At 56.5% G+C, this 68,224-nt stretch overlaps 3 protein-coding genes across 5 annotated transcripts in view; 2 read left to right on the plus strand and 1 right to left on the minus strand.

Moving 5' to 3' along the window:
• Positions 1 to 296: 296 nt before the first annotated feature.
• WDTC1 (WD and tetratricopeptide repeats 1) lies at positions 297 to 24,514 on the minus strand. 3 transcript variants are annotated; one of them, XM_032202158.1, is made up of 16 exons: positions 24,497 to 24,514; positions 17,336 to 17,468; positions 15,049 to 15,132; positions 14,143 to 14,189; positions 12,890 to 13,001; positions 12,227 to 12,414; positions 11,448 to 11,630; positions 11,063 to 11,157; positions 9,868 to 9,983; positions 8,741 to 8,816; positions 6,829 to 6,925; positions 5,462 to 5,635; positions 2,183 to 2,418; positions 1,646 to 1,814; positions 1,038 to 1,230; positions 297 to 898 (listed from the first exon to the last, which is right to left on the minus strand). In XM_032202158.1, the coding sequence occupies exons 2-16, from the start codon at positions 17,426 to 17,428 to the stop codon at positions 701 to 703; spliced, it is 2,061 nt and encodes a 686-aa protein (XP_032058049.1). In that variant the 5' UTR covers positions 17,429 to 17,468; positions 24,497 to 24,514; the 3' UTR covers positions 297 to 700. The 3 variants fall into 3 exon arrangements, with proteins under 3 accessions (XP_032058049.1, XP_032058047.1, XP_032058048.1); XM_032202156.1 differs by lacking the exon at positions 24,497 to 24,514 and adding an exon at positions 23,572 to 23,865; XM_032202157.1 differs by lacking the exon at positions 24,497 to 24,514 and adding an exon at positions 22,491 to 22,509.
• Positions 24,515 to 29,600: 5,086 nt separating this feature from the next.
• SLC9A1 (solute carrier family 9 member A1) lies at positions 29,601 to 58,986 on the plus strand. The gene is made up of 12 exons (XM_032202359.1): positions 29,601 to 30,106; positions 50,170 to 50,630; positions 51,902 to 52,152; positions 52,616 to 52,833; positions 53,169 to 53,371; positions 54,070 to 54,159; positions 54,549 to 54,619; positions 55,071 to 55,244; positions 55,393 to 55,507; positions 55,933 to 56,034; positions 56,324 to 56,396; positions 57,100 to 58,986. Exons 1-12 carry the CDS (start codon positions 29,773 to 29,775, stop codon positions 57,420 to 57,422), a joined length of 2,415 nt encoding a protein of 804 aa, XP_032058250.1. The 5' UTR covers positions 29,601 to 29,772; the 3' UTR covers positions 57,423 to 58,986.
• An 8,029-nt stretch (positions 58,987 to 67,015) lies between these two features.
• TENT5B (terminal nucleotidyltransferase 5B) overlaps positions 67,016 to 68,224 on the plus strand; it is a 5,470-nt gene continuing 4,261 nt past the window's right edge. The window contains exon 1 of the mRNA XM_032202467.1: positions 67,016 to 67,228. Within this exon, the coding sequence (XP_032058358.1) occupies positions 67,016 to 67,228 (213 nt within the window). The remainder of the gene's footprint in view (positions 67,229 to 68,224) is intronic.

Below are 68,224 nucleotides of genomic sequence, written 5' to 3' on the forward strand. Positions count from 1 at the left end.
GAAGAAAGCATCAGAGCTGGGCGAGCACATCCTGCCCTGCTGAGCTGCACATACTCAGTGCCTTCGCTGATTCATCAACTAAGACAGATGCCCAGGGAAAAAGACAGGCAATATCCAGTCCTTAATACAACACAGCCACATCTGATGGCAATATGTTAGAGATGGAAGCCAGAAGAAAGAAATTATGGGACAAAACAGGTATTTCATGGCCAACAACCCAAAGCCAGGGGCCTCTAGACAGTCTGGCAGCGTTAAGAGCAGAGTCAGGCTTTCAAGACCAAGATCACTGCAGTAAATTCATTCCATAAGCCCTGCCCTAGGTTTGTATTTTATTCAGGAATTTAACATCCCCTCTACAAATGCATGAATGCAGGCAACATTGCTCTGTACCAGGTCATACAGCAGCTCTGGAAAAAGTCACCGGCTTACACTGCTTACAGACAACTCAAAGATCCCTGTCGGGACTAAATTCCACTAAAGGCAAACCCCAGACTGCACTGCCATGCTGCTCAGTAGCGTGACGGGAGAAGGAGGAGGTGGTGGTGATGGTTTAAAGAAACGGCCGCTCCTGCCCCTGCCAGCTTGTCCTACTCTGTGCATAGTGCGATACAGTGCAGTCATTCATCAGAGAAAGTTCAGGACCAAGGAAACTAGGTTCCCTTTCAGCCAAACAATTGGAGGAAGGAGAGGCAGTTCTGTTTTAGCTGGGCCGGCACTGGACTTGCCCCTCTGAGCTGTCTTCGTCGTCTGAGCCTCCAGCCCCACCACTGGTCAGTCCTGTAATCCGGTACCCCATGTTGAGCAACATCACCTCCAGCGGGTCCGCATTCATTCGTCTCTGGTTCGCTTGGGAAGCACCTTCCATGTCCACTACCACGCGGCCATTGAGGGTTTCGCTCTGCAAGACAAGAAGGGAGAGAACTCAGCAAGACAGGGTGAGGAACAAAGAGCTGCTGCAACCGTCAAGAGATCTCAGGAGGAAAAAGGTCTGTGTTACTTGTCGAGTCACCAAGATGGTCGTTTACTGTGGCTCTTACCTCTGGCCTGGGATTCCACAGCCGTACAACTGGGTCAATGCCACTGGTGGCCAGGAAGCAGTAACTGGGATGAGGCTGGAGACAATTCACAATCGACTCGTCTCCCTGCAGCACTCTAACAAGGTTGGTGGTTTCTTTCTCCCAGATGAAGAAGGAGCCGTCATCCGACCCACTGACTATGTACTGTGCATTGCTAGGGTGAAAGGAGCAGAGACTGGAGATCACAGCTCAGAGCCAAAGCTCTAGCAGACATGAGAACCTCAGATGGCTTCTATCATCAGTAGGCTGCCCCTCCTTACGCTTACGGATCCAGATAAAGCTTTGTGTGTTAGTTCCCTCCATCCCCAGAATTTGTTTTCAATCCCAAATGGCTTTTTGGAAACGCCAACCCCACTGGGTCCTCTGTGGATCTGCTACTGAACCTGTTGTTCACGCAGCCACACAAGGACAAGGGTTTCCATCATCCTTCTCAACCCTGCAAACCAGCACCAGCATCACTTCGTGAACGCTCACACGAGCCTACACGTGAGGCTTTATCCGATGGATGGGAACATTCTGTTGCTGCTCACACTCCTGTCCCACACCCCTACTATGCTCTACCAACATACCTGCCAAAGAAATTGGCCTCTTTGATGTCTGTAGTAGTGTTACAGTGGCCACAATATCGGAATTTGTAGTCGTAGCTGCGCTCCCTCAGCACCATCTCATCCTCTGAGATGGAATCCTTGCGGCCTGTGGCTCGCAGCCGGATGGGGCCACCTCCTTTCTTGTCTTCAGCTGGAAGAACAACACATTTCCCTCATCACAGTTCGGGGAGGAACACGTTCTACACAAACAAGGCACTCTAGAACAGCATCAGTTTCAGAGAACAATTTCATCAGGCAGCAGGGCTCAGGGCACAAGCTCCCTTCCATATCATCTCCTGGATGCATTGCACTACCTTATACCACGCTCCCACTCGACACCAAACCAGGACCAGACACAAGGAAAGAACGGGCTGAGGCCAGTTTTTGTGCACAGTAATAATCAATCTCCCTCAGAAGCTGGAGCTTTTTTCCTAGGAGCAGTTTAAGGAGGAGAACTCCTTGTTTGTTCATGAGATTTTCCCCTAACCTTGAAGAACCACGCCGAGCAGCAGCACTCACCATTATCACTCTTGGAGAAGAGGGCTGCGTTGATATCTCTGTCTAGCGCGTCGCAGGCACTGCTGTGTGCTTGTTCTGGGAACTTCCCTTTAAAGTCATCCAGACACTCCAGTGCTTCTGCCACGTACTTGAGTTCAAAGAGACAGCGGGCGAGACGGAAATGGGCCTTGAGGTGGCATGGATTCAAGGATATGGCCTTCAGGCAGTCTCTCAAAGCATCATAATGGTCCCCATCCCTGGAGAAAAGGGAGGGGTGGATTAGATAGTCCGGGTAGCAACAGCACACTTTCTCCACCGCCATTTCCCAGCCCTTGTCTCTCTCCAAAGCTTGTTGTTTCCAGCACTCTCTATGCAAGCAGACACACCACAAGCTCACGTATTAATAGCATTTGCTGTGTCCCAGGGGCACCATCTGACCAAGGCCAGCTTCTCGAATGCATCTCCACATGTACACAGGCAGCCCTGTTAACGTGACCACGCGGGGAAGCCCAGCAAGTCTTGACCTGCCATTTTAAATCCGACAGAGCAGAGCTCACTGATACAACACATTTAGGGAAGTCCTTTGAAGATGGAGGATGCACAAGCCCTCTGGCCAAGCAGAGGCAAGGCCTCTCCTGCAAGGCGAGCGGGGCCTCCTCGGAGCACGGCAGCTCACGCGTGCCCCTTTGTGGACGCGCGGGGTGGCAGCATGTTTCCTTGCCCACAGCCAAAGCCACTTGGAGTCCTCAGGAAGGAGCTGAAGAACCTCCACGCTTCACAGTCCTGCTGGATACGTACCTACAGCAGCAGCCTCTTCCCACCTTTACAGGAAAAACTTGATCATTTAGATATACGCAGTAAAGCAGATTGGTACTGCAACAGATATTTATATCCTATGTACAGGAACCAGAGACTACAATTGATTTCCCTAAACTCCATGGCAGTGGGGGTAAGTGTTTTTGTTTGTGCACTGGAAGGAGAAGAGACATGACAAGCCTCTCACACCCATGCCTGATTCAGACTGATAGAGGCTGAGAAGTCAGCCTGGGCTAACCGGCAGGTGCTTGTACCAGCATTGAGCCTAAACTGATCAAAGCCACCACAACCTTTCCTTAAAGAGGGCCAGGTCTCCCTGCGATGGCTAATAAAACTAATTAGGTTCACACCTGAAACCCACACACACCGCCTGGAACAGTCCCAGGGAGCAGGGGGTGAATTGTCCCGTACCTCCCATGGGGTGAGGATTCGGATCACGTGGAGCCTTTGTTAAGCAAGAGGTGCTCCTGTATCTGATCATCAACAGGAGCTCCAAATGGCTGGGTTAACACAGCGAGCAGTGCTTATTCAGTGCCACGAGCACGTTCTGCAAGCCATTCATCCCACTGCTCTCTGCCCTCTCTAGGTAGATGTTGGCCACAAACTGCAGCTCGCCGGTACAGAACATAAAGTGCTTTGTCCGTAACATCTGCAGCAGAGCAGGAGAAACATGGATCTTGAGGCCTGCATCTACCTTTGCAGCACCGTGTCCGTGTTAAACCAGCATCTCACCACCTTCACTCTAATGAGGTGGTAACACAAGTTACTTGGTATGATGACAAGACATTTTCAGAGCCGGACAGGCTACAAACTGCTCTGCCACCCTCCAAAACCCTTCACCCCAACTACCAGGGACAGACAGCCCAAGAGACTGGCGTGAAAACGTATGTGTTGAGATGTAAAACAGGCCCTGACTTCTCCTGTTGTTACAGGCTTGACTCAGCTTGTGAAAAAGTGCTCTAACTAGGAATCAGCTGAAGTACTGTCAACGCAGACAGTTAAAAGCCATCAGGAGCGATGCAGTTGGCTCTTAGGAGCAAGTTTTAGAAGGACAGTCTTTGAAGTGCTGCAGAGTACGAGCAGCATCTTAAGGGAGGTGAGCAAGGGGAGGTTAGGAAGTTAGGGCTTCCTTTTTCTGGATCTCCCTGCTGCTCAGGAGGTGAAAGCAAGACCTGCAGTGTTCTGCAGGGTGCCTGGTCGCTGTTCCTGCCCCAAATGTGAAGGACACCTTAGAGGCACGCTGCGGTTCAGTGTGTTCAACTGCTTCACCCTCCTCCTCAGCAACATCCCAGCCTTCCTCTGTCATTTACCAACAGCTGTTCCTAGCAGAAAAACACATCTTCTCTGCACCTGAGAAGGTATGAGCTCAGCACCATTTACATTCTAATCACTGCACACCACAGAAAGCCATCGCATATATTTTCACATCTTCCTGCTACTGAAAGCTGCAGCGAGCACTAGCTGACACGCAGAAAGGTTCAGATCTGCCAACATCCTCCGGGAAAAATGATGCCTATAAGAAAAATGTCATTCACTGAGATCAGCACTCAGCTTCCGTCTTCCATTCCTTAATCCCAACCCATTGTTCTTCTCCCTCTGAACGCTGAGGTCTTTTTGAGGCAGCTCCCAAATCTCTGCTATTGCAAAACAGCCAGTAGGCCAGTTACCAACAGTCACAACAACTGCTGGCTGCTCTTTATCTTGGCAAGATGATGGGAGAATTCATTCTGGGGATTTCAGCAGGGAGAGAAGGAGGATATCCTCACAAAGCAAATGGAGATGAAGGGCCACAGCTATTTTAAATATGTTAATAGCAAGCCATGCTACTGAGTCTTACTCTGCTCAAGGGGACAGATACCAAAATAACCCAGCTGTGTCTTGCAGATGCAGCTCTGGCTGTTGGTCAGAGAGGACACTACCTACTGCAGAGGCTAAGAGTATATTTTGCAATAAAGAAGAAAGAACCTCCTCTAGACTCTGAGGCACCAGTTGCCACCTCACCAAATCCCTCAGAGAGCTGAGCTTCCAGTTGAGGGGAATGTGGGCTAGCTGGGCTAACACAGGACCAGGCCACATTTGACTATCTCCAATACCAGCCTCTTGGATCAGGCAGCAACCAGAGCAGCTCCAGGCAGGCCCACAACAATCTTACATCAGGACACGTGAAATTACACAGCACGGTAACCCATCACCTCATCTGCTGACAGCAAATGTAGAGACATCATCTAACGCAGATCAGAACTATCCAGAGACACACAAACACCTTTGGAGGTGCTCGTAATGTCGTTGCTCACAAGTGGATTTCTGGTTTCCTTTTAAACAGGAAAGGAACAGAACGTGACTCAGCATTCCAGTGGGCAAACCCACAAAGCTGCTACCAGGTGTGCTTGCCTGCACAACGGCTGTGGCCACGAGTTCTCCAACACATGCTGCTGTGCACCCCTTGTTCTGTGCCAGGGGTGCCCCAGAGCTCTGCTTACTTACCACTTGCGCTTCATGTAGGCAGCAGCTCTGTTTCCATACAGCATGGCATTGTTGGGGGCTTTCTGCACTGCTTTGCTGTACAGCTGGATGGCTTGAGTCCACAGCTGGCAAGCAAAGGCCTCGTTGGCTTGCTGCTTGATTCTCTCCAGATACGGAGGCAACTCTACCTGGGGACTGCAGGGAAAGAAGGAAAGAAGCACAGCTAAATGTCTCACTTGCTAACACTCCCATTGTTAAAGTTAACTGTTAACCCAGTTAAATACCTGCAGTGTTTTGTTCTAACTTAACAGGTCCCAGCAAGTATTAGCTAATACCAGAAGTTTCAAAGGTCCTGCACCTGAGTAACCTGAATTTAGGAAGAGGGAGTTTCTTTTTGACCATCATTTGACTGTTTCTATCTTTTCTTCATATACAGATGCACTCAAAATTCAACAGTGTTTTTTTTAAAGTCTCGTTCCTCAGACTTCACCAATATATCTGTGCTTTGACTGCATAAAAAAAAAAATCCAGACTTCCTTTAGCAACATCTAATGGGTTGCAAATTCAGAAGGAAACCAAGTGTCTAAGTTCACAGGGCTGCACACAAGGCCCATGCTCAGCAAACCAAAATGAGCATCTCCGGTGCTGTGGTGGAGGGGCCATCTAGAGGAAACGAGCTGAAAGCATTCAGCAGTGGCTGGAGGAACCTAGACTACCCTTATATGGTATTAAGCAACTGTGTCTTGACTTTTAACCACATCTCATCAGCTGGAGGAAAACCAGTCTGCAAGATGTGCTAGAAGTCTGCTTCTGCTTCACCCCAACTGCTCTTTGTTCGTAAGGAAAAAAGGCAGCAGGGACAGTAAAAGAGGGCTCTCCATCCACCCCTAGCTCATATGCAAGGGTAATGACAGCAGTGTCATCGTTGTAAAGCAATTTTAGCAGCTTCAGTTCAGCTTGCAGCAGGCAGGTGCCTAAAAAACGGCCGAGGGAAGAAAGGCTCTTTCAACCCGACAGCCACTCCCATCTGTCAGATCACAGCCCCGGCAAGGTCAGGAAGTAAAAACCATGCAGGACAACTAAGAACACTTCGCTTCCAGGACTGAAAAGTCATTTCTTAGTTTGGTCTGCAGTAATTCATTGTAAGAGGGGAAAAATCCTAATGGAACATGCTTCTCCTAAGATGCTGTTGCCTGATTTGACTCAGGCTCATAGCCCACACACCAGAAACAAATACAGCCCCTGAGACAGAGACCACTCAACAATCAAATCAACATGCCAAGTGGGTTTGCACTTCACGCCTTGTTTAGCAGTGCCTAACCCTGACAAGAGGAAGAGGGCCTGAACAAAGCCATCGGCCCCTCACTGAGGCAGATCTATCACCTTACCTCACATGTGCTCTTCCTTCTGACAAGCGGAAGCCATTGCTGTGGAGATGGATGCCGTTGGACACCCCATTGGTAGAGGTTTTTCCATTCTGCACTTCTGAAGGTTAGAAAAAAATATATAATCATGCAATGGCTCAATGTAGATTACACAAACTAATCCCTGAAATATCAGGGTTACATTTTACAGCATAACGAAGCCAGTGCCTCAGCCCCATTCAGAGCACAGTGAAAAAGAATTCCACAATGCCACACGGTCCCGTCTTCCAGCCACCTAGACTTGATTTGCCTTCAGAGAATCCTTTAGGTTAGAAAGACCTTCAAAATCATCAGGCCCAACTGTCCACCTGACCTGACATCGACCCGACATCACGTCCCATCACTAAACCACATCCCTTAGTGCCATATCCCCAGGTCTCTTAAATAAATGCCTCCAGGGATAGGGAAGCCACCACTTCCCTGGCAGCCCGCTCCAATGCTTTACCAATCTCTCCATGAATAAATTCTTCCTAATATCCAATCTAAACCTTAAACATAGCAACTTCTTTCTAAATGCCTTTGTATTTTTCAGATGCACTGAGAAAAAAAAAACAACACAGGCCCATGTTGTTTAACATTTTATAGAACAAGGAAGATGAGTGGAACCACTGGAGATATCTAGTAAGGGAATTCCAGATGCTTTTTTCCTTTCTTTCTTTTCTTTTCTTACCCTATTGCTCAAGGAGCAGTTACAAGCTGAAGCAATCCTCTGAAGGTCGCGCAGCCAGATCACTTGCCATTCTTATAGAAAAATATTCAAATTCAAGTTTTATAAACTGCATTTATGTTATAGCTGGGAATACTCCCGCAGCCATTTCAGAGGCTGGGAAACTGGGGACTCTTTCCAAGCAGTCTACTGAACAGCTCGGAGCTTTCAGTGCGCAGAGACATGCATGCACACGAAGTTCAGCCTTTGTACAGATGCTGCTTTTTTCACAGCCCTTGCCTGAACTTTCTGTACCCAGAAGGGCGGAGCGTTTGCTGAAACTGCACCACGGTGAACCTGTTCAAACCCTGCTCTGCCATTTAAAGCATGACCTCACCAGATACCACAGCACGGATCACCCACATGCAGCCAAGGCAGAAGAGAACGGCAGGCAGGGCATCTACTCGCTACCAGGATGTGAGTGTTAGATTAAGGCCCAAGGCAAGCTGAGTACACAGGTTGAACTCTGCCAGAGTGCTCCGAGCACAGGGCTGAGCAGGGAACACTCCCTGATAAGAGAGAGCCAGCCTCTGCCCGGGGACAGCGTGCTGGACGTTCACTGCACGCTGCCTGCAGTATCTGCGTACGAACAGGCCCTGTAAGAAACAGGGCCAGGAATAAAAAGGCTCTTGGATTGACTTACTTGTGGAGTAAATGACTTTTTGAATCAACTATCTCACCACCAGGAAGGAGATTAGTGCCAGGCCAGACTCTCAGACCGGGGACGAGATTGTTCTGTCTCCTTCTAATGGGCGTTTAAAGGGGTAACGGCTGCACAGTTTGTAAGTTTATAAACGTAAAAGCAGCACACCATTTCCATGTTTGTCCACATACAAAGTATTTCCTCCTCAGTTAAAGGCAGGGTGGTAGGACCTCAATCACTCTACAAAGTCTACTTTATCTTGAGGAGAATGCTTAAAGCTATACCTAAGTTGACACACGCACACACCCCTCGACAGCTCATTTCTTCCCTCGAGACACATTTTGTCGCTATGCGTAAGGGTTTTAGAGCTCAGGGTATGAACTGCACTGCAGAAATTGCCCAGCAACAGCCATGTCATAATTCCTTTCCCTCATTCCTGCCCAGATGGGGCTGCACCCTAGAAAGAGTTGCATTGTACATGATTTCCCTCTGCCTTGCGCTCACTTCCATGACAGCATCACACTTACCCCCTGACGTGTGGCATTTCTTTGGGAGGAGGAAAGTGTATGGCCGCTGCTTGTAAGTTAGATCAAACAAATAGACCTGAGAGATCAAGAAAGAGAGTGAGACAAAAAAAAAAATGTCAGTGATACATAGAGGCTTAAGGGACAGAAATAAAACAAGGCTAGATGTTTCCATGCTTGTTTTACTATTTCCAGTTTTTAACCTTCTTGTTTATAGACATGTTCGCACTGAATAACAGCAGTACCAGTGTCTTGTTGCATACCAGCACTGGATTCAGAAAAGAACAGCACTGAGAAACAGGAGCCTCATTTTACTCAAGAGGTACAAACCAACCTGTTCAAAAAGCTCCGACTCCAAGAAGATATTTTAGCCATTTAATTAATACAGTGATCATAAACAAATTGAAAGCTTAGTGGTAGAAAAGCAGTACACTAAACCAAGGTGTCTCTAAGCTGAAGCAAAGATTTCATGAGAAACTTCAAACACAGCCCTGTGAAACCCTAATTTAAACTTGTACCAGTATAGGAATTGACAGCCCTTATCCATTCGTGTAATTCAGTACCTCCTCTTAAAGAGAAGTCCAAGCATGAGAAAGATCTCTAGAGGACAACCAGAGTAACCTGCTCACAAGGGAAGTTCCTACTTAATCCACGCTGATTAATACTGTCAGGAGGATTTTCTCATTTCACTGATAAGCTTTACAAAAGAGCCACAAATATCACCCAGTGCTTAAAATTAAAGCAATCAATATCGCAGGTGAAGTCCTTTGCTTCTGTAAGTTCCTTATGTACTAGATTGTATTACAGAAGCAGTTTGATGTTTCAGGAATGAGTTAAGAAATTTTTTTTCTGCATCAGAAAAGGTCAGTACCAGAACTTTTCTTTCTCTTTCAAGAGAAGGAAAAGTGAATTGCAAAACCAGATCAAAATAGCACATAAATTTAATCACTGATAGCATAACAAATAAATCCCTAGTACCAGGCGTTCAGTCCAAACGCATCAGAGAACGGTTTAAAAGCCAACGATGTTACCCCACAGAGGAGTCACTACATCCGTTTTGAAGACAATCTACAGTGGCCCGACAAACACAGCCAAAATGTTAAACTTTCTACCAAACTTTGTCTTCTTACCTGCTCCCCTCCCATGTTGACTAAGAGCTCAGTGCCATCAGGACTGAAGGTGACATACGTGGCCACCAGAACTCTCAGCCGGTTGTTGTAGTCTGGAAGCTTCACTGGAAGGTGTCCTGTGGGGGGAAGAGGTCCATAAATATTAGTGTAATAGGAACTGTTGTCTTTGTCCTACATCAGCTCCTCCCTTTTACAAGAGGTTGTTAGGACAGCGAGGGCATGAAGCACATGCACCAAAGCGATTTTCCATTTCCTACTGCTGTCTGTTGAATCCTTCCACCAGCTACCAAAACACTTACATGTATGGAGCTGCCTTTTCACAAGTTCTAGATGCTATTTTTGCAAGGCCATTTCCATATGCAGACAAGACCAGATTACGACTATCTTGCTAACAACTGCAGGCTGCAGAACCCAGCAAATCACAGTTTTATGGATTCACTAAGGATTTAGCCTCCGTGATTTGTGGCCAACTGCAAACAAATAGCTCCTTTCTCAACTCTCTAATCACGTTTCCTTAATAAAGCTCTTAGCACAATCAAACCACGGCTCCTAAATATTCAGCTCACACAAGGGTTCTTTTGCTTCAGACAGCAGATGTGTTGCATGACCAATTCAGGGGACCTAAGAAATCCTCCAATGGGACTCATCAGAAGCAAGACTGTCAAAACTGGTCTGTTGAACATGCTGGTTTAAGATACTTTAAAAAAAAAAAAAAAAAAAAAAAACATTTTGGGGAAAAAAACAGTAAATGAGCACTGGAGTAGAATGACGTCTAGATTGCCCAGACACTGCATTGCTGACTCTTCATGTGCAGGATGAAGACAAGCCATTTCCCTTCTGTGCCAAGAAGATTTTTAAACAGCATCCTTGCTGGGACCTGTTCCAGAAGAATGTCTAGAGCCCTCAGGTTACCCAGTCCTTGACTTTCCAATGAAGCTGACAGAAAGACATTTACGCTAGACAAGGAGTAAGGCCAGCTCACCAACACACACTGCTGCCAAGTCAGGGAAGGTGGGCAGGTGGCGTAAGCAAGAATTCACAGCACAGAAGAGAAATAATCTACAATTTCACGGAACATTCATGTATTACACAAACACTTGTCCAAGCAGTGGTTTCTTGTGTGATGGGCTGAACTCAGTTTCTTCAGGTATTAATTTAAAGCCCCATTGGTGACCCCCAGGACACGTCCCAGTACCTGCCACGTAGTACTGTGCTGCACCATCCGGGAGAGGTTTCTGCCGGTCACAGAACGTGTGGACTCCAGCCGAAGGACTCTGCTTCATGCTTTTTCTAGCCAGAAAGAAAAGCAGTTATAATCACAGCATTCAACTGCTGGAAGCCTGCTCTATGCTAACACTTCTTGTTCATACACAAGGGCAAGCCCTCATGCCCGTGCAGCTGTGCAGTCACAGACCTGCCTCCCATCACCCCAGTGTACTTACTTAGATAAAAAGGCTCTGTGGGTGCTAGAAAAGACTGGGTAAAACTGCACAGTGAGGCAGGCGAGTCCCAGATCATCACAACTCCCCCTTCCCCACTCACACGTGCCAAGAAGGCCCAGAAGAGCCAGCTGCTGTTACCTGTGGTTGTGGATCATGCGTATGTCGTAGAGCCGCACAAAGGGCCCACTCGCCCCCACCGCCAAGTAGTTGTTATCCTGGGGGTTGACTGTGAGGCATTTGGCCTCCACCAGCTGCCCGCAGTACTCCGTCAGGTCTATCAGGACTTCTGAACGCTTGCTGTTCTCCCGCAGATCATACTGTCTGCAAAGGGAAGGGAGAGTCACCACATCTACCCTGCTCTGCAGCAACCTGTGTTTAATTATCTGGCTTGTATGCGAAGAGCTGACACTACCACTAACAGGCGTTTGTGCCACAGGTTACTGGGAGCAAACCAGTTCAGTAAACACTAGGCCCCAACATCAGGATAATCACTAACACCAGCTCTGTAACACGCACAGATCTAGTCAAGCTCCAAATTAGACTCCAGGCCATGACCTAACAAACAGTACACAGTATGAACACACTCTCACAGTTGCATCTACTCATTAAGTCCCAACAACTCTGAAGGGAAGCTTCGCTCAGTGTTGTTCATGCCTTCCTACCCTCCATTTGATACAGCTTTTCCCTTCTTGTCCTCCCTTTCCAGTGAAGGAAAGCAGAGGAGCTGGGTGAGTACTTATCAGAAGAATCTGCATTTCAGGAAGAATCTGCATTTCAAGATGAATCCTTTCAGCTTGAGGAAAGGGAGAGATTAGCTTGAGCTCTTTAGTACAGAGAGTCTCTCTCTAGATTTATGCTTAGCGCATATCACAATGGATCCTAATCCAATTCATTTTGGGGCAGAACGCGTTCTGTACCTGATTAGCCCATCTTCTGCAGCACTCCAGAAGGTATTAGGCCACATGGGAGCTGTGGCAATCCGCTTAACTCTGTTTGTGTGGTCTCCGAACATGTGGATGGTTTCCTTGACAGTCAAGTCGTGGACGTGCACCTTGGAATCGGCAGCTCCCGTGATGAGGATCCGATCCCCCGAATGCGGCAAGAACTGCGGAAGACAGATTTGACATTCAGACCTGAGAGGTGCTGAGGCTCTTCACAAACACAGCGCTGAGCTTCCTTGGCAGGTCACAGAGCAGCTTGTTTTGGGAACGCAGGACGCCCCATGCTACCCCCTATATTCCACATGCACACTCAGGAGTCAGTAATGACAGTAACACACAAAATGCTCTCACAGCAACACACAAAATGCTCTCTCCATCTCGTATCTTTAACTCCTGATTTGCTACAACCATTTCCTTCGATTCTACAGAGGTAAGGAGCTAAGCCCAGGAGCTGCATGAACTAAGAAGCACAGGTATTAGATATAATGCAATTTTTCCTAATGTTACAAATACTCAATGATTGGGGTTGAGGGAATGGATTGCTTGCACGAAAACATTTCCCAGCAACATTTCAAGAGCTACTCTCTGGCTGCTTTGGCTGCTGATTTCGTTAGTCATTTAGTCCTTCCACTCAAATACCTTGACAGAAAAGATGTTTGCAGTATGTCCTGTGTGCATAGAAAGGAGTTTCTTGTGGTGCAGAGGATCCCAGACAATGGTATGCTGGTCATCAGAGCCAGAGGCCAACAAGCTAAAAGAAACAGAAGAGAAGTATGCATCATGGACTCTTCTGTTCCAAGCTGTGACCAATTTCTGAGAGTGGTTTGACCACAGATAGCCATTAACCTTATTCAGCTCTAAGAAGCCCCCTTCCTTCCTCCTTTCTCAGCTCTGTTTTCTTGATGCTTTCCATTCAGCCAGTCCAAGGAAGTAAAGCAGCCAAATATCAACTCCACAGAAAATAAAGCAAGTTTTTTTTTTTTTGTTGCTTTAGCATCTTGACCCAGCTCACCACAGACTCAGATGGCACAGCAAAAACAATGGGAATATTGGTCAATAACAAAATGCAGGGCCTCCACTTCCCTCATTAGCCTGGCTGCATTAACTGCTCCCACATCACAGGCGAGCTCAAGCCAAGCCATTCATTCCTGGACTTGAGATGTGCCCAGGCAGTCCCAAGGCAGGACTCATTAAGTGATTCACAGACTGCTTTTTAAGTGCAGGGTGTGGCAGCATTGCAAGGTGCTCGTACATCTATCTTCTGTTAAAGCAAAAGAATCTGACATCCGCAGCCATCAGCTGTTTTAAATTATTTCCTTGGAGCCAGATCTCTCTCAAGTATGTGAAATTTTCACTGATAAATAATTCTGAAGACTATCAGACAGCAGGCTTTGGATTTTACAAGAGGCATGTCAAGAAATGGAGGCTTTTTCTTCCATCCAGTTATTTTTCTTGGAGATGCTCTTTATTCTACTTGGTTAACCGAAATGTTCTCATGATGAGTTTCTCTCTAAAATTGCAGAGGGGGGTGAATGCTGCTGTGCCTCCCTCCATAATGTGCACGTCCCCAGCATCAGCATTTAGCATCACAGCGAAGGGGGTAGGGAAATGTCACTTCCTACCAGCTGGGCAAATCCTGAAGATCCATTATAATCCATAATGCCACTTAAGAGAAGAGAGCAGCCTTCAGCCTCTCAGACATACCCAACAAAATAAAGCTTTTTCGAAGCGCGAGCTCTCCAAGTTCCCAACTTTGAGCTTGAGCCCTCATCCATTTTATTAGGAATTTATTTATGGGAAGTAGCTCCTTACGATAAGGTGACCTACATGCTACTCTTGGGAGAACCTGGGTTATCACTCTGCTGATCCCCCGAATCAAGTCGCATACTTACTCTCCTTTTTCGTTCCATTCTAGGCAGTTGACACACCCAGAATGACCCTGAGCAAAAAAAAAGGGGAAGAGAGTATTACACAAACTTCAGGCTTATCAAACAGAGCTGTTCTAAGACAAGGACGCAGCGAGCTCCCCACACATAACAACTTGTTCTAAAACAAGCAGCTTTTTATTCCGCAAAAGAACACCCACATGGCAGATAAACACCTCCAGAAAAGACAGACATGCTATAAGCAGCTGGGGTAGAAAAGACAAAATGAAACAAATAATAAAAAAAAAAAACACGTAGTGTTGAATAAAATGGCAGTTCAGCCTCACAGGCTACTGATGAAATCCTGCTGTACACGTGGAAAGGTGACTTTGCTTCAAAAGCCCTTGGCTAGGCTGACAAATTACATGTGCAGGTTCTCTGGGATTGCAGGGAAAATGCAGTTCTGATAACTCTTTCGGAAGCACCTTGCTGCTCGGTGTCTGTATCATACATCCTCAACCAAATTAGCTAACAACTGCAACGGGGAAGACTAGGAGAGCAGTGAGCAGCAGCTGAGAGGTGGCAGGAAAGGGAGACAGAAGAATCCTTTCCTCCCCCAAACCAAGACAATCTTAATGTGTGTTTTTTTAGGTTGTGTCAGACTGCAATACAACAGCCCATTCTTTAGACAACACGTTACACTTTGGCTTTACAGCTGAGTATCTGGAAGAGTTGACAGCTGCCTTCTTCAGACAGCACTGTTAGGGTCAGTTGATGCACACCCAAAGGCTCCAGCAGACAGTTTAGGGGGCTTAATAACCAGCACCTCTCTCCCATATAAAAGAGAACTCCATACACTCCAGCCCGCTGTACTTTCCACATCCAGCTGTACAACCAGTGGCTGTGTTTGCTGTTTGAGCACTGCCCACTCACCTGCAGTTCTGCTTCCAGGCCCAGGCGTCGAATGAACGGGTCGGTGACATGATAGTGTCGCTCAAAGCCCAGGGCGCCCCTCTCCTGCACGAAGCAAATAAATGTCACACTGACTACAGCAAACAAAACGCTCCTTGTTCCCTTTAAGAGAAGATTCATGAGCCATAAAAATCAAGCAGGGACCTTGCCAGATATTGGGGTGTCCATAGCATCAGGGACGTGTCCTGTAGAAGGAGGACATCATTCACATCATCTCCAGCTGCTTACACAGTTTGCAGTCCTTGTCCTGGACTGCTCTGAAATATTTCTACCTAATTGATGGGCTCCAGCTGGGCAGCTAAGGCAAGGTTTGAGGAAGCCAACACCAAGACCAAGTTGACTGCTTTGTGCCAGAAACAGAAGATACAAAAGAGCTCGAGTACACCCGCCTCAAACCCTTGGCAAGGATTTCAGAAACAACTGGCTCCTCAGACTGCAGAATCTCTCCTGAAGCACCAAAGATGACTTTGAAACTTGAGTCAAGTGCTTGTAATCTCAGCATTCCCAGGTCATCCTCACCGTTCCCTGCATCTACCATCACCGCTGGGAAATGTAATGGGGAACACAACTGGACAGCATCCCCTAGAGATGGCTTATTTCATCAGAAACGGAGCAGGAGCGCGTGGCTGCAGCACCACAGCACAGCCTGTTCTACAGGGAAGGGAACAGCTGCCACAGAATTGCGTCAGTACAAATGAAGGTGAAGAAAAGCAGGACAGTTGTTTCCCCTGTGATCTCACAGAGTTCACAGATGCATCAGCAGATGGCTTCGATGAAAGAAGGCCAACTGCAGAGGCAGGCATGAAGGAAAGGGAAGGCAAGTCGTATTTTGAATGGAACATCAAATGTCCGAGGAGATCCCTTCCCAGCACCTGACCCAGCCCCAGCCCTGTCCCGTGATGTACCACGGTCAGGTGAAGACAGCTTGAGCCTCAGTCATCGCTATTTACAGAGGAGAACACTGATGTCAAAAGCTGTCACAGTGCTAGGAACGCATCAGGAGTCACAGAACAGCCCCAAAGAACAAGCACAGCGTGCGGCCACTGCAGACCAATAGTGAACTGTGAACTCCATGTGCTAGCAGATATTTGAGAACAAAATGGAGACAGGTATAAGGAGATTGGAGGGGGAAAAGAAAAACAAAACAAAAAAAACCCCAGGCTATTATAGAAACTTCCATTACAAACTTCCAACCTCTTGACTTATCTCCATGGATAGTGTTCCCAGAACACTCCCAGGTCCAGCACAAGGTGCTGCAGTTATAATTTCTTGCTCCTGCAGCCTCAGTAGCTTTGTGAGGTCAGTGCAGCAGGATATTGCTTCTCCTGCAAGGAACTGTCAGACTTAGCAACCTTCCCAAGGTCACGGATGAAAGCCTAACAGAACAGACAGCGTGAAAAAGTCCCAGGCTAGCACACCAACCACAGACCCATCCCTTCCTTGTTAAGGCAGCAAAATAAATCTTTGCACATGGATTAAATTACAAGCTTACACAAGATTCGGTACCAAACTGCACGGTGAACTGTGGCATCCCAGCTCCTAGTTCCTTATTCGGGCCCCTAACAGGCCACTTCTGTGAATTCTGATTACCAACAAAGCTGCAAATGATTTAAGGCCTCCCAGTCCAAGCAGTAATTGTCTATTGTGTCTGCTGGAGCTAGTCCTTTCACGTTAAGAGATATTTCACTAAGGCAGCCATCAGATGACTGATCTGACCACAGAAGTTTCTCCCTACACAAAGGAAGCAAACACATCACTCTTTAAAGAAAAAAGAGACGGCAAAAAAAGACAGAGACACAGAGAGAGATCATTAGCCTCACTACAGTCAGAAAATACCTTTGATGGCAAGATCACACAAAAAGAACACAAAGAAGTCGGCAAAAAAAACTCGTGGGGGAAGCTAGCTAAGGGTCCTTTATGTTGCCCAAACACGAGCAGTCAGATTTCTCTCTTCAGCGGTGTACTGTAAAGGAACAGAGCTGCCAACGTGGAACCAGTCTGGTGCGTTCCTGCTAGGGAGAAGGATTGTGTTCTCGTTATGCCATGCTTCGCCCCAGCTCCTCATTAAGGACAACGCTAGGTCCTGTGCGTTTGTTCTCTTCAGCTCCTTATGCAGCTGATCAACACGCAGGTGGCAGGATCTCTTCAGAAGCACAGGCAACACCACGAGTATTTCCCAACCCCGCGTGAATGCTGCTTCTCCACCAGCTCCCCGCTCAACATGAGTGGATGTTTGGCTGACACGTACCTTGATCTGCCTGTGGATGATGTCTCTGGTAATGTTTGCTTTTGCCATCTTCTTGCAAGAAGCTATCGGAAGAGCCGCTGTGCATCCAAGCATGCCAACAGAGCCAAGATCCACACCAAGGGCATTTAATTACCTGCGGAACACGAGAGGGAGCAAACAGACAGGCAAACACATTAGGATGTTCATACAAACTGGGAAGGACGACCCACCCCAAATAGCAGTGGCCAGGAACTGAAGGATTCTCTACAAAGGCTCCTTGCAGAAACTCAAGGATGGGCAGGAGCAACCCAGGACTGAAGGACACCCAACTGAAGAGGTCACCGCCAGTTTGCAGACAAGTTCAAGAAGAGAGGAACTCCAGGACAACATCAGCCTCAAAAAGCCATGCAAAGAGACCCTGCAAGTCCAGGGTCAGGATGCAGCCTGTTCCACAGTTTCCACCTTTGTATGTGCAGCCTACTTATGTCCAATTTTGCTTTTCCCATTTCCCAAAACCAACAAGAATTATTACACCGTGAACCTATAAGGCAGTGATATTTTCGGCCACCTCTCCTCTTTTATTTACTATATTTGATTATTATTTATTTTTTTAATTAGAAAGTAAATTTACTGTATTTGGTCATAGCGACTATTATTATAATAAATAATCAATTATGTGTTCCTTAGAAGCCACAACACCCAACACTGTCATCAGAACACCCCGTTACATTAACAATAAAAAGGGGTGCCCTTTTTTAGTTGTATTTTAGAAGAAATTAGAGATTTCCACATACTTATGGAGCTCCACATTGAATTCACTCCCCTAAACAACTGAAACCCTGTAAGATCAGCTACACTGCTAGAAAATCTTCCAGCTGCAGGGTTATTGTCACAACCCTGCTCCAGTCAGGCTACCTAGCAGAACACCAGCTCGTCTCTGCGAAATGATGTCATTCACCTCATTTCCATACCACAAACCTTGTGCTGTCCCATTTTGGTATTTCTATAGTTCTCTGAAAAAAAAAAAAAAAAAAACAACTCGTATTTTAAACACCATTTTGTCCTACATAAGCCGAGAGTTTTAAATTCCCTTTAACGAGCAGTCGCGAGCAGAACAAGCCGAAATATTCCAACGAGTCCTCCTGAACGAGGAAATGCTGATTCACCCAAACGAGGACGTTTCACAGAAACGCAGCACCCAACAGCTCCGCTGAGTTCAGCCTGACAAACACTGCCCCTGCTGGTCCAGCCACCAGTTTGGGTCAAACGAGGGCTTTTTGGTCAATGCCACAGCTGACCCTACAAGTCTCAAGGCTCCTGCACCTCGGCGTGCCCCACTCCAGCTCCACCTGGCTTTGGGCAAAGCATCAGTGTGTGGGCATTTCCCCGTGGTGCTGGTACCAGGAGTCCACCTCTCTTCCCAGCTTGCAGGCTTGCCTCCAAGCGGAGGCTCTGAGCTCCTTCCTAGCTCAGCTGGCTCCTCCACGCGACCCTGTAGTGAACGCAGAAAGGACATTAAACCTACGGGTGGCAAGGAATGCCATGCAAACTGCAGATCAGTTGTGTAGCGGGCTCCTAGGCAGGATTTAGGGTAGTCATAGAAGCTCTCAACACAGCACAGAAAGGCAGAGCTGTTTGAGGAGCTCTGAAGATCTCCCTGCTGCAGCAAGCAGCCCTTATGGTTGTGCTCGAGCCCTGTTTTGTCCGTGCTGAGGCCAAAACGGATGAAATTCCCTCAGCCTTGGGCACAAGGCAGCAGGAGGGGAGGACCCAGCACCGTGTGGCCACTTGCAGCCAGCACGTGGGACCGACTCCTCCCCGGTGCGAGCACTGGCAGCCACCTCACCCACACCACGTGTAATTTCCCCAGCAGACACATCCCAGTAAGACCACAGCCTCCACACACCTCCAGCTCACTGCAGAAGAAGAAGCTCGACCCGTTCCCCATCCGCTGGGGCAATTGGCTGAGCTTGTGCTGCACCCCATCGCCTGCTCAGCTGAAGGACACTGGATCAGGGCTCCTCGAGAGCCCGCTGGCCTGAAACTGTCCTCAATCACCAGATCTGGTGTGCGTGTGCTTCTCCAGCGTGCCATCACGTCAGCACTTCAGCCAAGTTTCTTCTGCTGCAGAAGTAGCACCAGGAAAGCCAGCACGCACGCCCAAAAAGGGACTTTCGTGTTTTAAGCTTCCTAAACGTTATTACCCTCCTGTTAAGTACGAGTCGCCTCCCTCCCAGGCTTAATGGCAAGAGGCAGGGCTGTGAACGCATCTCCTCATCAATATTTCACGCCAGTTCCTGTCGTAGGATGACGAGGCTATCACATTTTGATACCTATCCTCTGCCTTTCCAGGCGAGCTTAGGGCTGGCATCGTTCTGCCTGCTGATGGAGACCAGGTCTGCAAGGGGACAGCAGCAAAGGGCTCTCCCTCCTTCCTTCCCTCCCTCCTGAGCACAGCCCCATCCTTCCACAAACCCACTGGGACACACGAATGTTTCCTCCACCTGTAGCTACAGCAGGGCAGAGACCTTTATCCCCCCCACGCAGGATCTGAATCCCTCATCTCCCTGCTCCAGACCAGTTTGGTTTTCTCTGGATCTCAGGAGGTCTCTCAGGGCTAAAACCACGCCAGAGCACAGCAGGCAGTCGCCTCCCAGCTGACAAACGCCCAGTGCTCTTCTCAAGACCTCTGGAAGCGTTTCTGTCCCATCTCTTACCTCTAGTCGTGGCTAATTTCTGAACAGCTCCTTTTTATTCAACCCCGACCTGCCACGACAGCTCACCCAGTGCCCTGAAGCACACGCCTGGAGGAACGTGTGTTGTTGGAAAGGCACAGACCTGCCACACTGCAACTTGCTTCTCAATAAGTTACTGCAAACCCACTGATAATGCCATAAATCTACTCTTTGACTGTACGAACAGGGTGTTCAGAAGAAAATACGAGCATCAGAATCCCCCTACTCCTTAACACAGACTCAAATTCCCTTCCTCTCCAACAAAGCCTCTTCTGCCACGAAGCTGTACGCGTCCTGGAGCTCATTTCATGCCCATCTTCTGCAGGAGCACAGGAACACACCACAGGTTGGTATCTCTGTGAGTGTTTTTGGGATTGCAGCTGTGCTGTGGAGCTTCCCAGCAGTAACTCGGAGGCGTTCATGGCTGATCATCCTCCAGCAGGTCCCAGCAAGAGTTCAACATCTTAACTCTAGCTCTTAACAGTTAAAGGTCAACAAAATCACCCATGAGATCAGTCCTTTGCTTGACAAAGTTGGGCGAACAAGGGTTTAAAACGAAACATTTGATGCAAACCTGACTTTAAAGGTCCCACTGCCAGCATCCAAGGCTGCACACCAGCACGTTGCTGAGATGCCAATGCAAACTTTCTAGTGTTTGACTATTAAAAAAAAAAAAAAAAAGACAGGCTTGGAAAAAAACAGTCAAATAGGTAAACATGAGTCTAAGGTGTCTCTCTTGCTGACACAGAGGTTTGAGTGAATGCTGTTACACGCTTAAAGGCCTCCCACAACACACACGTGCTTGGCCAAGGGGACTCGTGGAGCTTTTCTTGCTGTTTTTTTGCTGCTCGACAGGTATTCAGCAGTGAGAAGCCACCGCTGCCAAGTCTTTGGCAAGCTTAAATGACCGTGGAATCACAGGCTAGGAATTAAGGAGTCCCAAACTCCCATTCCAGGCCAGACTTTTTCCATCAGGCCCAGCCGGTCACAGCCCCGGCCCCACACTCACCACAAATACCTCGTTCTTCACCACGCCGTTGCGCACGTAGGTCAGCAGCCTGTGATTTAGTTAAAAACTGACCCCAGTATAAAGCACGAAAACCCCTAAGCCTTGCAAGTCTCCTGGAAAGTAACCACGAATAACTGGAGAGGAATAAGCAGGGCCTCCGACCCCTTCCAGTCACCAAGTCCCATCGGAGAGCCCTGTCCAAACGTCCCCCCAAAGGGGCATCGCTCTCTATAGGGCATCTTTTGGCAAAACCTCACTGCTGTACAAGTTCTGCTCGCTTTCCAAACATCCTCTCCTAACCACTCGTGCAGTTCCCTGGCCGTTCACTACACCAGCACAACCAGCTCATAAAACGAGAGGATTACATCCCGCTTACGGAGCAATTTGGGATAAATCCGTGCTGTTGGTACCAGCGATGACCACAGAAGCAGCTCCGCTTTGCCTACACCTAAGAGACCACCGAGAGCTTTTCTGCTCCTCTATTACACGACCACTGCAGCACGTTTCACCGTCAGCCTTCAGGAGCACCTCCACCAGCCCATCCCGGCACCAGCCCCTTCTCAAACCGCACCCTGAAGCCCGGACCCTGTCCCACCTGCGGTTAGCGCTGGTTCACTTCTCCGACCCTCCTGCAGCGCAAAGCTCCAGAGACAAATAAACCCCAAACTTTCGCAACGCTTGGCCTTTAAATCCGCAGTCAAAAATTAACAAGCCACAGCTTTCTGCAGGCTGCGCTCTTGAGACCTGCTAGGGTGCATTGGCACTGACAGAAACTGAAGGGTTTCCAGGGAGAGAACTCTTCCAAAGAGAGCTTTGGGGAGGGGGCACTTCCAAGATTTTTGGCTTTTCCCCAGCCGGCTCTCCTAATTTTCCTGAAACACTCGCTCGAAGTCTAGGAGCAAAGCGTTGACACCCGTAACGCGAACAACTCCATCCTTTTACTATCAAACGGTCCCAAAGCAGCCGGTGTTGGAGGGGTGTTCTTGTGCCTCAATATTTCCCCTGGCAGAGCCACCCACACGCCCCCGCCCCACTCACACACACGGCGAGGCAGCGCCACGGCCGAGCACCCCGCAGAGCTGAGCTCCAAAGTCCAAAGCTCTGGCCTGCTGCCCTCCCAAAAAGCTCCAGCAACGCGGACAGCGGCCCCAAAGCAGCCGGGCCCCGCTCTCAGCTGAGCGACGCGACCCCAAACCCTTCGGATGCGCCCGCGTTTCTCAGTCCCTGAACTCAAGGTCATCGGAAAACAAAAAGCACCGGCTCACAGCCCGCGAGTCCTAGCGGGGAGGTGATTCATCCCGAGGGAAGATCCCTCTTACCCTCCCCTCCAGCATCTATAAACGCCTTCAGTTGTCCAAACACCACCAGGACCCAGCTCAATCCCTCGGCGGGCTTCTTTAGGCTCACACCTCACTTTCCCTGCCCCCTTTACCTTGACTTTCCAAGAGGCCACGGCTCAAACTCAAAGATACACAGCCGGATTTCTAACGAACCCAGGGAAACGAGAGGAAGAGACCTCGTTAGCGAAAAGGCGGCTCTGCTACAGCTGGAGGAGCTGCCAGGAGCAGCAGCAGCAGCAGCTCCCCAGGACAGACGGCCCCGCAAGCAGCACCGGGGGAAGGAGCCGCTTGCACCAGGACAGGCAGGACCTGAACCCATTGCAGGTGGGCAGCAGCAGGGGGGGCTTTGAGAAGCCCACCCCGCAGCGCTCCGGGCTCCATCCTGCAGCTGACGTGGTGGGGAGAAGGGGAAGGTGCGAGAGCTGCCCGGTGCCAGAGCCACTCGGCCCCAGGAAGGAGTTTAATGGGATCAGGGAGCCAAGGCCGGGCCCCTGCACAGGTAAGGGGCTGCGGGGTGCCCAGTGGGGTCGGGGAGAGTCCCATGGGAAGGGCTGGGGGGGGGAGAAAGGGGCTAGGGGGGGGCAGGGGGCAGAAGGGCTGGGGGTGCTGGTAGATAGTGGGGTGTCCAGGAGGGATGGGGAATATGGACTGGGGGGGGCTGGGGGGGGACCTGATAGGGAAGGGGGTCATGGGGGGGGGAACTGATAGGGGAGGAGGGCGTGGGGGGGGGAACTGATAAGGAAGGGGGGTATGGGGGGGAATTATTGACAAGGAAAGGGGTATGGGGGGTGCATTAAGAGGGAAAGGAGGTAAAAGGGGGGGGTCACTGATAGGAAAGGGGGTACAAGGGGGGGTCACTAACAGGAAAGGGAGTAGAAGGGGGGGTCACTGAGAGGAGAGGGGGTATAAGGGGGGGAACTGATAAGGGAGAGGGTATGGGGGGGTCACTGAGAGGAAAGAGGGTACAAGGGGGGGGCACTGAGAGGAGAGGGGGTGCAAGGGGGGGGATAACTGACGGGAAAGGGGGCACGGGGGGGTCACTGAGAGGGAAAGGGCTGTGGGGGGGAATGCAAAGGGCACGTTAAGGGGGGGGGGAGCTGACAGGGAAAGGGACACGGGGGGGGGGGGCGTGTCACTGAGGGGTGTGGGGGGGGGGTCCCGTGGTCCCGTTACCTGTCAGGCCTCCCGGCGGCGGGCGCAGCGGGCAGCGGGAGTTGCGCGGCTCCATCCATGCGGGGGGGGCGACACCGGGAGGGGGCGACACTGAGGGGGGGGGGGGGGCACACGGAAACGGGGCCGAGCGCGGAGAAAGGGGGGGGGGGGGGGAGAGGGAGAAGCCAAAAGGGCCCCCCCTTAAAGCGTCAGGGGCCGCGGCCCGGCTACGAGGAGGTCCCTTGGGAGCGGGGAGGGCCCCTCAGGAGCGGCCTCGGCCGTGCCCCCCCGCCCCGTGCCCCGGTGCCCCCCCTCCGCCTGTCCGGGGCTCAGCAGCACCCCCCCCGCCGCCACAGCCGCCGCCGCCCGCCCTACGCATGCGCTACGCCAACTGCGCCACCACCCCCCCGGCACCCGCCACGGCTTCAGCCCCGCGCAAACGGCGCAAGTCGCTTTCGAGAATACCTTCCCCTGCCCGTCCTGCCGAGGGACGCCGCCCCGTGATTGACAGCTCGCCCCCGAGCCAACGGGAAAAAGGGGAGAGGGCGCTTCGGGAGGGACCGGCCAATCGGCGAGGCGGGGGGGGCGGGACGTGTGCCGCGCGAGGGCTGCTGGGAGTTGTAGTCCGCGGAGGGGGCTAGGCCTTGGGCCTCCCCTCACGCAGTCCTCTCAGGGGGCTCCCGGGGCCCGCGGCGGCCCCCGCGGCGTCCCCCGGCCTCCCCCCGCCGCCGCCCGCCTGCGGGCCGGGAGCCTCCGGGCTGTGCCTCGGTGGGCACGGCGGTAGCAAGGCCAAGGCCTGGGCTCCCCGTCAGCCTGAGAGTGTGTCCCAGTGGAAATCCTCACCCCCAGCCCGACCCCAGTGCCCCTTCCATAAGCAATTCCCACCCGGTGCGCCTCAGGCTCCCCCAGGCAGCACAAAGTTATTTTTCTTATGAGGAGAAATAACCTTGTGCAAAGAGCCAGGGGGCGGCAGTGTTCACAAAAAACCTTCCCTTCGGCCTTCCAGCTGCCGTGGGACGCCCTGAGGTCCAACGCTGCTGGACACAGGGGAAGCAGCGCTCCCGACACCAGGAGGCTGTGAAATAAAATATTTCAGGAGTTAAACATTCATCCCTCTGTGACTCACATCCCCAGCTAAACGTCCTGAAGCCTATTAATAAACTTTAATGAATAAACTCTCGTTGAGAACTTTGTTTTACAGCTCCGAGATAAACCCGGCTGCTCAACAGAAGGAAATCGCTACTCCCCTATTCTGTGTTAACACAGCATAAAGCCTCTTAGCTCAGTTATCTGCGAGCTTGAGGAATTTCCCATATACCTCTCAATTTATAAAGGACAGATCAACCATTAGCTTTAACAATTTGTCTTCATCTCGTAACCCATTAATTTATTTAGCCGTGGTCAAAGTTTTTATAGGAGATAATTAATTGTTGCCTCTGCGTCTGTCCAGGCTCTTTTAATTAAACAAAAAATAATCGGTATCCATCACTACCATCTGTACAACAGGGTTTTATCTTCTTTTCTCAGATGCTGTCCTCATGGGGATCTGAAGCTCCACACAAAAATCCATCAGGCTTCAGATGCCCTTGACATGTAAGTTTTGCTTGCTGACAGCGAGGAAAGTGGGGCATGGAAGGCTTGATTTTTTTCAGAACTGGTGATAGACATAACAGTGGCTGAAGTCAAGGAGAGCCTGGAAATTCAGAGCCTCACTCTGAATTGCAGATCCGCAGAGTTTAAGGAACTCGCTGTGGTCACAAAGGGAACTGGAGGCATGTTGGGGAATGTAAACATGGCTTTCTCATCCCAGCATCCGATGTTGTTCCATATAAACACCACCATGGTGAGCGTCCTCATGAAATAGGGTGGCTGGATTTTCAGTCTCAAGAAACAGACAGGGAGGAAGGAATAAAACTGCCTGAGAGTTGGACTTGGCCTGCTTATTACACGAGGGAAAATAATTTGAGTCAGACAGAAGGCATTACTTAATGCTGTCAATAAGTACACATCTCCTGTCATCAATGTATGCTGCACATATGTATGCAAACACACGCAAAAAATAGCGTAAAAAATGTAAAAAATTCATGATAAAGTTAAGTTTTCCACACTGTGACATAGTGAGGCAGTCACAGTGAACATGAACACAGGTTTATAGGTGTAGACCTTGCTCTGTGAGAGAGAAGCAACACGGTTTGTCTTGCAGACATCAGATAAGGAGTGCTGGAGCTGGACCAGATATTTTTTTTTCAGGCAGAAATGGTTCAACTAAAGCAGCTGAAATAAAATTTAGTGGCATGCATTCTTTACTTTCCACTTAACTCTGTTGTTTATTGGAGCAGACCAGAGAAAAAGAAAATCATTTGACAGCCTGACCTGCATCCACTTTGCCCAGCCAATTGTGAGTTGGAAGCAGGGATGGGGGAACAGCAGCAAAGTATAAACCAAGAGGTAGTTGTGCCGAGTTCATCTTTTTCAAATAAATACACAGAGGATGAGAAAGAAACAGCTGTGTCCAATATAGAAATAGACTATACATGTATAAAAATACTCTTGTAGCCAGTGTGGATTGCAGCCAGTATGTACAGCAAGGTTTGCGTTCCTGGCTTCTTTGAGCAAATCTACAGAAAACGGTTCCCTTCTCTCGTGTGTCTGCCTGGGTTTGCCTCCCTGAGCAATGTAAAAGATGTTTACCTTTTGATGATTAATGTCCTCTGGAAAATATTCAGACGCTCTGGTCAAAGCCTTGCTGCAGATTCAATATGAGGGCTGAATTCTGCATGACTTGGATGCAAACACAGCTCTGGCCATTTGCTGGGTACTGCATTAGTGTGTGCTGGGTTGTGAAATAGCGTGCTTCTGTGGCCTACAGGAGCCTGGGTCAGTGCAGGTGCCCAGCTACACGGCTGCTTGAAGGAAAGAGGTGCAAAGTATTTCCAGGGACACACTTGTCTTTCCAAGGAAGACAATTATGAAGTTAAATGCGGAGGAGCTGTATCCACAGTGTGTGATTTTGCTCTCCAGGATACAATAGGATAAGCTCTGGTGTATTATAACTTATGCAATTTGCTTGATTGGACATTTTTAAAGCTCCAGGTGCCCATTCACACAGTAGTTTTGCTCTCCCTTTGCAGGCCAAGCAGCTCAAGCCTCGTTACGCTCCCTCCCAGCGCGAGGGTGGTGCAATTTCCAAGACTCTCAAGCGGGCATCTTGGCTGGGCCGTAAAAAGCTGCAGGTAAAGGGACTCCTCTCATGGCACACGAGCTAGAAATTGCTGGAAAAAAGCACCAAGGCAGCAGCCCGCAGGCCCTGATGGGGATATTTGCCATTATCAGAGCACTGCAGAGACGATTCATTAACTCCAGTACGCGGATTTAATTGAATGTCTCCAAGTCTTTGTGTCCCGATCAGGAGGAAGCTCTCTCCCCTTTGTCAAAATTTGCACCAACTTAAGTCATTTCCAGAGCACCAGCCTGTTCCATAGGTTGAAAGGCCTCTGTCCAGCCAGCGTTATTCAGCCAGGCGAGTGCAAGCATGCTCCCAAAGTAGCAAGAAGTTAATTTGATGCTGCATCCCCCACTGGTAAAGGTACAATGGGGAGATACGAGACGGTTCGTGCCAGCCCACCACGGCTGTTGATTGATCTAGGCGTGAGGAGGTGGACGAATCTGACCCAGTTATTTCAATGGAACACTGTGCCGGTTTTAGCTTCTCAGAACTGTTTCTGAAAGAAAACCAGAGCCAGTGTTTGCTCCTGAAGCAGCGTCTAGTTGCCTGCGTGTTCCCAGCACCAATCCTGCTGCAGCTGAGACACAAATTAGCTGCCATAGTCTAGGATCAGGCTTCTCACCCAGTTATGACTAAGCTCTTTCAAAAGGAGAAACATTCAGGATTTCTTGCTTAATTGGTAAAACAGATTAATTTGACTATTGAGAACATAACCAAGCGGAAGAGAGGAATTGACACACCTAGCTGGTTCCTGCTCAGACTCGTGATTCACGTTAATTGATGGGTCACGTTTGTCATTGATCATTTCCACCAGCAACACGGCGTGCTCCCTCTTCCCGCCCAGGTCTGCCAGAGGACGAACGTCGGCGTTTCCTGCAGCTTTCCCCAGGCACCATCACGCTGGAAGCTGATACCATTTTAAAAGAGGAACGTCACTGATTGAAACCAGCAAGTGAAACCTTCAAAGCTCTTGGGTTGTAGCTGCCACGTGCCTTGCCAAGAACCCACGTCTTTCTCACACCAAGTGCCCCCAAGGATCAGGGGCTGCATCTTTAACAAAAAGCTCCATTTCCCCTGACTTTCAGTTGTTAAATCAGTTCAAAACTCGCGCCAGCTTTGATGGCTCCAGTGACGCTCAGGAACAGCGCGGCAGAGCCAAAAAATCAGGCGCGTGGTGCTGAGCAACCCCCCCACACTACGCCTGGGGTTTTATTAGATCCTTATCAGATTTCCTGCAGTCTAGGACGAAGGGCACGGAGCTACCAGCAGGCGCGGATGGGGTTACAGCAGCCCGTCGGCCTAGAATAACAGCCAGTACCCACCAGGCCCCTTCTAACCCCGCTGGAAGCTTTGCAAATCCCACAGCCCCGTTCCCCTCTCCCAACAGCAAACACGGAGGGGGCAGGAGGCTGCTCTGCTCTCCCAGTGCTCTGCTGTCCCCAGCCCTGCAGTGCCACCCCCCTGCACCCCTCCAGCAGCACGGCCTGGGCCCAGGTCCCCGTTCCCTCCCTTCCTTTGGCACCTTGCATTATGGCCCCTTTGCCTCCTGGTGCCCACCTCACCCCTGTGCGCCCATCCACGCATTTTCACCCCCCTCCACGAGCTCAGCCTACCTCCACGCACCTCCCTTTGGCACTGCACCACCCCGCACCGCACCTACCTCCGAGGCTTGCACCCGTGCCCGCCTCATGCTTCTCCTCCGTGCACCCTTTTCAACCCAACCGCGCCCTGCGCCGCACTCCACCTCGCTTTTAGCACCCCCTCGTTTCCCTGCCCCACCCTTTGCGCTGCACCCCGCTTTGCCCCGCACCCCTTGCCCCCACGCACCCCCCTTGCAGCTGCCCCCTGCCTTGCAGTAGCTCCCTCCTGCTCCTCTGCTCCCCCTTTTGGGTTCTAACCCTGCTTTGCAGCTGCCCCCCGCCTTGCCGTGCACCCCTTGCCCCCGTGCACACCCCTTACAGTTCCACCCCATTTTGCAACCCCCCCCCACACCCCTTCCAGTGCCCTCTTTCCAACTGCACCCCACTTTGGAGCACACTCCTCAGCCCTCCAACCCCCTTTTCCAGTTGCAACCCCCTTTTCAGTGTTCCCCTTTCCAGTTGTACTGTTTTACAACACACCCCATTGCAATGCCCCCTTTCCAGTTGCACCCCGCTTTCCAGTGCCCCTTTCCAGTTGCAGTTTCAAAACACCCCCCCTTTCCAGTGCCACCCCAATTTGCAGTGTCCCCGTCCCACTTGCAGCCTGTTTCACAGCACACCCCCACTTTGCAGGGCTCCCTTTCCAGCTGCACCCCGTTTCAAAACACCCCCCCCTTTCCAGTCGCACCCCATATCACAGCACACCCCGCTTTGCCGTGCCCCCCTCCCAGCTGCACCATCCCAAAACACCCCCCCCTTTCCAGTTGCACCCCACTTTGCAGCCCCCCCTTCCCACTCACACCGTTTCCCAGCACCCCCCACTTTGCAGCCCCCCTTCCCAGTTACACCCCATTTCCAGCACCATTTCCACCCCCCTCCCCGCTTCCCCCATCCCCCAGCACCCCCTTTCCGCGTGCACCCCCCTTTTGCAGCACCCCCTTTCCATCTGCGCCCCCCTTTCCATCTGCACCCCCATCTCCCACCACCCCCTTTCCACCCACCCCCGCTTCCCCCCCGCACTCCCCCACCCCCTTCTCTTCTCCCACCCCCTTCCCCTTTATTTTTTTCCCCTTTTTCCCCCGTTTTTTTCCCGCCCCTCCCCGCCCTGCCCCCGGCCCGGCCCCTCCGCCGTGCCCAGGGCGCTGCATTCCGCAGGCGCTGCGGGGCCGCCTCCGCCCCTGCCTCCTCCCCGCGGCCGCCCCGGCCGCTCCGGGGGATGTTCCGCCGTTCCTCCGCCACCCAAGCCCCGGTCCCGGTCCCGGCTCTTCACAGCCTGCCGCCGGGGCTGCTCCGAGCCCGCAGCACCCGTGGGTCCCGGTCCCCAGCGAGCCCCCGCCGCGCCCTGCGCCCTGCGCCATGGCCGCGCTCCTCCTGCCGTGGGTGCTGCTGGTGTTGCTGGGCTCGCTGCTACCCGGGCAGGGCTTGCAGGCCAACCCCATGTTGGCTTCCGAGCCTTCCCGGAGACACCCGGCACCGCTACCGGGTGGGGAAGCCGGGGGTATCACGGCCGCGCCGCCGCCGGCCACGGCGCAGGAGATGCACCCGCTGAACAAGCAGGCGGCCAACCACTCGGGCGAGGGGCACAACAAGCACCGCAAAGCCTTCCCCGTGCTGGGCATCGACTACGCTCACGTCCGCATCCCCTTCGAGATCTCCCTCTGGATCCTGCTGGCCTGCCTGATGAAGCTGGGTAGGTCGGCGGTGGTGCTGGGTGATGGGGAAGGGTCCCCACCGCGAGCGACCCCGGGGTGAGCGCCCCGCGGTAGCCCCGGGAGGGACCCCCTGGATTCCCGGGGAAGGTGCTGTCAGCATCCCGGGTGCGACCCCCGGAGCATGCAGGGTGCGACCCCCTGGCTGGACGGGGCAGCATCCCCGGGCAAAGCCCCCTTCACGCCCCGGGCACCCCAGGACGGGGGGTGCATCGCTCTCCCCGCGACCTTGTGTCTGCTGCAGGCCCGGCAGCCGGCGCAGTGGGCACCCCAGCCCCCTTGGTTGGGGCAGGCTTGCTTGTCCCGATGCCCAGAGCATCAGCGAAGATGCTCCCCCAAGCACTGACCATCCCCTCTTTGGGCAAGGGGCGTTTTAGGTTTCCCTGACATCATTCGGGAGGCAGGCAGCACCGGGGAGGAAGCGTCGGCTGCGTTGCTTTGTTTCCTTCCCGAACCACAGCCGCCTTTTGTAACCTTGGAGAAATCACTTACAATTTCTCCCCGCTTCGGCCTCCCCTTCCTCCCGGGCATCGGGCTGGGCATCCCAAACCCCCGAGGATCCCTGCGGGAAGGGTGGCGAGCGGCCGGGGGCAGAGGCTGGGAGCAGACCCCGCGGGATGAGGGCTCCGGAAAGGCAGCGGCGTGCCGGGGCGGCCGGCGGGTTTTGGCTGAGTGTTTCCCAAACTTCTGCAGCTGGATCGATCGCGAGCCAACCACCCCACAGCGTGCCGTGGTGCCACCACCTCGCACCCACCGGCACCCAAGGGCCAGACCTGGGGAGGTCGCGTTGGCCCCGCTCCAGCTGGGGATTTCGAGGGCAGGTGAAATGTTTGCCTGTCCCAGCCCTAGAGTGGGCGACGGGAGGGAGGGAGGGAGGATGTGTGTTGCCTTAATTTTGTTCCTTAATTACCATCAGAGCCGTAGCAGCGCTGGCAGCTCCTTCTGGAGCACTGCAACAGATTGAAATCTGGCTGGGGGTCCTGAGACATCACAGCCAGGGACATTTCCCTCGGGTGCCTGCTTTAAGCCGTTCTCCATCCTGCTCCACTGGGTCCCAGAGACCCCAGACGTGGCCGGGATCGCGGACACTCCCTGCCAAAGTTTTCCCCCAAAGCACCTCACCCCGTTCCCAGATTGCTGCGAGCGTGCACAGGCCGGTAAAACCCCATTTTCCGAACCCCTCCCGCATGTTTTATTCACGCGTAGACAAATGAGTGAAAACGTTTCCATGCCAGAGGCTTCCCGGGCGAGCAGAGCGGCGTGGCGAGGCGGAAAGGGGACGTGTGGGTTTCGGCCCTTCCGGGCTTCCCCCGTGGAGCAAAGTGCTTCAAAAGCGTGGGTGGCTGAAGGCAGCCTCGCCGCAGGAAACGCGGCCCTGAAACCTCCTCTCCCATGCCTCACCTAGCATCTGTTAAGCGACCTCTGCTAGCTGCTCGGGGCTACTGCACCGCCGTCTCTGCCGCCTGTCTCGGGGAGTAAAGAGTGATGAAATCAGGAGGATCTGCGCGGAAGCCGGAGGAGAAAGGAGGGGCCAACACGGCTGGCCCCTCTCCAGCCAGGGCTCTGCTCTCGGACGAACTCAGGGCACGATTTGGGAACCTCGGCTCGCTGCCCGAAGCCCCCCGTGGGCAGCGGAGAGCCCGTGGGGCACGGGGACATCCCCACGAGCAGCCAGAGGCTGTTCTGGGAGCCTGCCCTGAAAGTTAGGGTTTGTTTGCCTTGCGTGGAAAGTTATTTCTGGCCGTCAGCTGAGCTCGGTTCGTTCACAGTAAAAGTATTCCGCAGGGCTGTGCGGTGATGGGGAATATTTTAGGAGCTGCCTCGCAGCTCTGGCAAGGGTCCCTCGAGGATGGCAGGTGCTCTGCAGGGATGCTGCCGATGCCAAAACCGTACCTTCAGCTACTGACCTAGCAGGGGCTTTGGCAGCAGAGCCGTAACGGGGCTTTGTCCTCTTCCTCGGCCTCTTCCCCAGGGTTTTGAGGTTGCGTCAGAGCGAGGGGGACGGCGGGGCTGGCTCGGCGTGCTGTTCCCACGTTGCTGGTAGAGCTGAATATTCAGGCTTCCTCAGATCCATCCCGTCCTGCATCAGAAGAAGTTACACAGAAGTCAGCACGTCGCCTCTGGGTGTCCCCAGCTGGGGTGCCAGGGGGTGACCGCACAGCGCAGGCAGTCCAGGGGCTCGGAAGCACTTCCAGAGCTCTCCCTTGTGCCAGGAGATGCAGCCAGAGCTTTGTCCTGCTGCTGGGTTTCTCCTGATTGCTCTGGGTAATTCACAGGCAGCCTTTGGGGCTTAAAGGGGGACATAAAGGCAGCGTGGGGATGCCCCTTTGAGGCATTTCACCCCTCATTTTACTCCTGCACCCTGCTTTTTGGGACAGGACACGTCGCTTGTGGCCGCCGCGTGCCTCGCAGGCGTGGGCTGCTTCTGCGTTGCCTCATCCCAGCACGGAAGGGCACGGCTGCTGCTGCCTGCTGCCTGCTTCCCTTTGCGCTCGAGCAGCATTTTCAGCCTGTGGGGGAGAAAATGGGGGAGGGACAGCCACGATCGGGCTTTTCCAACGCCCCACCAGCTACGTGCAGGCCACATCTGGCGGTGACCGTGCCAGGAGCGGAGCTGGGTTAGCTCGCGGTGTCGCAAGGAGATTTTGTCTCAGCCTGTTGCGTGTCCCCAGCACGTCAGACCTCCAATCCCTCTGTCCCCGGCCTCCCCGCTGCCTTACTCACCTCCTCGAGGCTGTTTGTGAGGGCTTTGTAAGGGCACTGGGGGGTTTTCCTCAGCAGGGTGCTGGGGGAGCAGCTGGGGAAGGGCTGGGTGCTGTGCCCAGCACAGGACCGGCTGCACGAACCCGGTGTCCCGAGCCCAGCAGCGGGGGGAATGAACGACCTTTCAGCTCCAGCAGAGGATCAGGAGCATTCGGGTTCGGCTGTAAACATTTTTCTATTTCGGGGGAAAGGGAAGGAGTGAGTCAGGGCTGGGAACAGCCGCTTGTGGTGAGCAGTCCCCTCGCTGGCTCGTCTGGGGCCTGGTGGTCGGAGCTCTGCTGCAAACCAGCTCCTGCCCACCTGCGGGGTTAGCTGCGTCCCCAAAGCCCGTCTCAGGTCCTGCCTTTTGCAACAGAAAAGCACAGCAGTCCCATTTCCCTCCCGGGGTCAGGTTTGATGCAGGACGGCCGTGTTATTTGCAGGGCCGGCTGCACCAAGTGGCTGTCCTGCATCGGAGAGCTCCCAGATCCTCACTGTCCTTCATGGAACAGCCTCACCACTGCACCTAGCAGCTCAGGCAGGTACCGGGGTCATGATTTCCTACACGTCTGCTCGAGGGACTGCTGCAGAGGTTACCTACGAGGCAGTGCTCTGTGGCCGAGCTCTCCTGCCCTGCTTTTGCTCGCTGGTGCGTGCGAGACGTTAATTCAGCGCCCGGTGCAGCAGGCTCTGCTCGGAGCCCGTAGCAATCACTGAGTCATTGCTCTGCCTTCTTTCTTCCCCCTTCACAGCCTTTTTTTCTGTTTGTGTGCCTGGGCCGGGGCTGTTTGGGGTGTCTCCGTCTCTCACAGTCTGGCAGCAGCCAGCGCCGTCCCCATGCCTGTAGGAAAATCCCCCCCATGGCCCCTGTCCTTATCAGAGCCCCATAAAACCACCTGGGGAGCGTGTCCCTGCAGAGCCAGCTGTCCTGGCAGAGAGGGAGCCCAAAGCCCTGGGATTTGGTGTCACGTCTCAGCTCCGTTTGCAGGGCACGAGGCAGGCACCGGGTCCAGCTCCTGCGTTCAGCGGCAGCGCTGCGGGGGCGGTTGGTTGCCTTTGGCCAGCTCCAGCCGGCCGTCCCTGTCACTGCTGGTGTCTGGAGAGGAACGAGATTAAGGAAGTCCCTTGGGGCCTGCGGGCTGGTGATAGGAGCTGAAAAAAGAAGAGCAAAACGTGACCAATGCACGTGGGGTTGTGGGCAGAGCGAGCCCGGCGGGGGCTGGGGGCAGCTGTGGGCACGGCGGGTCGGATCCTGCGCTCGGAGGAGAGGGGACGGTTTCCAAATTGGCGAGGGAATGGTTTTTAGAGGCTGACAGCTGCAGTCTGACAGCCAGACTTGGGTGCTAAAACGCTTGAGCGCTTTTCAAATGCCACCCTCTGGTTTTCAGCCTGCCGCATCCATCTCCTGGGGCTGGGTGCTCCTGGAGGGGCCACCCCGGAGGTCTCACAAAAACCCGTGGGTTTGGGGCGAGGACTTGTTGGGGTGAACGAGCCGGGTAGCAAACCTGTCGTGCTGGAGGCAGGGAGCGGGGAACGGCGGGTTTAGGGTGCAGAAATTCATCCCTGAGACAGGACACGAGGGGACAGCACCGGGAGAGCAACGCCGTTTGCAGGGCTCGGGAAGGAGACGAGAAGAAACGTTCGGACGTGCTTCAGCCTTCATCATCGCGTCGGAAATACGTCTGCGTGACGTGTGGCGTGAGCACACCCGGAGTTATCTCTGCTCCCCGTTATCTGGGAGTTATCTCTGCTCGCCGTCTGCCTGGCAGGGCTCTCGGGCTCCTTGGGGTGAGGACACGGGGAGCACGGCGGGGCCGCTCCGCTGGGATGGGTTTGGCTCCGTGGGCTCTGTCATCTGGGTCTGGGCTCTCTGATGTGGGTTCCCTCGGGGACCCCAAGGCTTGTCCTACAGCCTGCCTGCTCGTTATGTGCAGGGGCTGCAATTACCAAGGCAGAAATACAGGCTGAGAGCGCCCCAGACCTCGCCACGCGTCGCCCTGTTTGTGTCGGCGAGCTGGGGGCTGTTCTGCAGGGGACCTGAGGCCTGGTGAATAACCAAGGGAAGGAGCCTGAAGTACTGCTGCAGCTGGAGCCACCCAAGTGTAAATTGTCGTGCTAATGAATTTAAACAGCCTCTTCTAATGCTGACTTGTTGCGTTGGGCTTCCTGGTCGGGGAATGATCCAGCGCTCGCTGTGGTTTGCCTTCTCTCCCTTTCTGGTTTGCCTTCTCAGAAGGAACGTCCACGGCGTTGTTTTCTTCCTGTTCTGCCCGTTGCTGATGTCTGAGCAAAAATAAAACCTCCAAACTGTTCCCTCCGTGGATCTGAGAAAACCATTACATTAATTAGGGCTGGAAGAGCGAAAGGTTCCCGCTGTGGGGTACAGGATGGTGATGGAGTGGGGAAGGATGAACGCGTCTGAGCGCAGTGCTGCTAATCACAGCCCGGACCTCCCCAGCGAGGCATAATGCCCATTAAAACAGAATTATGTGTGGTTTGCAGTCACGACTTTCCCCTGTACGGGAACCTCGTCACCTGCTGTGCTTTCTGTACCCGAAGGCCATTCGGGAACTGAAGCTTTTGTTTCGTCCCATTTATTAATTGTGCCAGGGGCCGGGGAAGGGCGAGCTTCCCGCAAAGCTTGCAGGTGGGATTTGGGGTGTGAGTGTTGTTTGGCAAAGTCCTGCGATGGCCAGAGCCTGGATCAGCGCTGGCCCAGCTTTTGGGGAGATGTCAGGAAGTTGTCCCTCCCCTGAGACCTCAAATAGACCTGGGATGGTTTGGGGTTAGAAGCAGAAGGAGCTGATATTTGGCCCATTTGGTTTACAGGACCCCCCATCAGATGGTCCCAGTGATGTCCTCCACCCCAGCACGTCTCAGACATGCAGCCACGGCTTATCCACAATACCCAAAGCTGTCGGAGATCCCTTAGAAATTACTGGGGTGGAGAAGTAGCCTGCTGCCTTCAATTAGTGTGGTAAAACAGGTTGTGAAGCATTCATGGAGAAATGCAAACTGGCTGGAGCTGGAGGGAAGGGAGAGGGTCCTTCTTTGGGTTACGGCACAGGGAAGGGAGCTCCTTGTCTGCAAGGGAGGGACAGAGAGCTCAGGGGAACTGGGGAGCTCAGGGGACTGGGGTTTGGCTCTGGGCTGTCCCAGGGTCGTGCAGGAGGCAGCCCTGCGCTGAGAGCATCGCCCCAGCCGGCGCTCTGTGGATGCGGCTGTGGGCACTGAAAGAGGAAACTTCAAGCAAGCAACGATGAAGATGAATTACTGCAGCTGCCTCGTAAACATTTGATTACTTTTTTTTTTTTTTTTTTTCCCTTTTGGGTCCCCAAGGCTTAATTTGTTCAAATAAAACCAAATCCATCAGGAATACTCTGCGAAAACACGGGCTAGCTGAGCCGAGACGGAGCTCCGGTTCTGGTGCTGGAGCCGAGCTGCACTTCTCTGGTGCACCTCTCTCTGGTGCAGCTTGATAACAGCCTCGGGGGTTTGAAATCTCTGCTGGCTGGCTTCAAAGTGAAGCTTTGAAGGGGAATTGTGGCCACAGTTTGGCTTTGGCCAAGTGTCAATGCTCGGTTTTCCTGCCCATGGATGTGCTGCTGCTTGAGGCGAGTCGTATGATCACCGTCTATTCAATGTGATGCTTGATGGTATCTCGCTTCTCTCTCTAATTTTCCAGCACCTTCCAGTTGTGTATTAATTGCGGGAGGGATATCTTGTGGTGTTTTGTTCTCCTGCTCTGTCCTGGGGCAGAAGAACACCCGTGTGCTTCTGCTTGGGAGCGAAGAACTGGAATTAAAATCGTGGCAGGCAGGCAGGCACGCACACGTTGCTGCTGCGGGTTGCTCAGCAGTGGTGAGATCAAAGATTGATCGCTGCTCACAGCCACGTAGGGAGAATTGGGCAGCTTGTGCTTTGGTGAGACGTCACCATGTGGCTCGGGGTTGCCTCCTAGAGAGCTTGGCCCACTTGCTAGCTCCATCCCCGGCACGATGGATGTGATGGGGACAGGGCTGACCGAAGGCTCAGGAAGTTGATCCCGGAGTGGAAAGTTGAAGAGTACAAAGTGCTTCTCGTAATCAGAAGGGAACAAATGCGTTTCCTTGGGTTGCCCAGGAGTGACTCATAAACATCATAGCATGCAGCAGTCTTTGTCTCCAGAAAGTCGTAACACAATCAGCCTCGAGGGACGGCTCTTGAATTCCACTTAATAGTGGGTGGTGGTAGAAAATCATTCCCCTCTCTCTATTAAGCCTGCAAGAGGCACATCTGCAGTAGCAGGCTCCCTTTTGCAGATTTCCAGCAGGGTTTTTTCAGGGCTTGGAATTGTTTAGGAGTCACGACATGCCAAATCTTAGTGACAAATCCGCAGAGCAGGCAGCTTCTCGCCCTGGTGCTGGAGGTTTTAGCAGCACAAACGCCACAGGCACAGGCTTAGGCGTGCACAGACCTTTAAGCAGGAGAGCTGGAGTATCCAGCCTCAGTTTCCCTCTGCAGTCCCGGTCCCTGGGGTAACGTATGGGCTCTTCATGCCTGTGAAATGCCACGTGGAAAAGAGCATCTGCAACCAGGAGCATGCGTTTTAGGTTGGCTGGGTGTGAAATCACACCGTGCATGCTCCTGCTCGGGAAGGATGCTGGAGGACCGGTGGTGTCGCAGCGCAGGAAGGCTGAAACGGTGCCTGAAGAGGTGGCTCCAGGCCCGTGGGACTCGTCAGCCCCTCGGGTCCCGGCGTGGAACTGCGTCACGGCAGCTCCCACGGGATGCTCAGGAAGAGGATAAGTGGCTGGACGCTTGCTCCGGCTCCCGGCTCGCCGCCGTCGTGTGCTGCAGGTGGCGGGGCTTTGTCTGGCTTCGCCAAGTCCGGTAGTAATCGGGGAGATATTGCAATCGCATCCTCCCTCTGGTCGCAGTGGCTACCAGCAGGTTGTTTCCTGAAAAGCTTTTGTTTGTCTTTCCTGCCCCTGTTTCCGGGAGGAAATCTGCCCTTCCTGGGAAGGGCGATTGGCATTGCTCGGCCTGGGGAGTTTACCAGTGGTCACCTTGGGCTCGTGGGGGTTTAACTCTTGCTGGGGCTCCAAGGGCCAGCAGGAACCAGTTCATAAATGCTGCACCGTGTGGTTGAAGGCAAGAGGCTGGGAGAGTGACTGCAGTCTTATTTTGGGTGGCCAGCAGTCTCCAAACATCGCCTTGAGTGTCTCCGACTCCAGAGCAGTCCAATATCTTCACGGAGCAGTGTGAGCTTCAGCTTTGTGCTGTACAAAGGTAACCTGGACGATTTTATTGCAGAAAGCCCACGGCTTCAGCCAGCCTGGCTGCACCGACCCCTCCTAGCCCAGCTATTTGTGGCATCCAGCGCACGCTGCAGCAGCTGAAGAAGTCTGAGAAAAATACGGCTGCCGAGCGGTTGTGTTTAGCTCCTGGCCCTTTTCCGTGGAGCTGGAACGGTTTTTGGTAGCCCTCCTTTTGTTGGGCCGTCTCAAAGAGCTCTGCCCCAGCTGCTGTCCCCTCTCTGATGCGGCTGGAGGATGCAGACCCAGACGAGGATGCTGTTGCCATATAGAAAATTCAGGCTTTTTGGGGTAAATGCGCCGTGCCCCCAGCGTGCTGCTGCGATGCCACCGGGCCGGGGACGAGGCTGCGGGCTCAGCCTGAGCCCTGCAGCAGCCGCAGCAGAGCTTTGGCCCCGCGTGCCCAGCTGCTGCTGGACCAGTGCCACGGGCAGGGGCAGGTTCACATGGTCACGCCTTAGCAAAAGGGAGCGTGGAGCTGCTCTGCAGGCTCTCAGCAGGTTTGGTAATCCCAGCCCCTGGCTTGGGAGCGGCCGGGGAATGTGCCCGCCGGAGCAACGCCGGCACCGAGCTGGTGGGACCGGGGTTACCTTGGACTCAGTGGAGGTTTTTCACATCCAGCTTGGCACCTAGCGCCAAGCAATTCCTTCCTTGAGCGGTTTTCCAAAGCTCCTCTGGAGGATGTTGGGTTTTGCAGCATCTCGTCGAACAGGAGCCCCGCTGAGGCTGCGTTACACCTCCCTCGTTCCCATCAGGAGGCAAAGGGGCACTGCTGTGCTCACAGCTCTGCCCCACGAGGTCTGGGAGAGGGCTCCTCAAGACACCGAGCAGCCCAGGGCTCTTTGAGATGCCAGGCATCACTGCTTCCCTCAGCAGCATCTCTGTGTGGCTCCGTGGTTCCTCCCTGCTTGAAATTCTGGAGCCGTTGGGTGACGGTCCAGGGCGCCACGGGTCCCTCCTGTAAGAGCAAGTAGCTCTTCCTTTGTATCTGCTCCTCGTGCAGAGTGCCCTTGGCTTTCCTTTTGGTTTGAAGGGGAGGCATTATCTAAACATAGGACTGGAAATTGGGAGCTGCTGAGTTCTGATGCCAGCTCTCACGCTGTTCGCTTGGGGACGCGGGCAAGTCCATTTAATGTCTTTTGTTTCTCATTTCCTTTTTACAGCTGAGAGGAAATTAATACCAGCTCTGTAAAAGACTCCCAATTGATCTGTTAATTTCTTGTGAGTGCTTCGGAGATAAAATGAGGGTACGTGCCTTTTGTTGCAGCGGTTCTCCCTGCTCTCAAACAAATTCAAGTGCTTCTGCTAAACGCTCCTGTCCGCGGATCACCGCCACGGTGCTCTCCTGCGGCACACGGATGCTTTGTGCTGGAGTTGGTGCTGCCCAGCAGCTTCAGCAGTGCTCTGTTAACCCAGCCCAGGTGCCACCGACTGGGTGACGAGGACCTGTGGGACACGGGAAGGCTTTGGGCTGCCCCAGCCTCATTGTCCTGTCCTCTCTTGGAGGCCATCTCCGTCCCACGTGGCGGCTGTCCTGCTGCTCTCCCCTAAGCCTTCTGCTTGTGCTGTGTGCCCCGTGTCAGGGCCAGCTCTCAGCGGTGCTGAGAGGGCTGAGCCCTGCACAGGCTGGTTGAGGTTGGCACAAGTGGCATTAAATTGGTGCAGAGGCTCAGGACAGGCCCCTTCCTGCCCAAGGGCACCAGCACCGCCGCTGTGGTTTGCTGCCAGCGGCACGGCGCAGCACAGCGGGGCAAAGCGTTTAATGTCAGTTCGTCGTGGTTAATTAGGGCTGGGGAGGGAAGATTAAAGAGTGCTCGGGTTCAGCTGGCTGTGAGCAGGCATTCCTGGTCAGGGCAGCGAGGTTTAATTTGGGAAGAGCTCAGCCTTCGCCGGGGGCACCCTCGCTCTTGGTTTTCCAGCAGGAAATCCTCTGAGCTGGACGGGGTGCGGAAGGCAGCGCCTGCAGAGCGTGAGCCGGCGTGGGGAGGATGTGGTGAGGCTGAGCATCGAGATGTTCCAGCTCTGTGCTGGGCTCGCTGCTCTGCGAGGGAAAGCCCTGGTGCGTGCTAGGTTGTGCCGCGGCACGGCGCCGGGTAAGCCGCTGGGATCCCCCGGCGTGGTGAGCTGGGAGCCTGCAGATCCTCCGTGCAAAGGTCTCAGCGGGTTTCACCGAGCTGTGCCCCGCTGGGTGATTGGGAAGAAAGGGAGGGAAGAGCTGAGCTGGCAAATTGCAAATCCAGCAGCAGGCAGCCGTCCCCAGCTCCGTGCCGGAGGGGCTCTGGGTGCCTGCGTGCTCGGTCTGCGTTGGGCTCCAGGAAAGGGAGCTCTCGTCGTCGTCGTCGGTGCTCTCACCGTTTGCGTAAGCAGCTTGTTTGTGAGTGCACACGGCAGCTCTCTGCAGGGCGCTGCACCCATCCTGGCAGGCTGCTAGCCAGGGTTCCTGCAGATGATTCAGATCTGCCTCGTGTGCCTGGGCTCGTTGCATCCTCCTCCTCCTGCGCTGCAGTACTGCAGCGCTGCCGTCAAGGTCCCAAGGCACCAGCATCTCATTTGGCTGCAGCGCAGCGGCCTCACCCCCTGCGACCTTCCAGCAGGGCTCTGTGCAGGGAAAATGAGGTTTCCCTCACCGAGGGGGGAGTTTTGCTTCCTCAGGGGTGCATGCAAGGAGGGGCGTCAGGGCAGGCAGGGAGCGTGGCTCATTTGCTTGCAGCCCCTGCCTGCAGCTGCTGCAGGATGAAGGGGCGCGTTTGGTTGCGTTCCCCAGACTGCTCGTCGTTTTGGGACCCTTCTGCATCCCCAAATCCAGCCCTGCACTAAAACACAACCTTGTGTTTTCCTGGTGGGGGGCAGCACCTTAATCATCTGTGAGTGTTTCTCTGCTGGTGCTGCCTGTGGCTAGGAGGGGGCTGCACCACCAGCGTGGAAAGTTTGGCCCTCCTGTATCCCCCCGGGGCCAGACGACGCCTGCCACGGCTGGTACGGCCCTCGTTGGAGCCAGCAGCCCTGGGGGGGCCACACGAGAGCTTCCAAGGAAAGAGCAAGGCGCTGGCACCACGGGCTGGCTGAGAGGCACGTTCCTGCGTGAAGTTGCTGCAGGCGCTGGGTTACCAGAAGAGGTTTTTCCCTTTCCAGGACTCCTCGCCCTGCCCTGCCAAGCTGTTCCGGACCCACGTGGGGTTCGTGGGCTGCTCCTCGTGCTCTGAGCCCTTCCCACCAGTGGCAGGATGGAGAGGAGCAGTGCCACCAGTGCCCTGCAGCGACGGCTGGTGCCACGGCACACCAGACCCGCTCCAGGTATCACCAGTCCCTTTGGCTGTTGCTCGTCCTAGCAGCCAGAATGCATTAAATGGCTCCAAAGAACCTCTCTCTGAAAGGCTCTGGGCACGGAATAGCACAGCCTCTCACCTTGGACAGGCTATGAGCTGTCCTTCTCCTTGTCCCTGGATCCTGCAGCGTGCCAGGCCAGCCGTGCTGATGCTCTGGCTCCTGTCCTCGGTGCACAAGGGGCACGAGGAGCTCTCAGAGCATCCTGCTGAGGAGGAAGGCTCTGGCTTCCACATTTTCTCTGTTTACCCCATTGTGGGGCGTGGGTTGTGCTCCCTGAAGGTCCCCAGAGGAGATAGGGGAAAGGCAAGCACGTGTGTGCTTCCTCCAGCCACCCCGGGGGTGCAGGATGCCTCGACTTGTCTCCTCCATCGGAGGCTTTGCTGGGGGCTCATGAGCAGGAGCTGGCTGCGAAGCGCTGCAGGAGGCTGGGGCAGCTGCCAGGCTCTCTGACTTCACCAGCCCTGCTGCAAAACCCTCGCCAGCCCCATAAGCCCTTTGCCTGGGATGAAGGCTCTCTCCTGATGCAGGCTGTGGAGCTCTCAGGGTTTGACTCATTCGTGAGTCGTCCCAGCGCTATCAGCGCCGTTCTTATCTCTTGTAGAGCAGCCGGGGCCGGGCAGGTCACCTTCTCGTGCACGTTTGCCTTGCTGTATGCAGACGGGCTGAGCACACAAGCCTGGGCGAGCTGGAGGCTGTGCCAGGCACCTCTTGATCTCCTATCGCAGCAAACTCCCTTCCCTTCACCCCCAGTCTGTTTGCTGGAAGGGAAGGAAAACAAGGGGCAATTCAGCGGCTGGGCGGGGGGACCGGCTGTTTGAGCAAGGGCAGCGGGATGGGAACGTCAGACCTGAAAAAAAAAGAAAAAATAAAGGCTCTATCTGCAGCAAATAGCAACGGGGCTTAATGGCTGTTGGCTGCCATGCGGTACCAAGGTGGTTTCTGGAGGCATATATGTGTAATCGAGCTCGTCGACAAGGTTTGGGAGCCAGCCAGGGCTCCGTGTGTGCGGGGGGACGGATCCTGCAGGGATCCAGGCCAGGGGCGGCTCCGTCCTGAGCCTTGGGTGGGTGCTGGCCCTGCAGCCCCGCTGCGGGATCTGCATTAACTCAGTGAGTCACGAGAAGCAGTATAAATTAATTAAGTTCCCATTTCTTGGCTTTTCTTCCTAATTAGCCACAGGAAAATAATGAGGGTTGCACGGAACGTTTTGTTTGATCTGGAGCAAATCGTTCCGCTTGCGAGCTTTTTATGTACCTGTACCTTAAAGAATAGAGGGAAAACGTCAACTCCTGAGCAGAAAATGGCATTTCGGAGGGGAAGATCAAAAGATTTCCATTCTGTGCATCGAGGCCGTGGGATGCTTTTCTAAAAGGGCTCCCCCAGCCAACACAGATCGTTGCCGGCAGCCCGCCGGAGCTGCAGAAGTGTCCTCAGGAGACCTGGACCTGCATGAAAATGCTGCCTGTTCCGTGGTGGAGCAGAGCAGGGCTTGTGACCAGCCCCACCGAGCTGCCCAGGCTGGGCAGTCCCCGAGCGAGCCCGTTCGGTGCCCCAGAGGGTTGGAGGCTCAGGTGGTGAGGCTGCAGCCTGGGAGCCACGATGGATGTAATTTAAGTGCCGTGCTTTTCCCACTTCCCCTTGCAGGGTGACAGGAGCTGTGGCTCTGCTCTATTTTTAGGTGTAAATCACCAGCTCTTTAATTCCTTCGCAGCGAGTTCAATTTTCATCCCCTTCCCTGGAGACTTCCCCGCTCCGTCTGCTAACGGCGGCGGGGCCGGGTGCGTGCGGCTCCGTCTCCTCCCTCTGTGCCCTGCTCCCTGCTCATGTGCGCAGGCTGCTCACTGGATCCTCTCCGTTGTACAAGGCAGACGGAGGCCAGACGCACGTAGAGCAGCCACGAGACGTCCCGGGAGGAGGCCGTGCTGCAGGCCAGGAGCAATCAGCAAAGCCTGGCTGAGCTTTGGACAACGGTGGCGGCGGCGCACGGCCGGGTGCTTTGCCGCTGCGCAGGGGAGAGAGGAGTCTGGCTCCTTTTGTGGAGCCACGGTCAGGGTCTGGGAGCACAGAACGGGTTATTTCCCCCGGGGACGGGTTGCAAAATTCGGTCTTGATGGGTTGCAGCTGGGAGCTGAGAGCAGAGGGGATGCCAACAGCGTGGCCCCGGGGAGCTGCGCTGCTGCGTCATGGGGAGCCCTCTCCTCGCAGCCCCAGTGGGCAGGACAGCAAGGAGGAACACCAGAGAGCTGGAATCACGGCTGTTTCTACAACCACAGGCTGTGAATGCCCTAAAAGCTCCCACGCACCAAGGGAAGGGCTGGCAGAGCGCAGGGACCAGCTCCTTGTCCCCTGCCAGCCCTGTGCCGCGGGGCAGACGTCCCCAGGGACAGCATCCTGGTGCTGTGATGGCCCTGTGGGGCAGGGGGGACCCGTGGAGAGGGAGGGAATGTGGGGCACGAGAGGTCTGCTGTGGGAAACAGTTGGTGGGTAAGGCAGGAGCTAACGAGACAGCAGCATGGCAGGAGAGCTGGCAGCAGGGCTCTGTTCCTCCATCCACACGGGGTTTTAGCCCTGCCTGCGGTTTGCTCACGCATCCTCAACCCTTTGCCACCCCAAAATGCAGAGTCGGAAAGCCTTCCCAACTGCAGCACCCGATTTTGTGATCCGAGGTGCAGCTCTGCTCTGCGAGGCGGTTGGGTTTGCTGGAGGGGGAACTGGGAGAAATCCCCCAGACACCGCTTGGCTCCGAGGTCCCGGTCCTGTCCCTGGCTTCCCCGTGCAGGCACCACCCGGCTCCGTCCCTCCGGCCCTGGCAGTGCCTCAGTGGGCTGGGAAATGGCTTTGTAATTGTCTAGCCCCTGTGGCTGGTGACACACAGGTGCCTTCATCTGGGGCTTACCCAGGAAAGCGTCCGTGTGTCGGGGCTCTCCGCGGTTCCCGTGTCACGAGGGAAGGAGCCAGCACCTCCCTGCGTCTGTCACCGCCGGCTGGTGGCTTTGCTGATGGAGCAGGATCCACCTGGCTGCAGCCAGCCTGCTGCCCAGAAGGGTTAAAGTGGCTTTTGGAGGGGCCCTGGCGCTGCTGAGCCACGTGTGCCTCCTTCAGCCGGTGCTCTCTGCAGTGTCCTTCAGAAGGGCAGCCCTGCTGAGCATGCCTGCCCCCCCTTGCTGCCTCCTTCCCGGCTTGGTGCCTTCTCCCTGGGCTTTTCCAGCACTGCTGCATGTCCCACAGCACATCCCTGCCCCAGCCACGATGCCACCAGTCCCACCGTGGGGTCCCTGGGGCTGCAGCGAGTGCAGTGGCATGGCCATGGGACGTTGGTACACCTCTGGGACCTCCTCATCCAGCCTAACCCCATGCTCACCTCCTTCCTCTCAGCACAAATCTCCCAGGGGGTGGAAGGGCCGTGTAATCCCCGCCAAAATAACCCTTTGGGTTCTCCCCAGGGGCTGCCGCACGCTTGCCAAACCCTGCAGCAGCTCTTGTAGACTCCTGAAGCCCTGGGAAAGGGGGTGTTTTTTGTAACTGGCCTCGTTTCTCGTGCCTCCTCTCAGCTAGCAGACAGCCTCCTGGAAGCAGCGTGGCTCTGCCATAAATCTCGCTGCGTGGGCACTCGGGAAGCCGGGGGTGCAGCCGCAGGAGCGTGACATCCAACTGTGAGCGTGCCAACGCCGTGCGCTGCCTCCCCTTGTGGCTCCCGGCGCTCCCGGTGCTGCCCGTGTCAGAGGAGGGCTGTGCACAGGGTGAATTTTGGGGTTGAGGGTTGGGATGCAATGCCCGGCAGCAATCCAGCTCTGGGATTTTGGATGTGAGCATGTGGCAGCTCTGGGAGCTGTTGGGACCTGATAATGCTGGTCCCAAGGGCGGGCACGCCGTGTCTCTGTACCCTGCGGGCATCACCGGGCACTGGGACGTGGGCTGAGGTCGTGCTGGGACCAGTGGTGGAAAACTGGGCTTAGCACTGGGCGAGCTGAGGGGTGGGCTCGCCTTTTGAGTCCTGCCAGCCCCCAGTGCCTCGGGTCCTGGCAAAGAGCGTGAAAACGGAGCCTGGTGGGTTTTATTTCTGGCTTCTGACCATCAGCAATTTTTTAGGGGCCGGGGAGTTTTGTGGCTCAGACTCCAGCCATGTCCCCGGGGTGGGAGCTCGTGGCATAGGGCATAAGCGCATAAAGGCTTCTCCTTTCTTTCTCCATCAGCATTCTTTTAAAGGATTTGATTAAAACACTATTAAAACATTCCTTCTGCACTGCTTTGGGAAAGGTCCTTAAAGCAGGGGAGCGCTGCCAGAGCCGTGACTAAGCCCAACCTTGGATCCCGTGCCACACAGAGCTGTACTGCAGCATGGCAAGAGGGGACAGCACGGGGTGGGTGGGATGGGGGAATTGCTGGCGGGCAGGTGACCCCATGGGCACGCCGTGCCCCTGGTCCTGGGGGCTTTCTGCTGCGGGGTGAGGCTGTGCTGAGCGCCGGGAGGTGCCGCTGGCCCCCTTTCACAGCGGGTTGCCAGCTCCCCGGGGCGGCTCTCAAGTGGGCTGCGCTTGGAGAGCAGCAAATTGGCCACTTTTGGCCTGGAGAGAAGATTTCCAAAGGGCTGCGAGCAGCTCGGGGCACTCAGATCGCCTCTTTGAGCTGCAGTGCCAGAATGGCAAATGCTCGTGTGGGGTCTGGGTCGCTCGGACAGCTGCGCTCCGCGGCTGCTGCCTCTGGGCTGCTTCCCAGCACCTTTCCCTCCGTATCCCTTCGGGCTGGGGCTTGGGCAGGAGGTGGGGGCAGATCAGATGTGGCAGGTTTCGAGTCGTTAGGCAGGGAAGGAGCAGACGCAGTGGGACAGGGCTTATATAATGCCAGGCACGGCACCCGCCCAGCCGACAGCGCCGCTGCAACCCAGTTACGGCGAAGGAAGGGGGGGAAAAAAAAAAAAACGCATGTAGGTTGGAGTCTCTCCCAGGCTGTTGGGTTGGGAGTAAATATTTACGTGGTGCTGCATCCGTCAGCATCGAGGTCCTTGGGGAAAGCAGCCTGGGCCCCCCCGGTAGCACATGGAGCAGCCGAGATGGGAGCCTTGCGCCTGCTGGGGTGCGGAGCAGCCCTTGGCTAATCTCTAGTACAAAGCTCTGTGATTTCCAAACGTCCTTCCTCGACCTTTGCTAATGGTGAGGCTGGGAAACCAGTCCCACAGCTGGTTTCTGCCCTGACCCAGCCAAGAGCTCGCAGAGTCCCCGTGTTTGCCTTGTAGGGCAGGGGCTGGGCAGTCCCACGCCAGCCAGGGTAGGAGCAGGATGCGTGATGTGGACAAGGAACCGTTGGAACAGAAGCCATTAACGTGCAGATTTCCCTTTCCGTGTTTGCCTAGGCCGTCGAGGTTGGTGTTTACTCAACTGTTCTTGCCTTTAATAGTTTTGATGTTCTTTGATAGCGGAGGAACCGCCTCTGTGGGGTTTGTTTTCCAAGGCAGGAATCACGAGTGGCTGTGCACGCTGTGTGCTGGGGGTCACCGTTAGGGCAGGGGGGGAAAAGGGGTCCAGAAGGAGTTCCCTACTGATGGGGCTTGCAGAAACCCAGAGGTGCTTCTCCATCCGTCTGTCGGAGACCGGGCTGCCTCGTCCCCTCTGCTCCTGCAGGACTTGGTGGCTCAGGGTGTCCTGGCAGCGGTGTGATGGGTGCTGCATACATCTGGTGGCCAAGCAGCCTCTCCATCCGTGCCCCTCGCTCTTTAGGGCAGCTCCTCTTGTGCCAGCAGCGTGAGGCAGCGCCCTCCCCGCTGGGGTTCCCACTGGGACCCCGCACGGATGCAGCCTCCTGCCCTTTTGCTGCAGCAAAAAGCAGTTGGTGCTTAAAACAGGGAAAAAAATAATAAAAAAAAAGGAGTGCTGCAGGTGTTGCTGTGCCTGCCCTGCTGCTCAGCTCCTGCTGGGTTTGCACTGGAGGCAGAGGAGGGGTTTGCAGCACGCGCAGAGGGGAGCTGCAGTAAATGAGTCCCGGTTTGTGCAGAGCCATGTTTGTGCCAGGTAGCGAGGGAAGGGGGAGAGGAGGGTGGCAGCAGGTACCCGGCACGGCTCAGCTTTGGCAAATAACCCTTTACCAAAACCCTGGCAGCTGGGAGCAGGAGCAGGAGGTTTCCGTAAGGCTCAATCCACTTCCCTCTTCGCTGGATGTGTCCCGGCCACGTGCAGCATCCTGCTGCAGCCCCCCTTTTGTTCCAGGAGAGAAATTCAGAGGCAGAGCTGGGCTCTGGCTGCTCCCCCACCTCACCTGGGTCCCTTGCAGCCAGAGCTCAGCTGCATTTTTCCCCACAAACGTCCCTATCCCTGCCACGGGGTGCCAGCCTGGCACCGGGAGCAGCATCCCTGCAGGATCCCAGCAACAGATTGGTGCCGAGGAGCTTTCAAGCGCTCTAAAAATACTCAGCGGGGAAAGTGGGGAGCGAAAATGGCTGAGATTCAGCGAAATCAGAGGCATAATTAACATGCAGCCCATGTGAATGTATTTTTAGGGGCCTACAAAAAGGCTCTAAAACATTGAATTCACATCAGCACGCGAATGTTCCAGTTTAATGGGATCCTGGGGCCTGTGGGGAAGAAGTGAGAGATGCTTAATTGTCAGTGTTTGTGTTTTATTCATGACTGAACGTACCCAGCAAGCGAAAGCCAATTTGCTGCAGGCTTCTTGCTGCTTGTGTAGCTTTAAACTTTATTCCGGCCAGGGATGGCATATGCTGAGACATGCGATTGCCCAGTGTGCTAGAAGAGCTGGTTGTTTCCAACGAGCTGTGCTAGGAAAAGGGATTATCACCTCCGCTCTGGCTTGGGCCACAGCTGCCCCCCTTGTGCGTGACCGTCCGGCACCGCGGGGCCCCTCAGCTTTGAGCTTTGGGGTGCTCAGAGCTTGTGTGGGCTCCAGGGGGTGTTGGGGACTGAATTAAAATCCCATGGGGGTAAATCAGGAACTGCACCCAGTCCGGGAATCCCTGAGTGTGGATGGCCAGACACTGGCAGAGCGTTTGGAGGAAGCTCAGGCACGTCCCCTCGTGCCCAAACCTCACCAGGGCTGCAGCAGCCCCTCCTGGAAGGGATTTGAGGGGGGCCACGACTGCCCCGCTCCCCCCATCCCCAGGGGGCTTTGCTGAGAGTGGGTTGAGCCCCGTGGTGGTGCAGGGACCGCAGCCCTCCTGCCCATATGGTTCTGCTGCCACAAAGCAGAGAGAGAAACCGGGCTCCTTGCCCCTTACACCCGACATCTTCCCGAGCCGCCTGTGCTGTGCCGAGGCCGTTGTGGGGGCTCCGGGTGTCATGAACCCTCCATCCTCCGCGGTGCCGGGCTTGCAACTGGACAGCAATTGGAGGTTTGCTCCTGTCCTTGGAGCTGACTCACTGCAGGGCCTTCGGGGAGGCACGGGGGAAGCTTTTCCCTCCCCAGCCCTATTTGTGCGGCGCCGTCCCCGCTAGTGGAGGATGGATGAGCCGGCACCAAGGTGCAGCCGTTGTCCTGCAGGCTCGGGGAAGGTGAGGGCTCACTGCCAGCTCAGTGGCTCCAGGTCGGTGATGTGCTGGTGGCGAGGCGCCTGCCTCAGGAGGGAGGTTTTTATTGTTATTTTTTATTATTTTTTTTTTATCTGCTGTGAAACGATGTGCAGATGGCACAGCCGCGCGGCCGGAAGGAACTGAGGAACATCAGGGATGCCAAGTCAGGGTTCCTTATTTTAAACCGATTCCCCTGCCAGGGAACAAATGTGCCTCGCTTCAAAATAATAATTATAAATCCTGGGAGGGTGTCCAGGAAAACCTCTGGTCCCAAATCCTTCTGTGGGTATCAGTGCAGCGGAGGAAGCGCTGCTGTGCCCAGCATTGTGCTGCCTGCCGTGTCGGGTGCCCCCGTTGCTGCAGGATTTTTGGTGGCTGCGTGGCGTGCCTGTGGGTCATGGCTGGCTCAGAGACTTGCATCTGGGGTCAAGCTTTGGTTCAAAAGGGAATAAAGAGCTCTGCCTTACCTCGCACCCCAAGGAATAGCTCTGCTCCCCAGAGATATGTCCCATCTGCCTCTGTGCCCGTGTCTGCGGGGACAACAGGCATCGCTGCAGCGTGCCATGTAAAATGTCCCTGCTTGCTCCCGAAGCTGGCAGGAGGAGGAACAAGGACCTGCTCAAATTGCTGTCCCCAAAACCCTCCAGCGCTGCTCCAATCCTGCCACGTGCTCAGGGCAAGGCACGGAGCGCCTCGGGTAGGAGCCAGGCACCAGGGGACGGGGACGGCGCTGCCGCCTCCTGCCAGAGCCTGTAACGGCATCCGTGTGGGCAGCCTGCCGTCTGACGGGAGAGAAATGCCAGTGCCTACGTGTGCTCGGGATTAGTAACTCTGACGGGAAGAGCTGGGGCCAGCGACAGCTTGTGTGAGAACCGCCTGTGCCGCGGGCGGCTGGCGCAGGGGCTGGGGGGCCCCGGAGACCCCAGGCAGCGGCCACCAGGTGTTGGGCTGGGGCTCTGCTGGGTTCTGGGCTGTGAAAAAGCAATGTCCAGGGGGTGTGAGCCTGGTGGAGCTGCAGTTTCTGCTTTACAGCTTGGGAGCACGGGGAAAAAGGGGGTTAGAAGGGGAAACTGAGGCACACAACTGGCCCCTCGCTCCCACAGGGGTGCCCTCCCTCCGTTCCTGTCCCCAACGTGTGCCTTGCTCTGTCCTTCCCTCCAGGTTTCCATGTCATCCCCTCGGTGTCCAACATCGTTCCCGAGAGCTGCCTGCTCATCGTGGTGGGCCTCCTGGTCGGCGGGCTCATCAAAGGGGTGGGCGAGAAGCCCCCCATCCTCAGGTCCGAGATCTTCTTCCTCTTCCTCCTCCCGCCCATCATCCTGGACGCCGGCTACTTCCTCCCCCTGCGCCAGTTCACCGAGAACCTGGGCACCATCCTCATCTTCGCCGTGGTGGGGACGCTCTGGAACGCTTTTTTCCTGGGGGGGCTGATGTACGCCGTGTGCCAGATCGGCGGCAGCGGCCTCAACCACATCGGCCTCCTGGCCAACCTCCTCTTCGGCAGCATCATCTCGGCCGTGGACCCGGTGGCCGTGCTGGCTGTCTTTGAGGAGATCCACATCAACGAGCTGCTGCACATCCTGGTTTTCGGGGAGTCCTTGCTGAACGATGCCGTCACCGTCGTAAGTGGAGCCCGGGGGCTGGACGAGGGGACGGGGTTTTGCTTTGGTGTGACACCGGGATTGGCACTGATGAGCTCCGAGGTGCCTCCTGCCAGCTGGGCCACGTAGCTCTTTGCTCGCTTCTAACCTTTTGCAGGTGCAGAGCTAAATATAGCAGCCTAAAACACCGCAGAGGTGGTTTAAGGTGAAACTTTGTGCTTGGTGGACTGGGGGAGCCAAGAGCACGTGCCCAGCCGGCTACTGCGTCTCGGTGATGAGCCCGGAGCCCCTCTGCTCGCTCTGCTCCCAGCTGCGGGGCGAGGGGACATGCAGGGAGGGGACCAAGGGACGCTGCTTTCCTGGGCCCCTTGTGCAGGGACCCTGCCTGTCCGCCCAGCGGAGGCGAGCAGGAGCACGGAGGAGCTGTGCTGGTTCCAAAGGACGTCTGTGTCCAGTTGCTGGTGTGCCTGTCAGCCTGGCGTCCTCCTCTCTGCAGTGCTGACCTCTAAATTTACGTCTAGCCCACTGCTTTTTCCTGGCTCTTCTCCCACATCCCATCTGTCTGCTTCAGGGCTGGCTGCTCGGCGTGCTGCACAGGGTGAGGAGGAACGCGCTGTCCCAGCACGGGGCTTTTCCCAGGCGTTGTTCTCCCCTTTTGGCCGGGGGCTCCCTGCAGGGTCTGTGTCCTCGCTCCCCATCCCTGGGGAATGCTTCTGCCTTCTGCTGTCACATCTGTCCCTGCCCGTGCCCGAGGAATCGGCTCTGGCAGGCTGGAGCTGGCACCTTGCCCTCTCACCGCTTCAAGTATCCGTGTGGGATGCTCAGAAACCAGCGTCCCCCTCCTGACACCTTGGCTTCTGCTTTAAAATCTCTCAAGTAAATGCATCTGGGGGTGGGAGATGCAGCCCGGAGTGGGCTCCTCGTTGCCCTTTTAGCAGCAAACCAACCAAAAGGTTTGGGCTGTTCTCTGTGCTGAGCAGGGCAGGTGCTGGCTTTTCTCCCCATGTGGCTCTTGGGGGTCCCCCAGCCTGGATCCGTCCTGTTGGGAAGCAGGAGCGGTCTCCTGCAGGCTCATCCTTGACCGAAGCCCCTCCTGAGTGAGTGCTGGGGAGCAGAGCTGTCCTGGACACGTGTCCAGCTGCTCCGTGTCCCTGCAAGCCATGGAGAATGGGGAGCTGCCCCCCATGGGGCTGTGTCCGTGTCGATGCTGTCCCTGAGCAGCACTCCTCCGAGGTGAGGGTGTCTGTTGGCATCAGGGCAGCCTGAAACCCCCTCTCCCTTCTCATCCCCAGGTCCTCTACCACCTTTTCGAGGAGTTTGCCAACTTTGAGCAGGTGACCATCATCGACATCATCCTCGGCTTCCTCAGCTTCTTCGTGGTGTCTCTGGGCGGCGTCTTTGTGGGCGTCATTTACGGGCTGGTCGCTGCCTTCACCTCCCGCTTCACCTCCCACATCCGAGTCATCGAGCCCCTCTTCGTCTTCCTCTACAGCTACATGGCCTATCTCTCTGCTGAGCTCTTCCACCTCTCTGGCATCATGGCGTGAGTTGGGCACGGGTGGGATGAGATGCCCTCCTGTCCCCAGGGCAGGACCCCGTTTTCGGAGGATTTTCTCTGGTGTAACCACATTTTCTCTGTGGCGGTCCCAGCACACCCAGTGCGTGCCCGATGAGGGCCAGAGGTGTGTTTGAGCCAGGATATGCATGAAGGCAGATGAGGGAAGAGACTGTCCTGAGCTGTCCCATGGATCCCAAAGCACTGACAGCCCATTTCCCATTCTTCTGGGCACGTGGCAGCGGGCAGGGCCTGCTGAGCACTCAAAATGCCATGGTTTTGTGCTTCCTGGCTCCCATTCTCATTCCTGCCCTACTAGGGGGAAGGAGAAGCCTTGTGTTGTCTTCCCTGGAGGCCTTGGATAATTGCTGGTGTCTCACAAGCCCTGTCCTGCAGGGCCAGGGCTTGGGACTGTCCCCATGGCTGCTGAGTGCCCCGACCTTGCCCCTAGGCTCATCGCCTCCGGCGTGGTCATGCGGCCCTACGTGGAAGCCAACATCTCCCACAAGTCCCACACCACCATCAAGTATTTCCTCAAGATGTGGAGCAGCGTGAGTGAGACCCTCATCTTCATCTTCCTGGGTGTCTCCACCGTGGCCGGCCAGCACTACTGGAACTGGACCTTTGTCATCAGCACGCTGCTCTTCTGCCTCATCGCGAGGGTTTTAGGTGAGGTCCCGCTGTGAGGACAAGGTCCTTGGGGCCACTTCAGGGCTACGAGGTCCTGGTGTGCCTTGCTGGGGAGACTGGGGTTGACTGGTAGAGCACTGCTCCACCGTGGGCATTGGACCTTGCTGGTGGTTGGCTTTGCAGGAAGATGGGGTGAGGCCAAGACTACCCTAGACATGGGGTTGGGATGAGCAGGAGAGCACCCGCCTGCACCCGCAGCCCTGAGGGTATGACACTGCTCTGGCCTGCAAGCTGGGCTCTGGGAGGGGGGCTTCTTCAGGACCGGGGGTGTCCTTCACCATCTGCTCACCTGAGGTCCTGCCCCGCTCCCCCAGGCGTCCTGGTCCTCACCTGGTTCATCAACAAGTTCCGAATTGTGAAGCTGACGCCAAAGGACCAGTTCATCATCGCCTACGGGGGGCTGCGGGGAGCCATCGCCTTCTCCCTCTGCTACCTCCTCGACTACGAGCACTTCGACATGAGGGACATGTTCCTCACGGCCATCATCACGGTGATCTTCTTCACGGTCTTCGTGCAGGTTGGTGGCTCGCAGGTGGTCGTGCTGCTGTTACGGAGGGGCAGCGAGCGTTATGTGTGTCTGGAGAGCCAAGGAGCATGGCCACAGCCTCTGCCACTGTCCTCTCGTTGCTTTGCAAAGCTTGTCAGGCTCACAAGTGACACCGGCAGCACAGAGCCCTGCGGTTTGGCCATGCTGAACCCAGTCAGCTCCTGCAGGGCACCTCAACCTCTGCGGTGGGAGAGGCCTGACCTCCCTAGGGAAGGGTTACAAAGATGCTGAAGGGCCTGGGGGGGAAGATGTATGAGGGGCGGCTGAGGTCACTGGGCCTGTTCAGCCTGGAGAAGAGGAGGCTGAGGGGAGGCCTCATGGTGGCCTGCAGCTCCCTCACGAGGGGCAGGCACTGATCTGTTCTGTTTAGTGACCAGTGACAGGACCCGAGGGAATGGTGTCAGGCTGTGGCAGGGGATGTTTAGGCTAGACGTCAGGAAGAGGTTATTCACAGAGGGCTGTCACGCACTGGAACAGGCTCCCTAGGGACACAGTCACGGCACTAAGTGTCAGAGTTCAAGACTTGTTTGGACTGTGCTCTCAGCCATACGGTCTGAATTTTCGGGTAGACCTGTGTGGAGCCAGGAGTTGGACTCGATGGCCCTTGTGGGTCCCTTCCAACTGGGGATATTCGATGATTCTGTGATTCTTCCTGCCCCGGTCCCTAGGGCATGACCATCCGGCCCTTGGTAGACCTGCTGGCTGTGAAGAAGAAGCAGGAAACGAAGCGCTCCATCAACGAGGAGATCCACACGCAGGTAATGTGCTGCACCCAGCCTTCCCACACGCCTCTCTCCACCACCTTAGCCCTCTTCTTCTGCTTCCACCACCTCCACCTCTGTAACCACATTAGGTTTATGGAGCGGGAGCTGCCCCTATATTGGTGCCCAAGGTAAGGGGGGACGGAGCGAGGGGCTCTCCCCCATCTGTGTCACCCAGTGCCTGCTCCAACCCAGATCTCCACCTGGTAGCGCAGCAGCCAGGCCATTTGGGACTGTGCCACCCTACAGAGGCCCATCCTGGCCCCACAGCCCCAATTTCATACCCTATTGAGTGCCGTCACCCCTGGGGTAGGGCGAGTCAGGGTGGCGGGGAAACGCAGGCAGCAGCCCCACAGGCTGCCCATGCCCTGGGCCTTCTCTTCTAGTTCTTGGATCACCTGCTGACGGGGATTGAGGATATCTGTGGCCACTACGGGCACCACCACTGGAAAGACAAGTGAGTACGGAGCTTTGGTGGCTTGGGGGGACCTGGGGGTGAGGTGGGGAAAGATTTGAATCGCCACCTAGCAGGATGCCCCAGCCCAAGGCCAGGGTTTTCCTCAGGCTGGAGTAGCAGCACAAGTTCCCTCCCTGATGATATATGGCCCTGGGTTGGGCGTGAGTGAGGCTGTGGGGCTGCACCCCTTTGTCACACCACGAAGTGCACACAGCAGTGTGGGAACAGCTGGTGGCCGGTCCCTGCAGGAGCTCAGGTCTGTCCACTGTCAGCAGGAGCAGTGGCGTGGTGTTTTTGGAGGCTGCCTGGTTCTGGAGGGGTTCCTGACCCATGCTCGAGGGAAATGATCCATCTTCTGCTGGCCTCAGCAGATTGGGGAGCAGGGAGCGGGTGCTAAGGCGGGGGGAAGACTGACATATTGACCTATTTCTTCCCCCGTGTCCTCGGGAAGGCTGAACCGCTTCAACAAGAAGTACGTGAAGAAGTGCCTGATTGCAGGGGAGCGCTCCAAGGAGCCCCAGCTCATCGCTTTCTATCACAAGATGGAGATGAAGCAGGCAATCGAGCTGGTGGAGAGCGGGGGTTTGGGCAAGATCCCCTCTGCTGTCTCCACGGTCTCTATCCAGTGAGTTCTCCAGCCCTGGCCACCATGAGCCTCCCAAGGGCCCTGGCTACGGGGTGAACACTCCCAGTTTGTGGCCGCGGGGCAAGCAGCCGTTCAGCCCTGCCATGAGCTCTCACACTGTGACTCTGAATCTTCTCTGTCCTTGCAGGAACATCAACCCCAAGAATCTGCCCGTGGAGCGCGTCATTCCAGTCCTGTCCAAGGACAAGGAGGAGGAGATCCGGAAAATCCTTCGCAATAACCTGCAGAAAACCAGGCAGAGGGTAAGGCATGACCCTGCACGGTGCCTCTGCACCCCGCGTGCCCTCTTTGCTTCCCTGGGGGTGGCCAGCACAACTTCAGCCAGAAACCCTCGGGGCCAGGTCTGCATTTCTCCCAGGGCATCCCTGAGCTCAGCCCTTTGTATTCTTAGTCTGGCTTTCTCTCCCCAAGAGGCTTTTTCTCTTGGGACAATGCTGAGGGGAAAGCTGGCTTGTTGGCTGAGCCTGGTGTTTAAACCCTTGCTGGGTCACGGTGGGTCAGGATGGGGCACCCCATGCTAATGTACAAGGGACGAGCCACCAAACTGCTTGGACGCTCTGTGCCCACTGGTGGCTGTTTCATCCCATCCCTAAGGGAAATGATAAGACCTTTCTTTGCCTTTTTGCGAGGTTTTTAACCCGTCTCCTTTTCTCGGGCATTTTCCCAGTTGCGATCCTACAACCGGCACACGCTTGTGGCTGACCCCTACGAGGAAGCCTGGAACCAGATGCTCCTGCGCAGGCAGAAGGCCCGGCAGATGGAACGAAGTGTATGGAGGGGACACTGGGGCGGGGATGGGGAGGACAGGAATGCAGACTGCTCTTCCCAGCCTAGGAAGGACAGCGGTGTGCTGTCTGTGGCTATCTGCCCTCTGATCGTCCCAGGCTCACAACAAGTCCTTGCAGCACGGGTGGGAGGACGCGTGCGTTTGTTCTCTGCTGTTGCTTCTTGCTTGTTCCTGTGGCCTGGGGTCCTGGAAGGTTTCCCCTTCCCTTTTCATCCCAGCCACTCGCCCGGAGGCAGCCCCTCACGCTGCCTTCCCTGCGCTCTCATTGCAGAAACCGACCTACCTGACGGTGCCGGCTCACAAGCTCGACTCGCCCACCATGTCCCGGGCTCGCATAGGCTCAGGTAGGGTGGTGCTGAGCTGCTGGGGAAGTGCTGCTGTCGCTGTCATGCTGAGCACCGCTGGCATTTGGGTGCTGAGGCACTCGGAGGCTGGGCTGTCCCGTGTCCCCTCTGCCAGCTCTCTGACCCGGATTGCCCAGAGCTCCCCTTACCTCGTCCCTGCAGCCGTATTTCCCAGCCCTGCCTCTCCCTGACCATTCTCAATCTCTGCTGGGGAGAGGAGCAGGATTTCCCAACACCCAGACCTTCCCCTGTCCTCCTGGCTTCTCCATCACACATTCACTTTGCCAGCTTTGTCTCTCTTCTGCCCTGTGTGTCCTTCCCTCCGCTTTTGGGGACAGCTTGGAGGAGAGGAGGCTGAGTGTAACCCGCTCGGCGCGACGCGGCACTGCGCTGCTTGGGTGCTTGCTGAGACCGTGTTTAATCACCAGAGGGCAGCTTTGCCCCGTGCAAACCCTGCAGTCCTGGGCAGCCGGGCTGCTGCCTTTCCAAATAGAATGTGGAGATGGGAAAAAGGGCTTAAACAGCGTCTCGGAAACAAGAGGGAGTGAGCCCAGGGGTCCAGACCCCAATCACCTGGAGTGCATTATAGCTGGAGGTCCTGAGATCCCCTTTCCCTGCTGGAACCCCCCAGGTTGACCCAATTTGTTCATGACAGCAGCAAAACGTGAGCTGGGCTCTGCCTGACACCTCTCTGCCCCCCCAGATCCGCTGGCCTACGAACCCAAACCGGACTCGGAGAACCTGCCCATCATCACCATCGACCCGGCCTCCCCGCAGTCCCCGGAGTCCGTGGACCTGTCGAACGAGGTGCCCAAGGGCTGCGGCGGCCTGCCGCCCTCGCCCGAGGAGGATGAGGAGGGGCTGGTGATGCGGGTGAAGGAGCCTTCCTCCCCGGGCACTGACGATGTCTTCACCCCGGGGACCAGCGACAGCCCCAGCAGCCAGCGGATGCTGCGGTGCCTGAGCGACCCGGGGCCTCGGCCGGAGCCGGAGGAGGGGGAGCCCTTCATCCCCAAGGGGCAGTAGCGCGTGAAGCCTCGCGCGTCTCCGTCTGGTTTCTCTCTCTCTCTTCGTTTGTTCTTCTCTCTTTGACCCCCCCGCCACCACCTTTTTGGTTCCTCTATCACTACACGCTGGGTTCTGGAAGGAGAGACCGTCCCGGCCGGCCGGGGACTGCCCGCAGGGCTCTGCCCAGCGAGCCACGGACCGGCCCCGAGGAGCAGGATGGAGCCCCTGGGACTGCCGGCGGTGAAGGGGACGGGGGCACCCGGCACCGCCGTGCCCTGGGGGGGACACGGACAATCCCAGGGCCTGGGACTTGCCAGGCCTCGGCAGGGCTTCCCCAGAGGCTGCCCCCACCTGCGTTGACTCAGGACCAGCGAGCGGCTCCTCAGGGTGGCTCTGGCAAGCGCAGCGTGGGCTCTGGCTGGACAACTCGGGGGGCCCGCGGGGGCTGCCTCGCAGCACGGCTTTGCCTCTCCTTTGCTTCGCTTTTTATCCGCCTCCTCGCCTCGATTCTGGAGGGGGGCTGGGGCACACACCGCCTCCCTCGGCAGCCTCCCGGGGACCGCGGGCTCGTGTCGGCGTCCCCTTGCCTTGGCTGCTTCCCCTGCGGGGCTGGCTGCTGCCCGGGGGCACCTCCTCCAGCGCTGCATTTCACGCCGGGTCTTGTTAAATTTAATATCCTATAGCCATGCGAGGGGGACCCGGCTCCCCTCTCGCTCCGAGCGGCCCTGCAAGCATGGGCCTCGATGCCTCTCGTCTCCTGGAGCTGCTACCTGTCACCCAGCCCTTCGGGGACCCCGCTGCAAGCCACCACCGAGTGCCCTGGAGGCCTCAGAGCCGTGGCGAGCACCTCCTGCTGCCCTCGCCTGCCCAGCAGCACGGCTCCGGCCCCGTGCACGACCCCTTAAAATCCCATGCGGGGGGCACAGACGGCACTGGGTGCTCCTTAACCAAAGACAGCCTCCGGGTTCGATGTCCGCGGGGAGGTGGCGTGCGGATGATTGTATTTTCTCCAGGGTTTGGATGTTTTTTCCTTCCCCCACGACCAAGAGGAGCTTGGGAAGAGCTGGGGACCGGCTCCTGCTGCTCACCCAGCACGGGGGCACGGCGGGGCCGGGAGCTGGCAGGAGGGGGCCAGCTGGGGGTGCTGAGGGTCCTGAGCTCGGAACGAGCCCCGAGACTTTGCTGGGAGGGAGCCTTGGGTGTTCGGGTGGCTCGCAGCCCTCCCTGGGCTCAGGACCATCCCGCGTCGTGCTCAAGCATGTCATCGTGTCCCCCGTGTGCCGCCTGGTCCCCACCACGTGCCATGGGGTGCTCAGCACCCCGGGGGGGGGCGCCCAGAGCTGCCTCCCCTTCCCCGTGCCGTGCCTTGTCACGCGTCGTCCCTGTCCTGCTGCCTTCGTGCGCGCCCATTCCGGGACCCCCGGACCTTGCCTCGTGCCTGGCCCCGGGGTCTGGCATCCGCGCAGCTTCCTCCCGCTGGGGCGAGCGCCCGCCGTCGCTGTCTGTGTGTGCCTGCGTGCCCTGCTCTGTCTCCAGGAGGAAAAAAATAAAAATAAAAGCAATGAAAATTCTCTTGTATAAAAAGGAAAAGAAAAAAGGAAAAAAAAAATAAGCCACACACATGTAAAGAGAATCTCGTTTGTTGTTGTTGTTTTTTTTTTTTTTCATGAATAATAAATTAATGTTAATTTTTCGTGTTTTCTTTCCGGCTGTTTGGACTCCTGCCCCTGCCGCGGGGCACCAGCCGTGTCTCAGGGGGCAGCTGCAAGACCTCACCTCGCTCTTTGGTCTCTGTGGGGGTGCTGGGTCCATCCCTCAACCTCCCACCGGGGCTCTGGGGGCCCTGCGGGGCAGCGACAGGCTCGCACCAGCCCCGATGCGTCGCTGCTTGTCCCAGCACCCATGGGTGACGGCACCGGGCGCGTCCTGGAGCAACAGGGCTGTCCCACACCCGCAGCTCATGCAGCACGAGCCAGCTCCGTCAGCACAAAGGATCCCGAAGGCAAACCCAGCCCTGAACTCCTCATCTGGGTGCTGGACATCGCCGAGCCCGGAGGAAGCCTCGAGGTGTTGGTGGTGCCCACCCCGGTGCATTGTCCCCACGCTGTCCCCAAGGAGGAAGGACAGACCCTGCGGCAGGGCACGGCCGAGCCTGTGATCCCATATCTCAGATCTGTGCCCAAATTCCTGCCCTCAGCTCACCCTCCTGGCCCGGGGAGCTGTGCTGGGGCAGCAGCTCTGCTGTGGGTGCGTGAGGTGCCTGGCGCTGGCTGCTGTCCCCAGGGTTGGGGACATGGGGACCCCTCCTGCCCCGCCAGCTAGAAGCCAGCTGGGTCTCTGGCTGCCCAAACTGCAGGATGAGGCCCTCCTGTAAACCCTGGGAGCTGTAGGGACGGCTGATTTGTGCTCCCAACCTCCCTCCTCTTTTGGTTTTTGTTTATAATTGGGATGGGGAAGCGCAGGGCTGGCGTCGCGCCGTGCCGGGGAGCGGGGAGCGTGTCACCCGCCTGGTCGGGCTGGTCGGGAGCCTGTGATTAACACAGGGCCTTGGGGACCGCTCTGGGCCCTGCTGCTGGGGAAGCTGGTGTGGCCATGGGGCTACCAGCACGGCCATAGGGCCTCCAGCACAGCCACAGGGCCACCAGCATGGCCACAGGGCCACCAGCACGGCCAGTGTGTGGCGTCAGGCGTGGGGGGTCCCCAACACCCTGCCCGGGACCCACACCTTTCACCCAGCTGGGCACTGGGGGACGATTCCCCCATCCCCAGAGCAGGGCCATGCAGCAGCCCCGACCCCAAAGCCCCCATCCCTCGGGGCTCCCTCTCCCCTCCCCAAGAAGCCCCTGGCTTTTAGGTGGCCATAACTCGAGCGTGTTTCACCGCCGCGCATTAAAGCTCTGATTCAGCGCGGCCGTGACTCACGCTCCTACAATCCAGCAAGCACATAAGTGCTGGCGTTGCTCATCTGCTTAAAATACCTGAAGCCCAGGGTCCCCCGTGCGTCTCAGGGCTGGATTCTGCCCCGCTGCTGCTCCGTGGGGCTTCCTGATGGCTCCCTCGGGGCAGCACGGTGGCAGCGGGTGCCGGCCTTTTTGCCCCGCACGGGGTTTGGGGTGCCGCGGGTCCCCAGGGCTGCACTGGGGGTCTGGTGCTGGGTGTGCTGGGAGGTGCTGGCACAGCCCGGCAGCACGGTGACGGTCACCAAACCGGGCACAGGGGGTGACAGCAGAGCTCGGGGCAGCCCCGGGCTGCGGCCGGGTGTGAGCCTCTCGCCCGCCACACGTGCCGGGCTGCATCACGTGCAGCCGCCCTCCCCGTTCTGGTCATAGCTTTAATGCGAGAGCTCGCCAAACAAAGGCATTTCCAGGATATTCTTGTTTCTGTCGGGGGGGGTGAGTAACTTTTCTTAATGAGGGAGGAACTAATAATCCCTCCAGGGATGGGCTGTCACCGCTGAGCAACTGCTGAAGCGCACGCAGCGAGGCCACGGGGTGGATGGGTCCCGGCGAGTGTCCCTGAACCCGCAGTGGCCGTGCCGTGTCCCCGTGCCCTGCCCGAGCCCCCGGTTCCCCCTCTCCCCCCTTCCCCAATCACCAGTGCCAAAGACAGGGAGAGCAGCAGGACCCTGATCAGGCCACCCTTGTCCTTTGCAGCAGCAGGAATCTGCCCGAGCCAGGGCCGCTGGGCTCCCCGTGCCTCAGTTTCCCTCCCCGAGGTGTGGCACGAAGCCCAGGCAGAGCAAATTGTTCCTTCCTCCGAGCCTTCCTCATCCTCCCTGCACCCACGGTGGAGCTGTGGCAGCTCCGTGATGAGGTTCTCCCAGGGGATGGGGCCGGGAGCCCTGCAGCTCACGGGGCAGCTCAAGTCCTGAGCATCCCATGGGATCAGGCACGGGCAGGGACTGGTTGCTGGTGACCCCATAGCGTGGGGGGGTTCTCCCCGTCCCTAATGCTCTCGTCCTGGTGCTTGGGCCCCGTCTCAGCTCAATCAGCTGAGTAGTGTCCAATTTGGGGACAGCCCAGTGCGTCGGTGACCACTTTGCAGGAGCCTCCTCAGCTTGGCAGGATCTGCTGATATTTACCCCAAAATCTCCCGGAATTCCTGATACTCCAGGCACACCCCAACGAGCTCTGCACACCCCAGGCTGGGTCCTGCACCAAACACCAGCACCAAAATCCCTCGGGAAGGGCCTTGGCCATGAAGTCCCCACCGTTGTCACCAGCCTGGGACTCAGCAGCTGCCCGGAGCAGAGCTCCCGGCCGGGTCCCTGCTTTCCTCCAGCGGTGCCACCACCTGGTGCCATCACCTTGGGCCTGAAAAATAAAATAAAAAATCAAACAGAAAGGCCAGAATCCTCCCTGGATGGTGATGGTGACAGTGATGGTGACGGTGACAGCCCCAGCGTGGCTCAGGCAGCTGGGATGGGGCTCGGTGGCTGCTCCTGGCACCTCTCCGGGGACACCCAGGGGCCGTGTCCCCCGCTGCGCCCCGGGCAGGGTTTTGCAGCAGCCCGGGGAGGTGACGGGTGCCATTCCCCAGCCCTGTGTCACCGCCGTGATGACACCGTGCGCTCCCGCAGCGCCTTTCATCTCAGCCCCTTGGTGGTGGCCCTCGGTGGCTCCTGACCTCGCTGGGTGGCATCGTGGCCACCAGCAGTTATCGGTATTTCCGAGAGGCAGCTGGGGCTGGGAGGGCTGGGGGGGGGCTGGGGGTGGTCCCACAGGGACCCTGGGCTCTGAGCAGAGCCACCACGGTCCCCCCAAATCCAGGTGGTGACAAATTTGGACCTGCCACGGCTGGCACGGGGACATCGCCTCGTGGTGGTGCCGCGCATGGGGGTGCCCGGGGTCTGGGGGCAGCAGGATGGGGGGGGGGGGGTGCTGCACGCCCTGCCTCAGTTTCCCCACCTGCTCCAGGTGAGGCACAGCAGGAGTTGGGGGTCAGTGAAATCAGGGGGGGAGCAACACAACCGGCTCCCAAACCGCCCCCAGGAGCCAAACCCCCTGCCCAGGTTTCTTCTTCCCTCTTTCGGCTTTTAGGGTGAATTCGGCAGAAATCAGCCAACTCCTTCACCTCTGCGAAGCAGAGCAGTGCCACTCCCCCTGCCACACCGGTGCCCTCACCTCGTCGTCCTCCTCCTCCTCAGCTTCTCCTCCTCATCCTCACCTCCTCCTCATCTTCACCTTCTCCTCCTCATCCTCACCTCATCCTCTTCATCCTCACCTTCTCCTCTACATCCTCACCTCATCTTCCTCATCCTCAGCTTCTCCTCATCCTCGCCTTGTCTTCCTCATCTTCACCTCCTCCTCCTCCTCATCATCTCATCTTCCTCGTCCTCAGCTTCTCCTCCTCATCCTCACCTCATCCTCTTCATCCTCACATCATCCTCTTCATCCTCATGTCATCCTCCTCATCCTCACCTCATCCTCCTCATCCTCACCTCATCCTCCTCATCCTCATCTCATCCTCCTCATCCTCCCCTTCTCCTCCTCACCCTCACTTCACCCTCCTCACCCTCATCTCCTCTCCCCGGAGCACGAAGCCATCGCCCCGCAGGGCCAGGAGCCCCGGGGTGCCCGCGGGGTCCCTGCTGCCAGCGGTGGCACCTCGGGGCCCGGCCGTGCCAGGCACGGGGCTGCTCGGGAGGGAGCGGGGCCGGTGGCCACCCGCAAACAGGAGGTGGCCGGGAGCCGTGTTTGCTGAAGGAGGCTGCAGGGATGGGACCCACCTCCTAAGTCCACAGCGGGCGCGAGGCAGCGGGGACGTGTGCGGGGACGGCGGCTCGGGCACGGGGATGGTGGCACGTGTGTGGGGGGGAAGGCACAAAGGGCCTGGGGATGGTGGCACCTGCGTGGGGACGGTGGCACCTGGGGTTGTGCGCAGGGGCAGTGATGTGCGCAAGGGGATGGCTGGGGTCTGCGTGGGGACAGGCTGTGGGGGCACAGGGACAGGGAGTGGGGACATGGGGACAGGCGGTGGGTGCACGGGGACAGCTGGTGTGCATATGGAGCCAGCTGCCATGGGCTTGGGGACAGGCAGTGGGTATATGGGGACAGTGGATGTATGGGGACAGTGGGTACATGGGGACAGTGGGTACATAGGGACAGGCTGTGGGTGCCTGGGGACAGGTAGTGGGTGCACAGGGACAGTCAGCGTCAGTGGGTGCACGGGGACAGGCAGTGGGTGCATGGGGACAGTGGGTGCACAGGGACAGACAGTGGGTGCACGGGGACAGCTGGTGTGCATATGGGGACATCTGCCATGGGCTTGGGGACAGGCAATGGGTGTATGGGGACAGTGGCTGCCTGGGGACAGGCAGTGGATGCACAGGGATGGCCACAGCGCGCGGTGTCGATGCCGGGGTTTGCCGTGGAGGAGGAGCTCCCCCGCCCCATGGGGAGCGCTGCTGCTCCCCGGGGTGACGCTGGGTGACGGAGGTGGCTGTGGGAGAAGGGCTTGGTCCCCGCTGCGTGCTCAGGGAGGCGGCACACGCCCTGGGGAACGGTGGGCAGAGCCGGTCCCACGCGGCTCGGGGACTCCCCGAGGTCTCCCCTCTAGGTTCGGCTTTTTTCCCTCCCAGCCCCGCACCCTCCTCCCACACGCCCGGCTCCCCGGGTGGGTAAATTGCCCAAAGGGCTGGAAAATGGCCCCAAAAAAGGGCTCCACCTCCCTGTGTCCCCCAGCCCCGTGCCACCCCATGTGGGTGCCGGCACAGCCCGGTGCCACCCGGCCACCCCGCACCAGTGCTCCTACAAAGTCTGGAGTCCGGGGGGCAGGACCCCTCCATCCTTCACCCCCAGACGGTGATTAGCCCTTAATTGCTGGCAAAACAAACGAGCAAAGCCCGGCCGGGCCTCGCTGAGCTGGAAGGAAATGGTGGCGGGGCCGTTCGCTCGCGGCGGCTCTTTGGGGTGCTGCTGGGGGTGGATGTCACCCAGCCACCCAGCCAGTCCGGCCGGGGCGCGTCAGCGCTTTTTAATGGCACGGGGTTTTCTCCGGGGCCACCAGCGTGCCTGTCCCCTGTCCCCTGTCCCCTGTCCCCTGTTCCTTGTGCCCTGTCTCCTGTCCCCTGTCTCCTGTCTCTTGTCCCCTGTCCACTGTCCCCTGTGCCTTGTGCCCTGTGCCCTGTGCCCTGTGCCCTGTCCCTTGTCCTGTGTCCCCTGTCCCTTTTCCCTTGTTCCCTGTCCCCTGGCCTCTGTCCCCTGTGCCCTGTCCCCCGTCCCCCATCCCCCATCCCCTGTCTCCTGTCTCCTGTCCCCTGTCCTCTGTCCCCTGTGCCCTGTGCCCTGTCCCTTGTCCTGTGTCCCCTGTCCCTTTTCCCTTGTCCCCTGTCCCCTGTCCCTTGTCCCCGTCTCCTGTGCCCTGCCCCCTGACCCCTGTCCCTTGCCCCCTGGCCATGCCATGTGTGCCCCCCAGCTGCTCCCCAGCTTCGTTTTGGCACCCATCGCCCCCCTCCTGCCATCACCCCACATCCAAACCACCTCCGATCGCCCCCACCGCCCCGATCCTGCCCTGGGATCGTGCTGTGACCCTGCCACCGTCCCCTCGCACCCCGCAGTGTGGCCCTGGTGCCCCCTTCATCCCCACGGCCGGTGCGTGGCGCAGCACCCGGCCCACCCGCAGGCTCCTTCGGGTTCCCCGCGCCCCTTCCAGGGGACCCCAGCGCCACGGGAGGCGGGTGCTGAGCTCGGGGCAGGAGCTGGGCCGCGTCCTGCACCAGTGACACCCTCCTCGTGTGGTGTGGGTGTAACTGGGAGCAGCGTTAATCCCAGTGGGGAGATGCCCCGACTGCACCAACAGGGGAGCGAAACCCCAATACGGGGACGGCGCCAAGCTGGGGTACACAGAGCCCCGGACAGGGCAGGCACATGGGGTTTGGGGACCCCCTTGCTCCGTGGGGACCCCTGGGGACCCCTGGCTCCGTGTCACCACCCCAAGGCATGCTGTGTGTCACGGGGCTGGGAGGGTTTGGAGGGACCTGGCTATGGGGACACGCAGTGCCGCCTCTCCCCTGCAGCACTGAGGATGCTCCTGCACCCCCATCCCCCCCAAACCCCAATTCTCCCATTTCTGAGTCTTTTTTTTTTTTCAGAAATTCCAGCATTTCTGGGAGACCCCTGTGCAGGGAAACCCTTGGAAGAGGAGAAAACCCAAGAGGAAACCTCGGCTCTGGAGACATGGACTCAAAGGGCTCTGCGGGGGCTCCCCAAAATGAGGTGCCCCCGTTTGGGGACTGTGGGGTTGGGGTTTGTGGGTGTATGGCTGACCCCGTGGGCAGCTGTGGGAAAAGTGGAGGTGATGGTCCGGCACCGAGGTGATCGGGGAAAGGGATCCGGGCTTATATGGGCGAGGAAAGGGTTTTAAGGCCATGGGCATAGTGGGGATGACAACGGTGGGTGGCCGGGAGCGGGGTTTGGGGCCAGGTTTAGGGTCTGGGGCTGAGCTCCTGGGGCAGGAGGCGCTGGGCATCGGCACCCTGCTCGGGGGGCTCCATCCCTATTGGTGTCACCCCCTGGTGTCACCCCCCGGTGTCCAGGGATGCTGCTGGGGAGGGAGCAAGGGGCATGGGGTGGCAGGTGGGAGGTTGTAGGGCACGGGCGGGGCTGTGGGGCACCAGGCCATGGGGCGTCAGTGGATCGTCAATGGGAAATCAATGGGGAATGAATGGGGCAGCAATGGGATGCCTATGGGGCAGCAATGGGAGGTCAATGGGGAATTAATAGGGAATCAATGAGACAGCAATGGGATGTCAATGGGAATCTAATGGGATGTCAATGGGGAATTAATGGGAGGTCAATGGGAAATTAATGGGGTAGCAATGGGGCAGCAATGGGATGTCAATGGGAAACTAATGGGATGTCAATGGAAAATTAATGGGGAAACATTGGGACGGCAATGGGAGGTCAATGGGGAATTAATGGGGCAGCAGTGGGGCAGCAATGGGATGTCAATGGGACGTCAATGGGGAATCAATGGGACGTCAATGGGAGGTCAATGGGGCAGCAATGGGATATCTATAGGGAGTTAATGGGGCATCAATGGGAAGCCTATGGGGCATCAATGGGATGTCAATGGGGCATCGGTGGGATGTCAACTGGGAACCAGTGGGGCAGCAGTGGGGCCCTGTGCAGGAGCTCCCCACCCCTCCCCCAGTGCTGCGGCCCCTTTAAGCCGCCGCCCTCCCGCGCTCAGGGGGCGGGACAACGCGGCAGAGCCCCGCCCCTCCCCTCTCCACCCCGCCTCTTTCCCCGCCCCTTTCCCTCGATTGGCTCCGCGGCGCTCCCCAACCCCTAACGGCGACCAATGGAAGAGCCAGAGGAGCGGCGGCGGCGGGCAGCGATTGGCGGAGAGACCGAACCAATGAGGGGGCGCGGCCGGGGGGCTATATAAACCGGCGGCGGGGCGCGGGCGAGCGCAGTGCCGAGCGCGGCCGGCGGCGGGCGGAGCTGAGCGGAGCGTGGCTGGGCCGGGCTCAGCATCCCCCCGGGGCCGCCGCCGCCTCCTCCGCCCGCAGCTCCCCGCGCCGCTTCGTTTGTCATTAATTTAAAAAAAAAAAAAAAAAAAATTTTTTTCCTCCCGTTTTCCCCATTTCCGCGGGGTTTTCGGCGGTGATGCTGGCGGCGGCGGCGGTACCGGGGGGGCCCGCTGCGGGCTCCGGGGGGCAGGCGGAAAGCGGCGGCGGCGGCAGCAGCGGTGGGGGCCGGTTCAGCGTCCTGACATGGGAGCAGGTGCAGCGGCTGGACCAGATCCTGGGCGAGGCTGTGCCCATCCACGGCCGCGGCAACTTCCCCACGCTCTCGGTGCGGCCGCGCACGATCGTGCAGGTGAGGACCGGGGACCCGACCCCCCCCCCACCCCCGGGACCTGGGGAGCACCGGGGTGTGATGGGGTCGGGGTGGTGGGGGGGGCTGAGCACCCCTCATATCGGTAGGGACCCCAATTTGGACCCCCCGGTACTGGTAGGGACACCCCCCCCGGGACTGGGGGAGCACTGGGACACGGTGGGGTCAGGGTGGTGGTGGGGGCTGGGACCACCCGGTGACCCCCCCAGTAGCAACAGGGACCCCTCTGGAGTAGGCAGAGCCATCCTGCCCTCCCCCCCAGTGCCTTGGGACCACTGGGATGTGGTGGGATTGGAGTGGCTGCAGTGGGCAGAGCCCCCTTGGGACCCCCCAGTTCCAGCAGGGACCCTCCTGGGGTCCCCTGGGACCAGCAGGGACCCCCCCCGGGGTGGACAGCACCATTCTGCCCCCCCAGTGCCTTGGGACCACCAGGACACGGTGGGATCAGGGTGTTGGACAGACCCCCCAGAACCTGCAAGCCCCCCAGTACCTGCAGGGCCTCCCCCAGTTGCTCCCTGCCTCCCAGTTCCCCCCTCAACCTTTGAGTACCGGGCACTGGGGGGCAGCTGGTGTGGGGTTGGCAGCCCCAAATGTCCTCGGGGTCGTGGCACATGGTGTCCCCCCCCCCCCCGATTAACGTCTTCGAAGAGTTCCTGTTAGTTCAACCATAAAGCAATAACTGCGTGTAATATTCAACTGGCCGTGCAGCTCGGCTACGCTGCTGCATATTCATGGTTGGGAGGTAACTTCGTGCCTCGGTAATGACTCATCAAATGTAAAAAATCGGGCAATGCCGGCTTCTAATTAAAAAGGCTGCTCACGAAGCCACGAGCAAACCGGCTTCACAATAAACCGAAGGTGAGGATCAGGGGGCCTGGGCTGCTGGGGGAGTATTTCTGCCTGGGAACGGGCGAGTGACACTCCAGCCAGGCTGACTCCAAATTCCTCGAGTTCCTGCTGCATCTGCTGGGGGCAGGA

The sequence above is a fragment of the Aythya fuligula genome, chromosome 23, assembly GCF_009819795.1.
Source record: "Aythya fuligula isolate bAytFul2 chromosome 23, bAytFul2.pri, whole genome shotgun sequence".
Taxonomy (NCBI): Eukaryota; Metazoa; Chordata; class Aves; order Anseriformes; family Anatidae; genus Aythya; species Aythya fuligula.

What these genes read in the sequence shown, in the direction of transcription:
- WDTC1 (XM_032202158.1), bottom strand. Translation starts at nt 17,428, where the DNA reads ATGCTTGGATGCACAGCGGCTCTTCCGATAGCTTCTTGCAAGAAGATG. An exon ending in CAAACATCTTTTCTGTCAAG is followed by an intron (nt 12,415 to 12,889) that starts GTATTTGAGTGG and finishes TGTCTTCCGCAG; the next exon opens with TTCTTGCCGCATTCGGGGGA. An exon ending in CTTCTCCAAGAGTGATAATG is followed by an intron (nt 1,815 to 2,182) that starts GTGAGTGCTGCT and finishes TTGTTCTTCCAG; the next exon opens with CTGAAGACAAGAAAGGAGGT.
- SLC9A1 (XM_032202359.1), top strand. Translation starts at nt 29,773, where the DNA reads ATGGCCGCGCTCCTCCTGCCGTGGGTGCTGCTGGTGTTGCTGGGCTCG. An exon ending in TGAACGATGCCGTCACCGTC is followed by an intron (nt 50,631 to 51,901) that starts GTAAGTGGAGCC and finishes TCTCATCCCCAG; the next exon opens with GTCCTCTACCACCTTTTCGA. An exon ending in CCGGGCTCGCATAGGCTCAG is followed by an intron (nt 56,397 to 57,099) that starts GTAGGGTGGTGC and finishes CTGCCCCCCCAG; the next exon opens with ATCCGCTGGCCTACGAACCC.